The sequence below is a fragment of the Lagopus leucura genome, unplaced genomic scaffold (genome assembly GCF_019238085.1).
Source record: "Lagopus leucura isolate 7727_CA_CO unplaced genomic scaffold, USGS_WTPT01 Super-Scaffold_73, whole genome shotgun sequence".
NCBI classification, from domain to species: domain Eukaryota; kingdom Metazoa; phylum Chordata; class Aves; order Galliformes; family Phasianidae; genus Lagopus; species Lagopus leucura.
The window spans coordinates 62,390,284-62,462,372 of record NW_024962252.1 but is presented as its reverse complement, the minus strand read 5'-3'; the positions used below and the strand labels follow the sequence as shown (position 1 = coordinate 62,462,372).

The 72,089-nt window shown below is 37.3% G+C and overlaps 1 protein-coding gene across 1 annotated transcript; it reads left to right on the top strand.

Annotated features, from left to right (window-relative positions):
- Positions 1-21,487: 21,487 nt before the first annotated feature.
- On the top strand, positions 21,488-54,352 carry THBS2 (thrombospondin 2). The gene is made up of 22 exons (XM_042882451.1): positions 21,488-21,568; positions 22,591-22,665; positions 23,540-24,096; positions 25,576-25,660; positions 28,882-29,078; positions 29,831-29,971; positions 30,226-30,322; positions 31,368-31,538; positions 32,355-32,531; positions 34,058-34,231; positions 34,687-34,814; positions 34,918-35,070; positions 36,055-36,273; positions 39,702-39,809; positions 41,436-41,595; positions 43,064-43,182; positions 44,363-44,597; positions 47,705-47,932; positions 48,380-48,651; positions 49,518-49,615; positions 51,646-51,785; positions 52,474-54,352. The coding sequence occupies exons 1-22, from the start codon at positions 21,562-21,564 to the stop codon at positions 52,479-52,481; spliced, it is 3,549 nt and encodes a 1,182-aa protein (XP_042738385.1). The 5' UTR covers positions 21,488-21,561; the 3' UTR covers positions 52,482-54,352.
- Positions 54,353-72,089: the final 17,737 nt, after the last annotated feature.

Below are 72,089 nucleotides of genomic sequence, written 5' to 3'. Positions count from 1 at the left end.
CTGTTTCCTTTGGGAGAATGGGGTAAGTATGTGTTAAAGAACACTGCTTGGCAGAATTGTAACAGATACCAAGAGAAAAATGGTCTGCAGTTGCCAGTAAGGGACAAGGCAACAGCCAGAGTCGAAGCAGAAGTGCAGTTGTGTGAGAAAGGACTGTCAGGGCACTCATGGTACCAGGAGCTGCTTGTGGGTTCTGGATAGGATCACCCATGGCAGAGCCTGGCTAGCAGCTCCTACCTCTGCTCTACCAGCAGCAAGCACCTAGGAGCACAGGAGCAGTCCCAGTCCCAGGCCTCAGGCACCTCCCTGGGGATGGGACCAGGCTGAAGCCAGACCAGGACATGGGTCCATTAGTAGGGGCTAGGATAAGTAGCAAATAGCAACTTTTCCATTAACAGAAACATAAATAGTATTACTACTTTTATTATTCCATATGTATGTGAGGCATTTTATAGGCAAAGAATGAAATACATTTAAGTATAATGTGCAAGGCAGGCTATTTCATATAATTGAGTACTGTGGACTGGGCTTCTCAAGTCTGTGTCCAAGCTCCATCAGCATCACACCCCACTGGCTGCCAAATGAGCATGAAAGGAAGAAGGCCATTGGTTGCTTAAGGTCAATGTTCAGGAATTTCACAGAATCATAGAATGGTCTGGGTTGAAAAGGACCACAATGATCATCCAGTTGCAACCCCCCTGCTATGTGCAGGGTCGCTAACCACCAGACCAGGCTGCCCAGAGCCACATCCAGCCTGGTCTTGAATGCTTCCAGGGATGGGGCATCCACAGCCTCCTCAGGCAACCTGTTTGTGTGTCACCACCCTCTGTGTGAAACTTCCTCCTAATATCTCACCTAAACATCCCTTGTCTCAGTTTAAAATAATTCCCCCTTGTCCTGTCATTATCCACCCAATGGTAAAGAGCCATTCCCTCTACTGTTTATATGCTCCTTTCAAGTAGCAGAAGGACACAATGAGGTCTCCCTGGAACCTTCTCTTTTCCAAGATAAACAAGCCCAATTCTCTCAACCTTTCCTCTTAGGAGAGGTGCTCCAGCCCTCTGATCATCTTAGTGAGCCTCCTCTGGACCCACTCCAAGAGCTCCACATCCTTCCTGTACTGGGGGCCCCAGGCCTGGACACAGTACTGCAGATGGGGCCTCACAAAAGCTGAGTAGAGGGGGACAATCACCTCCCTCTCCCTGCTGACCACCCCTTTTTTAATGTAGCCCAGAACACAGTTGGCCTTCCAGGTGGTTCCTGTGCTATAGCCTCATCTCAATCTTATAATGATTTGCTGACTTTGTCTTCCTTCTTACTATGATATCTGGTGGGCAAGCAGAGAAACCTCTGAGTATCACATTCAAAAGGACAGAAAAGGTTGTAGGTAACCATGTATGTGCCTTTCAGTGTTCACCCTGAGTTCTGCCCAGGGCATTTGGTCCATCTGTACTGAAGGACCTCACTACTGCTTGGGCCTTAACTTCTTATTCCAGCCATTGATAACCACCTTGGAGGATTAGTGACTGATTGATAAAAGGCTTCATACATTAGGGAGAATATGGCAGCATATGCAAAGTAAGCAGAAGAGAACTCGTGTAAAAATAAGGCAAAATACACTGATTTTCTTGTGCATTCCAGGTGGTAATAGTATTGCATAGTATGAGAAGAGCAAAAAAGTGAATGTATGCTTAAACAAAGTGAAAGTATGCTTTTGGTCTTACTAGGAATTAGGCTGAGAGTTCATAGTTCCTGCTCTAGTCTGACATCTACAAAGGCTGGAACATCATAATACAGAAGAAGTCAAAATCTGATCTTCCCCAGTGGTATCTATTATTAGATTACAAGAATCTTTGATTTGGTTAGAATTCAGAAATGGCAATCTGTTTGGCTAGGGAAAAGGCTCCATGAGTGGCTGCTGTTTACTACTAAGTTCATGCTCAAAAACAGCAGACAAACAAGAGCTCTTGCCTATTGTCAAAATTTACTTTGTGACATTCTTGTACCTGACATCACAGGAGCTCCTGCAATCCAGGTGCAGTTATAAACTGCAAAGTTTCTTCTCTTCTGTATCACATGTTCTCAAGATTTCTGAATTCAGGATTTGCTGTTCAGAAATTCTATCACAGAAGAATGATGCTGTTGATTTGGTGACTAATGCTATTTTATTTTTGAGGGAAGTGGAGGTATTCATAAAGGAAGCTCTGCAGTGCTTACAAAGGCAGTTATAAGTAGTAAAAAAAGATAAGTCTGTAGTACATAGCATAGTGTGATCTATCATTCCTAAAAGAACAGTTCAGTACACTTCAGTACACTTCTCATGCAATCTTTTATGTAGGTCACTCTGAATGTAATGCCTCCTGTTTATTCCCACGGAACAACAGCTACAAAGAGTACAACAACACTATTCGATAGAGAAAATTCTCACCTAAAAATGCTAGTCTTTCAAAAGTAGTCACCACCATTAGCTGCACATTTTCAGCAGCGATGAACAAGACCCTGCATGACATTGTAAGTCAACATAATAAAATAGGAGGCATTGCTTTTCGAGCAGTCCTCAAATAAATGTGTATAAGCACTGCTGCTGATGCTTATAGATTGGTGGCTTGTAACCTTGGATAAAAAAGCAACAGGATGACTTGAAGGGATGCACTGGAGAAACAACTTAGCTGTGCAGAAAAACTCAAATTGTTTTTAATCACACAAAGAGAGGAACAACGGGAACAAATATATGATTAATGGCTCTAAACTAAGTGTCCCTGGAACCAGATGCTCTCTGCAAATACCTAATGTTCACATTGTTGACTGGGTGTTGGAAAACTGGACATGTTAACACAGCAAGCTGCCCAAATGATTCAAAGATTAGAGAAAAAATCTAGAGAAGTTTAAGAAGTATTTCACAGTACTTGTGCAGGAAAAAAAATACTGTGCTTCTAGGGGTTCTCACAAAAACCATAGCAAACACACACACACACATATGTATATACATACCACAGGCAAATTTGGATTATAAAGTGAGCATTTACTTTTTTTTCAAGAGTGAAGATAAATGATGGAAATAAATGGACCAGAAAGAAATATTAGGTATATCTTTTTGGAAAATATGATTTAAATAAAATCATGTTACTGGGATCAAAGCAGGAATCTTTTGATAGAATTTAATGGACCATGATATCCAGAAAATCGTGTCAGATGATATGATGATGTGTGTGAAGAAAACTGTCTATCAGTCCCTTAGCTGGTCTTTTGGGGGATTATCAGAGTAAAATATGTCTTGGAATGACACGGTACGTTTGTCACCATATCCATAATCAGCAATGAGTATTTGATGGTTCTTTCCAAATTTTTACATTATCTGAGTGAAAACAAACCTTCTCTTCCTTCCACTAATCAATAAAAAACACATATGGGAAACAAAAGGAACATAAATAATTTTAGCATTCCTGAATTAATTTCATATTCTTGAATTAATTATAGGAGATTAACTCAACTGTATGTTTGTAGGTTTAATATTTTGGTACACATGGAATTATTTACTTCATAAAATAAGCTAAAGTAATTAATGCTTTTTAGTCATAGGAAAATACTGTGTTTTAGCAACTAAACACATATTTATGAAAATAAATGGCTTCTTAGAGACTATTTCAGAGCTCTGTTTTGGGAAGTATATTGCATCTTTTTGAGAAGCGGCTGCTGTCATAGTGTCCCTTTCCCCTTCTTCCCATTTTCTCTTATATTTAAGATATTTACTTATTACCATGTTGTTTGTTAACTTGTTTCATAAGTTCTGCTGAACTTAACCCAAAGTATTTGAGAAACTAAATAAATTGTTTCCCTAGTGTAAACGTACATATCTGTAAATAACAGAATAGTTTCAACAACAAAAGCAAAAACATAACTTTCTAGACAATAATAATCTAATTCTAGAGTTTTAATTACAAATGCTGAGACCTTAGAATGCAAATTAATAACCTTATGTGTGATCTTATTTCTCTGATTCAGATAGGTTCAAAAACTTTCAGTCCATTAACTTTGTCTAAGTTTCATATTGGTTCAAAAATTACTGGTCCAAATCACTCTAGGTTTCTGCCAAAACAAATATCATTGGTCTCTGACAGCTGTCATACTGTTGGCTTAAAAGTATGAAGCTGAAACACAGTCTATCAATCCATATCCTGTGTCCTGAATAGATGGGCTGAAACACAATTGATTGTATGCCCAGGTTTGAATTTTTTCATTGAATCTTTGTCTTGATGATCTGGCAGTACACAGATTTGATATGACTGACTCGAAAGTCAGATGCTTCACAGATACTTCCGATTTCTCTTTTTTCTTTCCTTTTTCTTTTCTTTTTTCTTTTCCTTTTTTTTAAATTTTTTAATTTTTTTTTTTTTATTTTAGGAAACCTATCACTTCAGGTCCTAAAAGATAAGCTGCAACTTAATTTATGAAGTTGGATGAACTATATAGGAAATTTCACATTGACTTCATGGGTTCAATTTCTCCTACACAAACAAACGTGGTGATTAGCGATAGCTCTGTGATTCTGCCTGAACTCTTAGAAACATCTGGCCTTTTATAGTTTCCTGATAGAAGTCAGGCATTTTTGCTTTGGTACGCGGTAACATAGTGTGTTATTGTAATGACTTAATTACCCACAAAGCGAGGTGATGGTTTTACACAATGGCCATAAAACATTTGGAGTTTGGGTCAAAAAAAATTATGCCTGGGGACAAGATCAAACAAGAACTTGTTTTCCATTTCTTTGTTTTCTTGAAAATGGTTATGGTAAATAATATCAGAAAATCTTACCATAGAAGAAATCTTAATCTGCAATTTCAGTTATGATGCTAAGTTCATAAAGAGAATACAGGATGACATGTGAATGCCACCAAAGGAAACAGTAGGATATAGCATAAATTTTTTGTGATTTGTACATAAAATTACAAGGAAAATGTGTAATGACACCATTACTGTTGGCATACTGTTAGCACAGTATGAGAATTAAAGTTCAGGTAATGTAAGTGTAGTACAGTACAACATAAAAAAATGCACTTGACTTTGAGGCTTGATAAAGTACAGGCATTAATGAAAGTAAAGTAAAAAAAGTTGTTAGATGCTTTTAACCTTCATTTCAGTTTCTAGCAATTGTTAAGATTATTGGTTAGAGTCAGCAAAATAACCCATCATGCATCTTCTGTCTTTTAAATTCTAACAATAGAATAGCTCTTCAAGTTTGGATATGATCTTCCTTTCATAGTAATATAAACATTGCTTGCATTCTTAGCTGTATTGAAATCTATGATAGTTATTTTATTAACTTTATCTGGGCCAGTTTTTATATTTTGTATTTATTTTATACATATAAGGAAATGTGAATGCCAACACACTGACTGCCACTATACTTTTTTAGTGCTTCTACCAATATTCATTTTTTTGTCTTTCTTTTGCAACAGTATCAGCTTGCATTGTGATGCTGCGCCTGGCTCAGCATATCTGATGGAATGTATATGGACACTGTGAAGGAGTACTATAGGGAAGGGTGATGTATGTCATGTTGCTGCCTATTTTGTAAAGCAGTAATTTGAGAGGTTGGAAGTAAGGAAATACTTTCGTAGAAGAATTTCCTCCAGTCGAGCTTTTTTCTTTGTTGATGATCAGAAATTGAAACGTATTTAGAAACTGCATGGATATTTGTCCCTTGCTCCAGAAAATGCTAGTCCTTCAGTGAAAGAATCAGTTACAAACACATTTTAAATGAAATATGGGGCTTTGATGGTAGTACTGACCTTGTAATTTAAGTTGCTGTAGTTAAGGGCTTCTGTGTCTTTTTCAGGCTTATGTAGTCCCATTGAAAACAATGAACGAAGTCATGTTGCTACTTACTGGCATAAGTGCTTTTTAGAAGTGGAATGGATATTGGGAAAAACAAACAAAACTAATCTGCTATGATTAGTCTAATGGAAATTCCTCATTGAAAATTACTGCAGTTTATCATTTCACTTAAAAAGGAACTCCAAAGCCAGGCACATGAGATATTGCCCATATCAGGGCATCCGCACTGCATGTGTTACTAGAATACAGCTCTAGGGTAGAGCATGATAGTCATGTTGGAGAGCAATGGTTTAGATAGTGGAGGGAAAACAGTTGGCTCATTACAAATCTGAAGGAGGAGATAGTTGTGCTCCAGAGCTGTGCTCTTGCTTTGTATAAGAAAGGTGTGTGTACACAAGATACACAGTACAGCAGAGTGAGAAAAAAACCTTATTTTTGCAGTTAAATAATAGGAAATAAAGAATACTGAATTAATTTGTAAGGACATCTTCATAAATAGGAAGAAAGAAAAGAGCAAGCTGTGCTGATTGGTCTAAAATGAATGCCTCCTATTTATTTCTACAGAAAATACAAAACACAAAAAGCAGCCTCTTCCATTGCTTAGCCATCCTTTCTATGACAAATTCTTCCTGATATCCAATGAAAAACTCTGCTAGTGCTACTTGAGCTCATTTCCTCACTTCTTTCATTTGTCATCTGTGAAAAGAGACCAACCTTCCTCTTCACCATGACCTCATTTCAAGCAGTTATCAGCCTCCTCCAGACAAAACAGCCCCTTCAGCAGCTTCTCATTCACTTGTTTTTGAGTCCTTTCACCAGTTTTGTTGATGTTCTCTCCACATAGTCAAGCAACACAGTATCCTTCTTGTAGTGAGGTGCTCCCAACTGAACACAGCATTCAAGATACACTCTCACCAGGGGTGAGTAGAGAGGGATGATCACCTCCTTTCTTCTGCTAACTGCACTACTTCTGATACAACCAGGATAGAGCTGGCCTTCTTGGCAATCTAGTCACTGGGCTGGCTCATGTTTAGCCAGCTGCCAACCAGCAGAGTACTCAGATTTTTTCTGCTGCACAACATTTCAGTCACTCTTTCCCAGGTGTATATACACATCTGCACGCTCCTACTTCAGAGTTTATATAAAGCAGTACTAGGAGAGGACTGTGGTCCACACAGGTTGCTTCTGAAATTCACTTCTTCATGAATGTTTCTTTCAGTCATTGCTGTGAGATGCTTTTCTGTTTCATACCTTTACTTTACTTGATTTTCACTGTGCTTGGCTAGGATAGGAAGAGAGGCAGCATGAATTGTCATCACAGCAAAGCTCACTCCATTGACTTTGCCATTTCCATTTGTTCCATTTCCAGTAGCTCATCCCTTTTGCAAACTCACAGTGAGTAGGTGAGGAGCTTATTTAATGAAACTTAGAGAAAGTTAAAAACAAGTAAACGAACAAGAAAATCCCACAAAACACTAAGAAAATGACTCAGACTTTAAGCAACCACACTACTTAGTGATTTAGGTAATCAGTTTGCCCTCTCTGTGATTCTCAGAGATTAGTTTTCTCTACCAAACTCCATGCTGACTTCAGAAGACACATTCCTTCTCTAGGAAAACCCAGAAGCTTTAATACACAGCCAGAGCTGGACAAAGCAAAAGCAGGTGCTCTGCACTGGAGGAATGGGGTGGGGGTAGACGATGATTTATGTTTAGAAAGTTTAAATGCTAATGGTTCTTTCCAGACTTAGGAATGTTTTTTTTTTTTTTTTTTTTTTTTTTTTTAATATACGTATTTATTAAAAGGTTTCTGACAGGAAAAAAGTCCTGTGGTTTCAAGAGGATTTTTTCCCCAACACACATTACAGTTGCGCAAGAGATCTTTGTTTTGTCTCTTCAAAGTTTAGTTCTGAAAACTGAAAATTTTGTCTTCTTATTTCTTCATACTATCTGCTCACTTTATAGCATCCTTCATGTTCTCCCATTTTCTTTGTAGACTCATAAGGGAAGGAACAGGCATTGTATTGCTGGCTCAACCAGTCTAGCAATGTGTAGTTGCTCTGATCTACGAGTATTTGATCTCTGTGGATATTATTGTAAAAAGCTGCATCAAATTAGGTCTTTTTTTTTTTTCCCTTCAAGCATAAGGATGTTATTATTTATTTTTTTAAATAACAAATTCCACAAATAGGCCTCAATTCATTTGTATATATTTTACCTTTTATTATGTATACATACACACAGACAGACAAACACAAAACCTCTCTCCCTCCTTCTCTGTCTCATTTTCAATGGGATGAGTATGGGAACTACTGAGTCATGGCCTGAACCTCTGATTGATCACCTGAGGTGAGCCATGAGTCAGCCAGAGGAGCACAGCTGAAGGCAATTCACCTGTGTTGCCAGAAGGGATGGAGCCAGGCTCCACCCCTCCTAGACCTATTTAAGAGCTGGCTACCAGAGGGGAAGGATCTTGTCTGGGGATCCCTCCTTCTGGTGTTTTGTGGTGAGCCCAGCATAAGGGTAAGCCTTCCATTTATTCTCTTTTGTTATCATAGTCCACTTTGACTAATTCTCTTGTTTATTTTGTGATTGTAACGTCTTGATATTCATTGATTATACATCAAGCTAGGCTGATATTTTAAAGAAAATTTTATGAAAGATTAACCTCTTTATGAAGATATGCACTTAACTGCTGTATAACTGCTACCAAATATAACCTACTGTGGCTTTGGGGCAAGAGTCTTGCATTTTTATTTTTTTTTTTTCAGTGTTTCTTTATTCTGTTGAGTTGGTTCATTTATTGATTCATACAAAACATGGAGATGTTCTCAGAAACAGCTGCTGCCTCCCCTACTTCCCAGGGATGTAGCTGCTTATTTTCTATTCCTTCATAAAGAGAAATAGTGGGAGAAAGAGAAATTAGTCTCTCCACTCTTCCCTAAGCCCTCAGGAATTGGCTGTCTTAACATCAAAAGAGAAACCCACATTTGCAAGTTACATACAGCTGCAGGGAAAGATAAGATGGTATATAATTAACATTTCTTGTGCTTGAAGAACTGTTTTACTTCTATAAACCTTTCCTACTATGGCTATTAAGACTATCTCATAACTAGAACTGGAGGATGTCTGTAAGTCCACCTTACTCTATGTAAGTAGAAAACTGGATCTACATTATTCTCTGCTATGCCCACTAAAACTTATAAAAGGTGCTGCTACCTACTATCATGTAATTATTAAATGCCATTTGCCTGGCAGAAAGTATCCGTAACATAGTAATGTCCCCTAGCTCAGCGCTAGGAAAGTTTTTGCTCATAATTCCTCAAATAGGACATTATTACTTCCATTGAACCCTCGTTCTCTATTTAATCATAGTTTTGCACTTGTGGCTTATTTGTATTATGCGTTCAGACAGTAAGACAAATGGCCCATGAGAGGATTGCTTTCTGTTAAGTGAAGTCTATGACAAAACATGATTTCACCTGAATAACTGTCTGAGCCAGTAAGGGACAGGATGCCTAATTCCACTCTACAAATATCTTGGTGGAAAAAAATGGTCTTCATAATTTTCTTTCCAAGTCTACACAAATGAAGTCTTCACTTCCTCATACGGTTTTTCTCAAACTATGATGTTATAGAAAGTACCAAGTTTACTCAGGTAGAACATCACAGCCATCCAAAAATGACTTCACTTTCACAGTAAGCTATGTTATTGTGTCTTTTATCCACTTCCATGGGCTTATTTTTATCTCCTCTACGTTTGTCTTTCTCCATCTCCCCATGTTCTAGAATTTCTTATCTAGATCATCACCTGAGGGAAAGTTTACATGGTATTCATGCTGGATTCAATCTGCACAGAGCCTTTTTTTTTTTTTTTTTTTCTTTTGCATGTGTGGATGTGTTGTGAAGCTTACAACTATATGAAGAGAAGTTTCTGTAATTCTCCTTCCCTTTCAGTCACCATCATAACTATTGAGGATTCCAATTCCAGCTGTTCCAGGTAGCTTGGCAAAAAAACTCCTAGGTAGCAACCCGATAATCTCACAACTGTAGCACACAGAAAATGCTTCTTCAGGAAACCAGTGGAAAAATGTTGCTAGCAGAAAACAGCTTTTAAACACTTTTTTCCTGTTTGTGACTTTTTTTTTGCCAGCTTCGCAGAGTGTGGGTGTTTCCTAAATATATGCATATATATGTATATATTGTTGAAGAGGGTATCCAGGGTTTAGATATAATCAGTCACTACTTAATTGATTTCAAATGTTGTCTCAACCTAACTTGAATTGAATGACTGTACTGTATGTCACCCACTACAGATTTCTTTATAGTTCCGTATTATGTTATCCCTAAGGCTATGAGATACAGTACCAATGTGATACTGTCCTCCTGCTATAGCAGTGTACAGTGATGTAAAACATACTGTGTGGGTCATATAAAAAGATCTATTTTCCTTTGGAGACAGTGACATCTGGAAACCTTGCCTCTTGTGTTACTGTAAGAAGGATCTCATCTGGGGAGAGCTAAAAAGCTGCAAGTGTCATTTCTGCATACCATCTTCTTCCCAGCAGGAGAGTTCTCTTAAAGACAAACAATTTACATGTTTAATTAGAAGTGAAATAAATGCTACATTGCAGATGTGCACATCAAAAACATTTTATTCCATGGCAGACACACTCACTCCAAATATTTATTTTTTTAACAATTAACATTTAATTTTAATTAAAATCTACCACCATGATATAGAGAACTGAGAGGAAATAGAATTAGGAGCAATAGTATAACTATAACTGCTAAGGAAAAAGGGCACAGAAATAACACACAACCTGCCAGAACTTTGTGTTCCCCCTGTAAACCACTGAACCAATCTTAGACTATTTCCTTTGCTAGACTTGTTGGTAGAAGAAAAGACTTTTTTTGACAAATCGGGTGCAAAGCAATTTGACATCTGAAAGTAGCAATTCAAAGAGTGAACGTAAGAACAAAGACAGAGAATGTCATTACATTTATCACTCATGCAGAGAGTGAGGAAAAAGTGAAGGGAATTTTATTGCCATCATGTACAGTATCATTAACATGTCAGTTAATACTGTTCTTTAAGCCAAATCCAAAAAGCTAGTCAATGAAAAAAATGTGCTTGCACTGTGTGCTTTCTACTTCATCAGCCAAAGGTGGCTGCACCTCCAGTAGTAGAACTCCTGTATGTTACCAAGAATGCTTCACATCTTTAATTCCTCCATCAGTCTACTTTTTCATATGTGGATTTCTTTTTTCCTGCAAAGTTGTCAGACTGTCCAAGATATTTGACACAAGCCAACCAGCATTTGACTAGCTAAGCCTACCTCCTATTCAATATGTTCTCCACCACTTTCTTGGACTAGGGAAATATTTCTAATGGAATATATAAAAAAGCAGCTTCATATTTCTCATCTAAAATATTCCAGAAGGCTTTTTACAAACCATGACAGAGAAAGGAAATAGCTGATGGAGATTTTTTTCTCAGTTGGCTAACCACAGTATATAAACATAGGGTTATGATAGATATCAAAATCATTTCTGTTTTCTTTTTACCCAATAAAAATATGCATGACATAACACCCAGTGGACTGCTGTATTCTCACTATTTACAGCTTTTTAACTTTCTATTTTTTTGTCATTTTTAAAATCAGGCAGACTTGAAAGAAGTACAGTAGTTAGAATGTGAATATTCTTCAATGACTGTATGACTAGTTAAAACTCAGAAGCCGACAATACACATTTTTGAAACGTCTTAGAATATCAAATGTCCTTCAGCAGGCTATTTGGAGTACAAGGAACAGATATGGTGTTACATTCCACGAAAATCCTCAGGACACACAGAACCTAGGAGAACACCAAAATTTGCACTTTGTGTAACACATAATTCATTTTCTGAAAACAAGGAAATGCAAATAAGCTACCCACTCTCTTCTGCCTCTGCAGCACCCTCTTGTGCTGTATGTACAGCTTCTGTCTCTTGTGCTCCAATTCCCAAACCTTCACTCTGACCCATGAAAGCTTCTGAGAAGCATTTGAGAGTCTTATGAAGAGTCTTATCCTAAATATCTAGGCTTGTTCCTGGAAAGGCTGAGCCAAGGCAAACTGATGTGATCCATGTCAACCTCACACAAAATGAAGGATCAAAAAAGTGCATGGGGCTTCATAGATGTAGAAGTAGGGGCACTTTGGAATTGACTGCTTACATGATCTTGAAGCTGAAGTAATAACACTGCATTGCAGACTCCAGATGATGACAGTTTTCTGAACAAAGTTAATATGAATTTCGGAGTACTTGGAATAGTCATCTTTTAAACAGTAAACAATGTCAGTTCCAATGGTAATTCAGAGTGTATGCTGGCACTATTCCCATTGCATTTAGTGACATTTTTGAGTGAGTGATGATTAAAAATGGAGTATGGACATGAGGACTTGCTCCATATTCTATAATGTTGAGACAATGCATGCTGCCTTGTCACCCTCAGAAATGTGTGTTTTTCTGGTGAGACTTCCCAGTCTGATGTACAGTTTTAGTGACCTCTTCGCACGCCCTTCTAAACACAGCTGAATTGAGGAGTTACTTATGGCTGTCACTTTAGGAGTTCTTTTCATGCCTGTCTCTAGGATACAACTTCACAATAGTCATTAGAGATTTATTAAGTTTCATGAGTGAGAGGACTAACAAAAAATTCTTATCTTTGTGATGTAAGAAGCATCAGACATTTTCCCAGTAAATTTTACTCTTAGCAAAACATTATTACATGAAATGGATACACAGAATTGACATGGAAATATGTGAAAAAGTCACATAAAATTTTCCAGGAAAATACAAAAGATCAGCTACACTTCATTTTGTGAGATCTATTTTTTTGTGCATACCATTTTACTGGAATATTGAAGTTTTCCTGCAGGTCTCCTTTTTACTTCCAGAGCTTTATAAAATGAGCATCACATTTTGTCTTCACATTGCCTGTTCAAAGCATGAAGTATGTTTTTTCAGGTTTCTGCTTCATGCTTTCGTGCTTTCAGCTTCATAATGCTGTACTGATTCCAGTTCAACTCGCCTGTGTCCATAAAGTAAGTCAAAATTAATTTTGAATCAGTACAGATTAAAGGATTATTTTCTTTGCTCAGGAATACTTATCTTCAACCCTTTGGATTAGTCAGAGATGTAGATATATAATTGCTATTGGAATAATTGTTCAAGAGACTATGGCTTGACTAAGAAAAATTCTTGATCCTCCCTTCCTAACAACATTCCTACACTCTGAAAGTCAAATTCTATTTCCTACTAACATAAATCTCTTCTATTTGCTTAATACTTGGTGGTATAGTTAAATGTGATACTTGTGGATTATACCAAGGTATCCAGCAACAACTGCTATATATGCAATAGGAATGTTACAAGCAATGCAGATGACATCTCTAGATTAAGGCTGTCTGATTCTCATCTTAATAGTTTGTTTTTTTTCCTTGGCCGTACTCCAAGATAAAAGTTTCTCATTCTGATGCTGTCACAATACCTTTTAGGAAATTTCAGGCAAAAATAGTTGTGAAGGCTGTTTCTGAATTTCTCAGATTGTAATGGGTCTATCTCACATCTAATTTTCCCAACTCATATTTGAATGATGTTCCATAAAAGATCTTGTACCCTCATTTTTGAAACAAATTTTTAAAATTCAGTGAAAACTCTTCCCATTTTGCCAAATCAGCATTGGTATTTAGTCAAGTTGCAACCTCTGAAAAAATCTGAGATATTCAAATGTTTCATAGCATCTTCACAGATAATTTGTTTGGCAGTGGCAACTGCACCTCAATCTTTAACAATGCAACAATTAGTTGGCTGCTGAAGCACTTACCTCAGAGAGCCATGAAGCATATCACTCCCTCACCACTGTATGTCCAAATTCATGATGCTCAGAGGCGACTCTGAAACACACAGGGAAGTGTAGGCCTATCCTTGTCCAAAGCAGACTCACTATTCTGTCCCTGCTTCCTATGTCTTTGCAACCTCCAGCAGATATCTGTATGATGATCCAACTAGTCAATAAATGTGATTTGATAGGAGGGAATATCTGTGTCTTTTTCAAGGTATTTTGTACTCTGTGTGAATCTCTGCATAAGGTTAGGTACAAGATCTGCAATGATTTTGAGCTTTTTACACAATTGGTCTGATTGTGTGGAGGGTTTATCTTGCTATCATAGAGTTCAGAATTTCAATGAGAAATCAACTCTTCTTCCCAATCTGGCTTTTATGTCTGCAGCACTGACAGTCTATACTTGAATTCAGTACATTTTATCTTTTTTTTTTTCCTGTGTAATAAATAGACTCAAGGTCCTCATTTATTTATTTACTGTTGAATTTTAAGTACTCCTTGTAGTTTTTGCATTCATTCTTTAGCTACACATCAAATTGGGAAGCCAAGTAGCCACTTGCTATCAAAGAAAAAGAAAAAAAAGTACTCATAGAAACTTTAAGTAGGAAACACTGAAGGAACCTTGGAAAGGTTACATAGAGAGTAACACTTTTGGAAAAAAAATCTGTTCAGACTTATCAGAATGGCATGTGAACTCTGACGTATCTTACATTTACTGTCACTATAACCAACAACATTTATGCATGTTTTGTTCATTTTGGTCTTTGGTCTCCACCTCTAGATCTTATTAACTTCAGACTTGCTTTTAGGAGAGGAAATGCCTGTGCCTCTGTGTTAACAGTAGAAGTCAGTCCAAGGCTAGATAAGACTTTTAAGACTTGCTTATAAGTTAAGTGAGAAAAGTCCTACCTGGAATTTTTATAGCTACAGTAACTTGGTGGCCCAACATAACCAGAATTCTCTAAAATCTCACTTTCCTACTTGACATCTTTTCCTTAGCAACACTAGTTTTAAAGTTCTTATGGTTCTTATCCTGTTCTTCATGTTAATAAACAAAAACAAAAACAATATATAAAAAAAACACCTTTTCTTTTAATGTCGGAAAGTATGCTTCTTGATGTCTTTGTAAATTGATGCGAAGTTGTAGAATGGACTTAATAAAGCAATGTCCATAATACAATACTGTTTGGTTGACACGATCCTATGCCATGACCTGGTTACCTCTTTTAAAATGCACAAACGTACACCAAATCTGCTTTCTATCATGAAGGCAGATGACTAAACGCAATTGTGAAATAGGTTGTCTAATGATCAGAGAAGATCTTGTGCTGGCCTCATTTTATAAAAGCTCTTAAACATATTTCCTTTTGGCTGTGTGTTCAAACTTACATAGACTTCTGTGATGCAGAAGTCTGATGACTTTTTAATTACATCTGGGACTGAATTTCTAAGAAAATCGTCATCCTAACCAGTCCAAATCTCAGAAAAGAGCAATAATTATCTTTTTGTCCAACAAATAATCTGAAATCATTTTGTTTTGTGGCAACAGTCTTTCTCCCATGGATCTGACTGTTGGAAGCCATATGGCTAAGACAGTTGGAAGCTACCGATTCTCCTGGCAGAACTAATCACAGAAGATTTATATTATAAAATCAGATTATGTCCTAACAGGAGCAGAAATTACTATTGCATGTCTAAAAGAAAGATGAGAAACATCTTCTCAACTGAGATGGTATGAATGATCAGTGAACAACTTGTGTACCTATGGCTACAACACTGGCATCATTAGCCAGATGTCTTTCCGATCTGTGGGCTGTGTTTGAACTACAGCCACCGTACAATAAATTATTGCTGTTTTTCTGTGACACGTTAAAGCTGTCAATCTTCTGATAATTTCAGAGAAGACTTTTAAACAAGCCACAGCAACAGAGAGATGCATGACCCAAATTCACATCCTGTTCACAGTAGGCTGATGCACGCCTTATACTTAGGCCATGTGGTATAAATAACCTTGTCCTCCAATTATGTGACACTCATCAGCTCCATTCAGAAGGTTGTTTGAGAGATTCAAAGTAGTAGTTGGCTGAACATATTCTACTCCATAGTCCGTCCATTCCTTATTACTGATGCTGCAAAAAAGGAACACCAGTTTGGGAAAAGAAATTGAATCATTTCCATAGTGAAATCCATTCTTGTAGAGGCAGTGTCTAACTTCACTTTAAAAACAAAGAGCCTGACATAGAAATTCTAAACAAAGGCCAGCAGTTAGATTTTTATTAATTACTAAAAATATGTTTTCCTAAAAACAAAGAACCTCAGCTTAATTTTGGCACACAACATACGCACGCAAGTACTCGTGTTCCAAATATTGCACTAATTTACATATACTGGAAATGAATCTAAGAAAATCGTAGCATCAAGACAGCACTGAGTAATTTAATAATGGAAACAAATCACTTATCTATCCGTGACGGTGCAAAGATTAAATAGCTTTTAAATATATAATAAATTTTTGCTATGTTTATTATGTTGACAAAGGCTTTTCATTAAATTTAAAACTGTGGCCTCATAGGGACTTACATGTAACTACAATTTAGTGCTATAGTTATTATTCAAAGATGCTGCAGGCAATATGCCTTGCTGCTTACTTGATCAAAAATGTTTCTTCAAGATCAAATCTGAACAGGACTATAGACTGTCTACTAAAATCTTCTTATCACAGTGAAGTTGTATAAGTCGTATGGAACACTGAAATGTTAAACTGTGTCTTTAAAAGGAGCAATTTGAAACAGCTGTTATTTTTATAAAATTCAGTGGTACAAATATAATTTTTTCACCTTTAGTCTATAAAGAAATTGAAAAAATAACTGCACACAAAATACTATCTCTAATGCATTATAGAATTAAAAATTAAGTTCTACAAGAGCTAAACTTTTGAATAAAGAGCCATCCAGGTGATCAGACAAGTAATTAGCAAGCCACCTTGGAAATTTGTCTGCAGGTCATTAAAGATGTATGTATTTTCTAGATACTTTCTATATATTTTCAGTGATTATTAAATATTATATTATTTAATATTTATTATTAAATTAATTGAAGATTTGGATTCAGAAGAATGAAGAAAAATAATAATAATGGTTCAAATGAAAAGGCAAATGCAAGGCCTGTTGTAGTTTCTGATTACAAGGTCGACGTGAACTACATGATTAATCAAAGTAAACAAGAGTGAAGCTACACGTTTTTACCGAAAGTGAGTTTAAGCTTCAGCATTTTTAAACTAGCATAACCCAGCGGCACTGGTTTTTCAGTCAGTGAAAAAATAATAATAAAATATGGCAATTATTTGCTCAGCTTTAATCGTCATAGTCATTATCAAGCCACAGCTGAATGAAGCTCTGTTTCCCAGTTAAAGTCCCACAGCCAGCTGTAGTAGTTTCATGAATTGCTTTCTTTCATCTCCTCTCTTCATCCTGTGGGACCCATGACTCCATTTGTGGGAGTTTTGCACATATGGAGAGATATCAACCCCCTAGACTATTCTCTGTGGTTTTCAATTTTTTATTATTTTTTTTTCACCAATCAATTTCAATTCTTTGATTGTTTCTCATGCTTTTTTTGGTATCTCGAGAATCTGTGAGCACCTTGATTCAGGGATGCACTGTACCTGATGAGATCATACTTTGATTTTGGCCACCCTCAAGCTCCTACAAAAGAATGGAAAGCAAGGAAAAGGGTGCAGATACTTGGGGCCTAGATAGCAGGGAGTGAGCATGGTAGAGGCAGCTCCCCACTACAGTCAGTACATCCAACAGTGGGATTAACCTGAACTTCATGGGACAGCTGTATGGGTAAACAAGGAGATGATGATGAAACACCAACATGGGTCTCTCATAAAAATCCTTTTTAGATTGAGATCATTCAAATATTTACTATAATTTCTTAAGACCTCTGAAAGTGTTTAGTATTTCATTTCTATAGTGAAAAGGCAGTTGGTCTTCCAAGATAGATCTCTCACTTCCCTTCTCGTATCTTCTTTTTCACCTCCTACTGAAATGAATGACAGCTGATCATCTGAACAATTTTTATGAATTGAGCTGAAGCACTGAAGGCATCATTTTTATTACATTCATTTGCACCTCAGGTAACACTACTAGCAACTTCAATGTGCTTTACTTCTCAATATGAATTAAAATCTAAAAGATTTGAAAGATGGACTATATTTGAACACAGGAAAATATAACAGTTCAAATTGTGTTTGACAAACAGAAAACAGAATACAGCAAATAAAACAGAAATTATACAATTACAGTCCAGATAATAAAGATAGTCTTAGCTGTATGAAAGTCAGTACTGCGGTGATGTATGCTTTTCCTCTTATAAAAAAATTGTTTCCTGTTTTAAGTTTCTGGCCATGAGTTAGGGCTCCCCTTCCTGCTTGTTCTGTAAGCTATTGTAGGATATTAATTAAATTGCATAGGAATTGGTTTAGCTGAGTTTTAAGCTCAGTCATCCAGCTAACACCACTAAGTATGCTTTTATGTATAATCACTTCATTGAGTATGAACTACGTTTGTAAATGGATGATCCTAAGATTTCCCTCTCTGACAAGATTATTGCAAAAGTACACCAGGTAGCACATGTAAAGCCCACAGCTGTCTTGTCTGACAGAAGATGTTAGCACGTGTAATTGGACGTATTTTATACCTGCAGCTTATTTAAGGAAGGTTGGAAATGGAACACTTCTCCTTCTGAATCAATAATAATAATAAAAAATAAATAATTTTAAAAAGGGAAACTAAGTATCTGATAACAATATCAATTTATCTTGACTGCTTTTGCACCAGAACTTAGACTAACACATACATAAAGCTTTGTCAAAAATAACTTTCTCCCCCATCCTACATGAATTCAATGTCCCCAGTGTAATTTATTGTAGTGTTCAAACTGCATTTAGCTGGAGTACTTCCAGCATGTCGTTTTTGGAACCACCCAGGTCTTTCTCCCTATCAGTAATTTCTTGCTCATGCAGAAATCAAATGTCTGAGTCACATACTAATCTTAAGTCATCTGCTTCATTTCTGTAATCCAGTTATAGTTAGTTATGAAAATTAAGCCTCACCGTGCAACACACTGATTATGTATTCATTTGGAAATTGGAAAAAAAACAAACCTCCACTTCAACACTGAATTTCGAGGAACTTAACAGAAAAACAGAACCGAAGACCACAGCTGTTCCAGCAGCACTTGCAAAGGAAGTCCAGAGATTTCCAGATTTCAGGGCTTTCAAGGACTGTTAAAACATTCAACCTAACCTACGTAGTGGAGGCATGAATTCCCACCCCACTGCTCTTGTATTAGTCTAACTGGTAGCAAGCTGCTTAGAAGTGGCTTGTTGTTCCAGGGGCAATATTTCTCCTATAAGCTTGTGAAAATTATTACATTTATATCTGTTTTTTATGTCAGTTTTTACTGAAATTACATAGGAAAGCAACTAATTATGCTGCAGTTAATATTATTTTTTAATCCAGAGATTAGAAAGTTTATATTTACCATAAAAGGTAAAATACCAAAGAAAACCATTTATTTGAGAACTATTGTTACCTCATTAGTGCTCTTAAATGTTAGCAAATCTGACTTGCTTTTTATCACACCCTACAAAACAAGAAGTAAGACTGATAAGAGATGTGAATGTGATTCTAGTATTTGTGGCTAGCAGGGGAAAGCAGCACATGTATTCAGTTCTGTAAGCTTTTCTGTCAAGAATCCTATGATGAAAACAATGTTTACTTCTTTAAAGTTGGCCAAGGAAAAGTAAGCACTGAGCATTTTCACAGTCGTAGAAAGAAGAGAAGCAAATCTGTCTCCTCAAAGGTCATCATCTTCTGTGTAAATCACTCAGCTTGAAACAATATGCTATCAATCTTTCATTCCTGCAACACACACACACAGACAGAAAGAAGGGTAGCTGGTTAAAAGCAATCAGGATAAAATTTATCTCTGCTTTGCACTCTTTTTACTGACTTGAAAATCTGCACTGTAGAAGGTGATTTTTTTATATATGCATGTAGTAAGAGTAAACTACTATCTCAGATACCTCCTGGGCCTCTGAAACTCTTTGCTGCCCTTTCTGCTCCAAGTGTAAACCCAAAGCAGATTCCTGAATACAATCATGCCAGTCCTGTTCAAAACCCTGTGGAAAATGCATTGCACAGCCACATATATAAAGACTAACTTAATGTAGTGGGGGGAACGAGTAAACGCAGTAGAATTTGAGGTTTTGTGAACTTCATTAGCTATTTTTTAAAAATTCTTGAGGTTTAGCAAAACTGAAAACCAAATGTCTTAGGAGGACAAAAAAGCCCTCTCCCTCCTTGCTTGGCTCAGACCCCTGGACCTGCGAGAAAGGGGAAAGTTCCTTGGCTCCCACTACACTGCAAGACCAAGGCCAGCCAAATTGGAAGGAGCTTCCATGGCAAATGGCAAAGCAGTGATGCTTGCGTTGGCATTTTCTGCTCTAGTGACAGATTGAACCTTTTGAAGTCTTCTGTGTTTTGAAAGAGCAACATGTTTTCCTACTGGAATTTCAAGTGGTGATGACAAAGTAGGTGATTTTCTACACTTCATTCTCCGTACATTTTTATTTTTAAAGCAAACAAAACAAAACATTGATGACATTTGTCCATCTATACATTTGATGGGGCTCTACCCTCTGGATTCATTACACTTCTCAGAGCCCAAACCCATGCCTCTTCTCATCAGCTGCAGAATCCTTCCACAGATGTTGTGCAAACGTGCTTTCAGCCTCAGCAAAGCAGGGATCCTTCTCTTCCCGTTTGAATTCTGAAACTTTTCTGTGCTGCAGGGCAGGACCCACCACAGGTAATTCATTCTCTTGTTCCACACTGAGCGGGCTTGCTGCTCCACAACAGGACAAATGATGAGTCTGAGGGTTGCTTTGGGAAGATATTTTCCAGACTTCTGCAGTTTGGGAACAAGACGTGAGAGACATGTTTTGTGTGCTGGTTGTATTAAACTGAGGCATGGCTCCGTTCACAAGAAGCATACCTCGGACAGCCTAGTGCCAGGTCAAAGGGGATCAACGCTCCCACCAGGACAAGAAAAGGATGGAGTGCACCCTTGAGGAACTTCTGATTGGCCCCCGACGGGCACTTTACCAACTGGGTGACGGTGCCCAGTTGAGTTGCCAACGCAAAGTAAAAAGAAAAAAAGGTTGAGAAGGAGAGGGTTCTGTGCTGAGGAAGGCTGAGCTTTGCCGCAGCACAAGCCTTCAGCTGCCGACGTACAGGGCTGGTGGGACCGCGGCTCGGGAAGCCCAGCGGCGGATCCCGGTCGCGCACGGTGCCTGGCGCCGCCTCCCGGGGAGCTCTGCCGCGCCGCCCGGCCGCGCTCCACCGTCCCGAGAGCCGCCGGTAATCGAGGAGCACAACACCCCGCCCCGACCGCCTCTCCTCTCTTCTCTCCTACCCTCCCCTTCGCTCCTTCGGGGGACCCAGCCACCCAGCCCGCCTCCCGCACCGCCCCGAAGCGGGGCGGTACAGGGCAGGGGGACGGGCCGCCATCGCCCCGCAGGTAGGCGAGGGCGGGCGGCCCGGCGGGGAGGGGGCGGCAGGGGGCCGTGTCACTGCCGCCGAGGAGCGAGCCGGGGGCGCGCCCCGCCGCCGCTGATTGACAGCGGGGCCCGGCCCGCAGCCTATAAAGGCGACGGCGCGGGGCGCGGGGCCGCGGAGGGACGTGCGACGGCGGTAGGGCACCGCGATCCGCTCCGCAACGCCGGCAGCGCCCCGGGAGCAGGCACTCTCGCCCCGTCGGCTCTCCTCATGCCAGGTGAGGCGTAAGGCGCTGCATCTCTCTGCAGGCTGATGCAGCTCCGGACAGCTCTCCCGAGGCAGCGTGCGTGCCTCTCGAGTTCTAGGGGGGGTGGAAAGAGGAACCTCCTGCCCCTGGGTGGGAGCTGTCCTGGGGGAACCCACAGGGAGCGAGAGCTGGGATTGAGCCGCTGCCCCGCGTTCGTCGATGTGCGGCTGTAGCCATAGTACATCGAGGCGCTGAATGGTAAGAGCTCCTGGAGATAAAAAAGATCTGTATGAGAGAGGAAATAGGTGGTATCCTGAGCGCTTCCAAACGTGCGCGGAGTGTTGGGAGTGCTGATGGGTGCATGCAGAAAAGGGAACGTCTGCACGTTCAAGCTACCGCCGCCTGCTCCATTCATTGTGGGAGCGCACGCATATGGAGATGCAATTATGTGTCTTGCGGTTGTACAGCGCTGCAGGGCAGGAATAGCATCGTGTTGAAAGGCACTTTCTCCAGCTATGATTGGGTACAGTACGTTGTAGGAATGGATAATGATATGTGTATGAGAAAGAGGAGTTTTTCTGATGATACTGGGAAAGGTCCTGGAAGCCAATTCCAGTAGTCAGAACTGGCCTTTGTAAGATCCTGTATCCTACAACGAATTGCAGATGAACAAGAAATTTCAGCGTTTTGATCCAATGTGAAGATGCAGCTACTTAAGTGTTGTCTTATGCAGTACTATGTGGTGGTATCTATGCCACATGGTAAAAACCACACATTTTTCTATATGGCTTTTTTTTTTTTTTTTTAAACTCCTAGGGCCATTTACATGGAAATGAGCCTTATTCATCATCCTTTTGCTTGATGTCATAATGCTTTACTTCTGGAATAAAAATAATCCCAGAACATGTGTGACAATTGTTAGGGAATATAAAAATTTTGATTTCGTATGTGTAATATTTAATGAAAATTCTGTTTATGGTGTATACTGTGGTTAATTAAAATATTTGTAGTTGATAACAATTATTTTCCTAATACTACTTCTTTATTTGTAGGAGTTATGCTGCAGAGGAGCAGGCTGTTGTGGCTTGCTGTCTTGATAACCCTGTGGGTTTCCTCAGATGCTCAGGGTAAGTTTTAATGCTTCTTAGACTAAGTCACAAACCTGAAATCTGGCTTAAATAGACTTGCCTGACTTACAGTGGACACAGTAATTCTGTAAGACTTATAAAAAATCTTGGAATTGTAGTTGCTGGGTCTTATTTTGATAGCTGCATCTAGCTGCTGCAAAATGGAGATTCCATAACTAATAACTAAAAGCAGTTTTCTGTAGAAATCATTGATCAACACCTACGTAATTTCAGAAGTAATTGCTGTTATGCTTTCTTCTGCCGTGTACATGTGTGGCAGCATAAACAGAATGGCTGAGTTGGCTGAATTTCTTGAAAAGATGGAGGTATAGCAATAACTCTCTGCTGACCAAATGTAGTAGAATGTAAATTGGCATAATGCCAGGCCCTCATTTACATCTGACTTTTTGTCCTGAACTGTTAAAAAGCGCTTCTCATGCTTCCTGTTTTCCTGTGGCCAGATGGCTTCTCAGAATTTGATTTTTATTAGGTGACAGTGAAAATACTGAAATTGCCTCATTCCTTATCCGTATACAGTATATATATATAAATATCTAATGATTACATTGTTACATGCATCTGCATGTAGGCTTGAACATACAGCATGTATTGTGTGCAAGTTTGTTTGTACACTGCCCTTAAAATGTGTGGTTGTATGTAGAGTTCATATAGTTATGCCTACATGTGTAGAAGAAGAGAGTTGTCATAAATGAAAATTACAAGTGAAAAATACAATTAACTTGCATGTTAGTAAACTATTATAAGAAAGTATGGAGTTTACTAATCTTCACGTGTGTTGCAGTTACTAAGTTTTGTGTGCAGAGTTGTGTTTCTGAAGACACTTCTCGTAGTCACGATCTGTTTACTTTTTCAGATGATGTCAAAGAAGAGGAGAATACCTTTGATTTACTTCAAATCAGTAACATAAACCGAAAGACAGTTGGAGCAAAATTGTTTCGGGGTCCAGATCCCGCTATCCCAGCGTATCGTTTCATTCGGTTTGACCATATACCTCCATTCAAACCAGAGAAGTTAAAAAAGATTGTTAAACTCATACGGCAAAATGAGGGCTTTATCCTTTCAGCCACCCTGAGACAGGACAGGCAATCTAGAGGCACTATCCTTGCTTTAGAAGGTCCTGGCATCACTGAGAGGCAGTTTGAGATAATTTCCAATGGCCGAGCCAACACCCTGGACCTCATTTATTGGGTGGATGGCTTCCAGAATGTGATTTCCCTGGAAGACGTGGACCTTGCTGACTCGCAGTGGAAGAATCTCACCGTGCAAGTAACAGGAGAGAACTACAACCTCTATGTTGGCTGTGACCTTATTGACAGCTTCATCCTGGAGGAGCCTTTTTATGAGCAACTGAAGGCAGAGAACAGCAGAATGTATGTGGCGAAAGGATCCATTCGGGAGAATCATTTCAGGGTAGGTAACCCGTAAGTCTCTGGTGAGGTAAGAATGTAGCTGCAAATAGTCACTGAAGATGCAATAGATTCAGTTTTGTTCTCACAAAGGCCCTTGAATTTGATGAGGTCAGAGGTATTGGCAAGCAAATTTTTCCAGGATATGTTTTTATTCATTACTGGATACCTATTGCATGTATTTGGGAGTTCCTGAAAATTCAGAGGACTGATAAAGAACAGTCTAAGACCAGGAAAAATGCACAATCTGTTTATGGGTGTTTCTATACAACCACCCTCTTTATTTTCCAGATGCAGGAACTTCTGAACATGTCACGTTTTTAGGGGTGATTCTTGGAAATATCTTGTAGACTTGTTTATTTTGCACTATGTCCATTTTGTTCACAGAACCTGTCAATATTTGTTAAATTTTATTTGAAAAAAAAAATCAGGTGAAGGAAGAGAAGAATTTTTAGTAGAGTTGAAGGATATAGTGTTGTTCCCCTAATGGAATGTCTTGGTTTACCATTTTGAATAACCTTTCATTTCAATATCAAAGATAAAAAGACATTTGAAAAGCGGACAAGACCAGAACAAAATGTTTTGATCAGTCTGGTAGAAAGTTTTTCTTTTTGTGGAAAAACATCTTGCTTCTCTTTTGCTTTAAAATTAAGCACATTCAAACTCTCTAGTTCTCCTATCAAATGAGAATTACGTCCTGTCCACAGAATGATGTTATCTGGTCCTGGTGCTCTAAGGATGGCTTCTTTGCACTTAAAGTTGAAATCAAATTAATTTATGGCTTCAAAAATTTGGAAAGTGCTTCATCTTCTCATCCTGTTGTGCCATCTAGTTGTCAGTCAGAGTGTGACATGCTGGAGGCTGGTTCTATGGGTTGACTAGTTTTGGCAGGAAAGTGGGAAGTTCTTGGTCACATTTTCTCCCTCTGCCTCCATGACTACATTTGACAGTCATGTGTGCTAATGGAACTAGTTTTGGAGCCGTACAGTTCAATGGACCATTGAAATCTGCTATTAAAATAATTCCTTTCTTTTTTGAGATTTTTAAGTGAAACATACTAGTGTGTTTATATAGTACTGTGTCAGGGTAGTGTCAGCACAATTGAGGAGAGAGCAAGGTATGATGCATGGAAAACTGGAAAATAATGGAGGTACAGTGGGGTGGGAACTTCAGAAGTTGGCTTTGACTTCACGGCCAATGTGTTATGGAACTACAATGTAAAATGCACTCTATGGAAATAGAGATTTGAGCTCATTGCTGATGAATTACTGATTTATTATGACCTATTTCAGAAAATACCTAACTTGTTGCTTAAAGTACTGAAATTGTATATATTAAAACTATCAATATATATATTTTTCATGCCATGGAGATTGTTTTATCTTGGTATTAATCATGGCTAAATGCTAATAGTATGGGCTTGAGATAGTATAATCCCAAATTGATAAAGCTGGTTTTTATTTGTATTTTTTTATTATTACAGGGTCTTTTGCAAAATATTCATTTAATCTTTGATACTTCTATAGAGGATGTTCTACGTAAAAAAGGATGCCAGAGGAGCCAGTCAAGTAAGGCTTGCTTTTTTTTTTTTTTTACCTTATTAATGTTTTTCATTAAACTTTAAAAATGAGAATGCCATTGATGACATATTGTAAAGCCATGAAACAGATCTATTTGAAATTTTAGAGGATTCTTACTTGATAATGAAGAAGAAAGCAAGGTTCTTTTTGGTGGTAAAAGGAACATGCTTGTTTGCTACCTTGAGATACCATTCCTACAGTCCAACCTACTTCTCTAGTTCATGATGGTTAGATTTATAACTTTGAGTATCTGCTTTTAAGTTGAGATAAAAATCTATCAAGAAAAAAAAAAAATAAAAAATAGAATTGCATATGCAGATATCTGTATTTTACCATGAGGAAAAATCTCTGATGCTTCAAGCACAGAACTAAGAATATTGCTTCTGACTAACGCTCCTGAGCCTCACTGGGTCCATGAGCAGGTTGGCAAGTCTTAAAGACAACTAATTCCTCAACAGTGAGTTTATTGAATGAAAGAGGCTTTGGGTTTGAATCCCAGAAGGGTTTTCATCAAACCAACCAAGGCAAAATAAGAAGGAAAAAAAAAAAAAAGTAGTTATGGAAGGCATGTGTATGACAGGCTACAGTATATTCTATTTAGTCCTGCTCATGTTGACCTCTCCAGGAGGTGAGCACTCTGTGTGTGGGAGTTTTTTGGATTCATCATGACAGTAATGAAAATTTGTCAAGTGTGCACTAAGGTTTTGTAGTAGGTCTAATGGGAGGTGCTATTCTGCTTTCCAGGGTTTGTAACTGGCAGCAGTTCAGTAAGGGCTCAAATATAACTGATTCCATTAGAGGAGCATGGTGTCTGTACAAGGCAGTCAGGACTTCAGTGTTTTATATGAAACTCCTTTCATCTGAAATGCAATTATTTCTTGGTGAAGTGACAGAAATAAGAGATTGAGCCTTTTAAGTTGGCTGAACTCAGCATTTTTCCTTGCTTGTACAAACCCCAGAACTCAAGCAGTAGCGGTGTAAACTTCTTCAGAGAGAGACACAGATTTGAGTTTTGTAATTAAAAATTTCTGAAAGGTATATAAATACACACTTATATGTATTGTGTATATATATATATATGTATATCTGTGTATATGTATATATGTGTATATGTATATATATATATATGTGTATGTATATGTTCAAAAAACTAAACCGCTAGTGGAAGAAAGTGCTTGAGAACTGCTGCAGAAAAAAATAGAAAAATAGAACGTATATTTAGATCTAATTGTAATCTGAATAAAAGAGATGGTTTCAGGAATTAAGTAGAGTATCTTCAAATCTTTTGTGTTTTTATTTGTTGATTAATACAAAGGAAGATTGTTCGTCCAAATGTTTTGAAATATTACCAAGCACAAATAGAATGTTTGAGTACACTATTTCTACTATAAACGGGAAGCCAATGAATGGGTGCCTAAAGGGATAAATAATAACTCAAAAAATTGAGTTCTACATGCTAACGATATCTGCTATAATGCATATTTCATCATGTCTGTCAATTACCAAATTTCAGTTCCAGTAAACTATGCAGATTATGTTTTTATCTTTCCTGGGAAATGTGTATAGAACTATTTCATAAATAATATTTTCACTTTACAACACTGAGATAACACTTCAGTATGGAAATTGCTTATCTAATGGCAGAAGAAGGCTAATGGTATGCTGTGGTTTGAGGCTATCAGAAGGACCTGAGAAGGACATATTTGACTGTGGATTTATAGCATTACCCATTCACCTTATCACCGTTACAAAGCCATGAGTAGTATGCTAGTGACCACAGAATAAATATTTTCCCATTTGTATTGCCCATCCACTGAACTGAGGTACAGGTGCTGAAGTGTGAAACTTACATAAGTTATATGACAGACATTATCAATGAAATGCTACTGCTTTTTCAGAAATGCAGTTGTGTTTCTCTAATGCATCTTATTCTACTATGAGGTGAGGTATGATGAAATGGTAGCTTGGAGCTGCTGTTGAATTGTGTGTAGAAAAGTGTCTCTGTAGTGTGGCAGTTGCAAATACTGTAAGCAGGTTTTGCACACAATGGTGAGTAGGACAGATGATAAAAGTGTGCCTGAGTGTACACATCAGTAAAATTCCTTCTCCAGCTAGATCAACAGCATGATATTTGCATATGTGAGAGAATGTACATTCTGCTCTTCTGGTTTCTCATTTTAAGGATAATCATGTGGTCGTTAGGAAATTAGCAGGAAGCCAGCAGCAGAAAACTGGTTTTGCAGTGATCCCCAGGCATCTTCTTTAAGTTGCTGCCAAGTAACAGTAGGAAGTGTGGATTTAGCTCTTCTGACATAGTTTTGGTTTATGTTTCCTGCTGAGATTGCATCTTTATTAATGTTCTCAGAGTGTTCCGGTCAAGGCATACTCCATGTTGGCTTGAGAAATATGAAACGAATGACCTGAGAAGTGCTATGGGGAAATCTGAGAACCTTAGTGTTTCAGCATGGTAGGAAAACTGCATTCTTTCCAGGGAATCAAAAAGCAGTTAAATGGTTACGACACAGACTTCTGAATCATTATGCGGTATATCAGTTTTCTTCCATCCTATAAGTGAAGGTGGACAATTACATAAATGCTGGAACATTGCAAACAGTTTGTTGTTGTAGTCCCTGGCTAGCAGTAGATTCTCCATGGCTAATAGAAAAGCACATCAAACCAAGCATCTTAAATACAATTGTGACAATTTTTGAATGTCATCTTATTGGTTAGTTCTTTTGGACCAACTAGACATGGGATATATGGGCAGAACCATACCAGCAACTTTCTAGTAGATTTTCAACTGTTTTTTTTCTCTGCATTGAGGAAACATAATAAGATTTGGGGAAGGAGGAAAAAAAAAAAAAAAAAGGAATCTTTCATGGCTTTGAATAGATGGCTTTGATTTTTCTTTCTTTTTTTTTTTTTTTTTTTAAATACTGTGTCCTTTACTTGCACTTAATTCACAAATGAATATGATGCAGTACCAATGGTGTTTTAGAGTGAGGACTGTATAAAGCAAAGCTTGGCTCTTAGTTTTGAAAAGGGAAAGACTATAACTGGAACCATCTGACATCTAACCCCTGTTTTATTCAGGGTGTAATACGGCATGAAGCTATTCCATGGTTACCAGTTTGTGACTTTAACAGGAACTGTAAACTGTGGGAGAACTCTGTATATTCATCTCTTCTTTTTCATTCTCTTGCAATTAGCTGAAGTGAACACCATCAATGAGAGCACTGAAATCCTTCACTTGAGCCCTGCTGTCACGACTGAATATGTAGGTGAAAAAACAGAGAAGAAGGCTGAGTTCTGTGACCGGTCCTGTGAAGAGCTGGGAACAATGTTCACTGAGCTCACTGGCCTGCGCATTGTGGTGAACAATTTAGCTGATAACCTCCAAAAAGTGGCAAGTACCTTCAACTCTGAAAAACTTAATCTTTGCTGTAATGCTTTGCTTCATACTGGTAGATTTGGGGTGGTTAACAGAGCTATACGTGTTTGGATAGCTACGCACTGTAGACATTAGGCACATTTTCCAAGTAAAAGTAAAGTAGTTCTTGAGTAGGAGTTGTTATTGAAGGCTTGGTTTTAACTGATTGGGTTTAAAGGAACACAAGCACATGCACTCTTACACAGAGTAAGAAATCTAATCTCTAAAACATACTCCAAGGATGGAAATCGAAAGCAAGCTGTAAACTGTACCTTTAGAACATTGTTACCATTCTTATACTATTTATGAATATATCAGCAAGTGGCTACACGGAGTACCAAAACTATAAATGTGTGTGGAATTTTGATAGTTGAAGTAAGGTGATGACATTTTACTGAAATTTGCCACTCTTCTTATTTTGGATAACTTACTATCTTCTGAAGGAAGTTTATTATACCATTATGTCTCAAGAGTAAAATCTTCCCATCTAAAGGAAGATCTGAGGGGAATCTTCTCCTCAGAATGGATTTCCCTTGGTACTATGTGAACTTATTTGTACTGTTAGCTTCACAATATTGCTGTACCTGAGATCACTGTATTTATGTATGAGTAAATGTATAGAGTTCTTAATAGAAAAATTAAATCTGCTAGTGTTTCTTAGTTTTGGTTCGTTTAAAACTATTTGTTTACAAAGTACAGTAACTTTTTTCTTTTGCTTCATCTTCTAGTCTGAAGAGAACCAAATTATGTGGGAATTGATTGGGCCTAACAAAACACTCAAGAACCAATCAGTTTGCTGGCAGGATGGCCGAGTCTTTGCAGATAGTGAAAGCTGGATTGTAGATAGCTGCACAAAGTGCACCTGTCAGGTAAGGTCTGGGAAATACTCTTTTCTGCACCAACAAGCAATAGGCTTAATCCAGTTTGACTGTCCAGATCTGGTCACATTTACTGAGGGCTTGGCTCAAACTTTCTGAAACTTACTGCCTCACAAAAAAAAAAAAAAAAATTATGTCCATGCCATTTAGAATAAATACAAATTCTACGTGTGAAACCTTCCCCATAGGCGCACCTTGATTTGTTTGTCTGTGTGAGCATGTCAGAATATTTTCTTTTCCTGTAGGACTCTAAAATTGTGTGCCAGCAAATTACCTGTCCACCAGTTTCTTGTGCTGATCCATCCTTTATTGAAGGTGAATGCTGTCCAATCTGCTCTCACTGTAAGTACTTATCTAAAGAAAAAGATTCTACTCTCTGTTGATTTCTTATTTCACTACTAGTAGGTCAGAAAGGTCAAAATGAGGTGAAGATAGGTAAGAGAAAATCAGATTCATTTGTATACAAGGATTATATGAAATAACTGATGCTGCTTCCAGAAGTTACCTTCTGGAATAGTTTTTCTCACTTTACTCATTGTATTGGTATATTGCTAACAAGCTGGTAAATTGCCTAGCTTAGTCAGATGCTGAAGGTTAGATGCATACTCCTCCTGAGTTATGTTTTCCAAGGCTGAACACTGTTGTGTGTTTAAATTGGTTTACAGTATTATTGTGCATTGTTATTTGTTTTCTGTACTGCCTAACTGAACAGACTAACATAGATTAGGGTGTCTTTTTGCTTGCTTTACTTATGTGAAACAAATTGACAAGGTTTGTTTAAAACAGAATTGTGGGCTGTGGACTATGGAGTAATGCTAGTTTCAGTGATTTAACTGCGTGACTTCAGTGTCAGTTCAATACCTTTTTCTCTTTAGTTGGACGGATCTGTTACAGAAGAGAACAGCTTTACTGTTTTGTTTGATTAGATGTTTTAAGTAACAGTACAATAGCAATATACTCAGTTTTTTTACTTGGTTAGAGGAGAGAGCATGTTCTTACAATGTGCTTATGATGGTTTTTGTGCTAATGTTTTGTTTAGACCCAATGCCATATCTCATACTGACCTATTTGCTAAAGTTAAAGGCAGGTGAGAATTGAGTGTTTGTCTCAATGCATTCTAGGATAAAATATCTTTCTTCCACCCGAGGTTTGTGCCTTTTGCAGTTACATTGCATGAATGGGAATTCCAGAAATACATAGCATTAATCTGGGCTAACCTCTTACTACCTTCAACCTAACTTTAGTGACAACCCAGGAAAGCAAAATTAGAAAGAGATCTAGAGGACAAAGCATATATAATACACAAAAGGAGAAGTAAAAATTTTCCAAGTAGGGTAGTAGAAGCAATTTTCAATGCTAAACACTTTTTGTACCTTTTACTTTGAAGCTGATGATAGTGAGGAAGGCTGGTCACCCTGGTCAGACTGGACAAAGTGCTCAGTTACCTGTGGCTCTGGGACTCAGATGAGAGGAAGGTCTTGTGATGTTACCAGGAGTGCTTGTACAGGCCCACACATTCAGACAAGGATGTGTAGCTTCAAGAAATGTGACCATCGCAGTAAGTAATAAATTTCTCCCTTTCTTAAAAGTTTCTTTTCATTTCTCAAAGCAAAAATAAACTTATCGTAAGTTTTCTGTAAACACTTGCTAGTCACTAAGTATATGCATAACTCTCATTACGTTCTTTGTTGTGTCTCCCCTTTCAATATTCTTCTATTTACTGTCAGTTTAATTTCTGTCTGAATTCTGGGCACTCTTTTGAATAGAACGATAGTAGGTCATCTTTTCTTTCACATTACAAACTGGACTTTCTTGTTTGAGGTCAGCATAAAGAAAATGGTTCATATTTGTGATATGTGAGAACATAGATATCTTCTGCTGTTCATTCACAATTATTGGCCTGTTTCAGTAGCTGAGTAGAGTTTAGGAATTCAGTAATCATAGAGGGCTTCTGGAAAGTATGAAACTGCTTTTGTATTTAAGGCACGTAGAAAAATCACAATCTTTACCCAGAGCTTTAGCTCATATTGTTGCAGGTAACTGCTGTATGCAAGCTATGTGATTGCCTAAGGTTGTTGCTGAAGCTGCTAGTTGTCCAAATGTGCATTTTAAATAAATATTTGTTCAATTGGAACAAGTTTATTTTTATGTAAAATGTCTAACATTTTAGTGCTCTACTGGTCATTGAGATTCTTAAGAAAGCTGCTCTTGAATGACCAAGATGAAATGCTGGGATTTGTAAGAGATAGTAGTAGGAAAGTAAATGTGTATCACATGTGGTGTAAGACTGATTGGAAGATTTAAGTTTACAGGTGGAATTGTATTACTACAGCAGGTGGGGTATTTCCTTGAATTTTGCTCTTTTCTCTGGCAGTACGTCAAGATGGTGGTTGGAGTCACTGGTCTCCCTGGTCCTCGTGTTCAGTCACCTGTGGAGTAGGAAATATCACCCGCATCCGCCTCTGCAATTCCCCTATTCCCCAGATGGGTGGGAAAAACTGTGTTGGAAATGGACGTGAAACAGAGAAATGTGAGAAGGCCCCATGCCCAGGTAAGTCTGTGGCCTTAAATCCAAGTGACAAAATAGCGTTCCATTTGAACTTCTTCGTTTTATACAACTCTAAATTACAATGAATTTCTATGACGGAAAACATAAATTACAGCTTAGAGGTTGAAATTACATTTATTTGCTCTAAGTTTTGAGATTTAGTATCTGGTTCAGCAGTTACTGGCCACAGAAGTTGTGGAGGAATCAGGAGATCCTGTTGCAGATCAACTGTTGCTGTGTAGCCTGCTAATATTCACAGCTGATCTCCATGTCTTAGTTTGCACGTAGTTACTGTTGCTAATCTGTCTAATGATGTTTTTAGAATGAATGTAACAATGCAGTCTGAGGTTCTATAAACCTCCCAGGTTATGATTAGGCATTAAGCATTAACGGAGTGAAAAATTACCTATTTATAGTTCAGCACTTTTATTGTTGCACAGCAGAAATACTTTCCATCAGCAATGAGGCTGGCACTACATATTAAGAAAATACATAATCCCCCAGTAGCCAGACTACTTTGAATGTATGCATAGATACGGTTTATACATATGCAACACACTTTTTTTTTTTTTTCATACTATCATACTTTTGTTCCTCATCTGCATGTAGTAATCTCTAAAGAGATTAGTTTTCATTCCACTCGTTCTCTTTCCTAGGAGTTTAAATATATATATTTTTTCCTCACTTTGTTTATATTTCTTCACTCCCTTGTCTCTTTCATTTCTACTCTGGGGATATAACTTTGAAATTGATGCCAAGCTTTTATCCAGTGTTAATTAAATAGCTTTTTTTTTTTGTATTTTTTTTATCTACTTGTGCCTGCAAAGTTAGCAACCATGACAAAGATTATTCAAGGACACAAACCATTGCCCTTGGCTTTTTTTTTTTTTTTTTTTTTTTTTTTTTGCAGTGCTAAGAACAAAGATGTTTTCATTTGAAGATGTTTGTACTCTTGAATTTTCCTGAAATGATGATAACAGTCAGTGGGAATGTACCAGTATAAATTGTGCAGAAGAATTGTACAGTTAAATTACTTATAGTGAGTTATGCAGTACCACTGAAGATAAACTGATGAATGAGTTACCAAATAAGAATAAAAATATAAATGCTTCATTGAGCATAGTTAAGTCTGGAGGTCAGGTAGGGCTCAGCAGAAGTTTGTGTACTGTAGATACGTGCTGCTGTCTGTACAAAATGAAAGCTTAGAATGGAGTTTTGAAGCCACTGTACTTGTTCTGATCAGCTTAAGTGGAAATGCACCATGCCAGTGGGTGCTATGTGCTGTTTTGTATTATTGGCCAAAAAATGCCTATAAAGCAATTGGGTATTTTTTATTTGCTTGTTTTTTTTTCTAAAATATTGTTATCTCAGTGTAAGGCTTTGTCAGCATCTTTCTTCCTCTGTGTGTAGTGAGAAACTGTCTTCAGCCAGGGATCTGAAGAAAGGAATGTTGTCGTTGGCACTAATTGTTGTTCCCTGTGTATTGCCTGTGATGCTCTTCTCCTTTACTCTATCTCCACATAATCTAGTGAATGGCCAATGGGGTCCTTGGTCTCCATGGTCTGCTTGCACTGTTACCTGTGGAGGAGGAATCCGTGAGAGGTCTCGCCTCTGTAACAGTCCAGAGCCACAGTATGGAGGAAAGCCGTGTGTGGGAGATACTAAGCAACATGATATGTGCAATAAGAGGGATTGCCCAATTGGTTGGTATTTAATCATTTCTTATTTAGTTTGTCTACTTATCATTGCTTTTGTTTCTGCAGTGGAAAAATCTTGAATTAATGATTACAGAAATACAAAACTACAGAAATTTGCTAATTAAATCTTTGTTACAGGAGGGCACCTTTATGTTCTCTTGTACTGTTTAGTGCAGTGGGATCTTACATGTTCTTGATGCTGGCTTCAACAATGCACTTTTCAGTCAGATCCTGAAAGTTTGTTGCACGTTGAAATGAATTTAGCAATCTGCAGTATTTTCATAGCAAATCAATAATATATCAAATGCATTTAATGACTTTAATTTGTGGGGGATTTTTCTTGTGAATTGGCTGTATCAGATGTGATCTAAGCTAATGAATAGAGAATAGCTGTTTCTTGGGTGGTCTTAAGTGCCTTGCTTCCTAACTCAATTTATGCTTCTTTTTTGTGTCTTTTCTAGATGGTTGTTTGTCAAATCCTTGCTTTCCTGGAGCAGAATGCAACAGTTACCCAGATGGATCTTGGTCATGTGGGCCATGTCCAGCAGGTTTTCTTGGCAATGGCACAGTCTGTGAAGATCTTGATGAGGTACTGACTTTGTTTTCATTAACATATGGAAACTGCTGTGAAGATTTAATTATCTGGGAATTACATGGGCATCTAATTGGTTTCTTTATTCCCTTTCCTCCAGTGTATAGCTGTGTCAGATGTTTGCTTTAAGGTGAATCAGGTCCATCGCTGTGTGAACACGAATCCGGGTTTCCACTGCTTGCCGTGTCCTCCACGTTATAAAGGAAGTCAGCCCTATGGAGTAGGGCTGGAAGTTGCCAAGACAGAGAAGCAAGTAAGTGATGTTGAAGAGAATCTCATGGCCCAGAAGCTGAGTAATTCTCACCAAAATTATCTGAATGAAAAAGTGATAAACTTGTGTGCAAAACAAAGATAACATGAAGTAGACAACTCCTGAACTCCTGTTCCTGGTTACTTTTTTGTTTGTGTGGCAAAATAGCAATATTTATTTATTTATTTATTTGCCACTGTCGATAAAATGTCAACAGTGGGCATTTAGCTGTGTTGCACTGCTTTGTCTTGGGGTTATGTACCAACTGAGGATATCAGGAATTGAAGAATCACGTTACTTTCGTGAGAAAAGTATTACTGTTAATGTGGATGTCATCAGATATAGGTCTGAATTCCAAATTCCATTCAGCCAACACCTATCAGTGGGGAAGGATAGAAGAAATTAGAAGTGATATTAAAGATTGTGGTTTGATAGATAGGACAAAAACATTAAAATAAATGCTATGGGATACCCCTCTCTGCTGCTGAGTAAGCTTGTGGTTAGTTCAACGTATGAAGACTAAACATAAAACATCTGCATAAGATTCGCAGATCCTGCCAAAGAAAATAAGCAAGGTAACTAATCTTACTTGAGGAGGATGTTAAAAACTCATTAAACTTGACGTTTGATGCAAGAAAAAAAAAATGTAGTCCTTGCATACCAACAGATGGACTGCTAAAGTAAACAGGTGAGTATAGTTTACTTTGTGGACATCAATGACCCATGGAAAAAAAGCGGATGGAGTTCTGAAAATGCTGGCTACTTCAGTTTCTTTTGAATAATAGCCATATTTTTCCTATGTTTCTTTTACTTATTTTCACTGTACTTATTGCCAGAAGATGTGAACTGACAGCAATATGACTTGGTAATAAAAAACAAAGTTGCTGTTTCGAGCAACAAATGACTGATCTGCTTTTGACAAAACTGAGGCAGACAGCTGGTGGCTGCAATTGTTATGTGTCAATGAGTATGCTTTATTTGCTACAGGTCTGTGAACCTGAGAATCCGTGCAAAGACAAGACACACAGCTGCCATAAATCTGCGGAGTGCATCTATCTAGGCCATTTCAGTGATCCTATGTACAAATGTGAATGTAGAACAGGTTATGCTGGTGATGGACGCATCTGTGGTGAGGATTCAGATTTGGATGGATGGCCGAATAATAACTTGGTCTGTGCTGCTAATGCTACATATCATTGTGTGAAGGTAGGTGTTGAAGTTAAACCATAACTGAAGTTTCCCTTTTTTTTTTTTCTAAATAGTTATGAATGATAGCTATCAGCATCAAGCTAGTGGTGATCACATTTCAGTTTTGGCTGTTATAGCGTACTTACTTTGTGGGAGATTCTGAAAATTGTATATTCACTTAACACTGTATTCAAAAAGGGATTTTTTAAATTGAAATCCAGAGTTGGTTTTTTTCCTGTTTAGTATACATAGAAGGCCTATGAGTAGAGTTAATGTACTGAATAGGAGCTGCCACAGCTAGCTAGAACTAAAGAATCTCTGGTGCAGGTGAGTAGGAAATCCTATCTGCAAGGCTTGTTATGAGATCCTGATAGTCAAGTAAGATCTATGCTTTTGAATACTACTTTGAACTAACCCTTCTTTTTAAAGAGATACCTTGTGAAAACAAATTCAGATCCTGAGATAAATTTTGGCAATAGGAAACAGAAATGAACAAATATTAGTAACTAGACAGTTTTCTTAATTGCAAAAGCTCAGTGGAGGAGAACAGGAGGTTCAGCCACTCTCCTTTCAGAGATATGGAGTTACAGCTTTCACCCCTTCTAAGGGAAGTGACCTACCTGCCATGCTGGCTCTAGACCTTTCTAGACTGTTCTCTGCCCTTTCTGTCTAATCATAGTACTGAAAAAGGAAAGATTGCTAAGCAAACAAATTGGGAAAGCATGAGGGAGCCTGAAAACAGCTGTATGTAAGTTTTGCAGACGCTGCTTATCGTGGTATGTTCCCTGGGACTGGGTTTTGTGCTCATCTGTAATGTTGTTATTCTTGGTTTCCTAGCTTGGTTTCTCTTCTAGCAGGAATTCCTGAAAAAAGGTGAATATATTTGTAGGCCTCATTGTGATGAAGTTACTCTGCTGAACAAAACAGGGCTGGAAGTTGTTCCAGGTCCACTGGTTTAAACATAGACCAAATATTTGAGATATATTCAACTCAGTTCTGAGTGGTCACCTCATTGTTGGTTGAAAGGCAGGCGCAGCACAGAGGAGCATGCATTCTTAAAAGTAGCTAATCAAGTAACTGGGACAAAATAAGCTATACCTGAAGGTGAATGGTTAGATTTACATACCTATGACTTAAACACTTGCATCAGTGGATTACCTATATATTTTCACTCAGGCAAGTTCTCAAGTATTTTTACTGAATTGTTTATGGCTTCAAGGGTGATACTTAGCATTTCAGATTTGTTGTGGGGTTTTTTGTTTGTTTTTCACCCAGAATGGAAGGATTTTGGTTTCTCCCTCTAAGTTAAAGCAGTCTACCTCTAAATTGTTACGAAGTACAAGTGCAATAATGTTAAATTAAAAAAGAAAAAAAAGGGAAAAAGAAGTGCAAAAATGAGTTTTTTTTTTTTTTTTTTTTTTTTTTTTTGTTGTTGTTGTTGTTAACAACAGGAATACAAATCAAGAGTTTGAAATCAGGTGGTTTAAGAGAGTCAGAAGTTACCTCTATTAATCCAACTGAAGTTGTGAATTTGGCCTTTTTTAGCACAAGGGAGTTTGAGATTTAGTAGGAAATATGGAACTCAAACACTGAATGTCCTCATCCTCACTGATGTCTGCTCATCGTGTTTGCAGCCAGTTCAGCAATTGCAGTTCACATATTCATTCTTAGTTCCTGTCATCAAGATTTGCAGCATGTTGACTGCAGATGTAACACAAATGATTAATTTTTACTAAGTGCCCAACATACCGAACCCATTCAGAAAAACCTGTTCCAAAGATTAATTGATTAATTCATGTTCATTCTTCAATTTGTGTGTTGATCTAGTAGAAACATTTAGGGGGTGAAACACCTTGAAAATTCTAGGTATTTTCAGATTGTTGTATTCATTACAAAATATCCTACTTCTCTTTTTTTTTTTTTTTTTTTTTTTTGAGCAGTTAGAACTACTACTACTACTTTGAGTTGTTGTTGTATGAAAATTTATGTACTAAGCAAATCTATATGCATAAAGCATATAGTTGTAAATAATAATAAAATCTTAGCAATATTTGTTAATGTAAATCTATTTCTCATTCATATGATAGTTAATCTTTTTTCCGTTGTTACTGTACCAACATAGAACTTGATTAACAGATGAACCAAAGAAACCTAGTTTCTGGTAGGTTGAGTTCCCTGGAGCGAAGCATGATGTGTCTAAGTCTTCTTTTTAATAGCTAGTAAGAGGCTTTTTGAGTGCACTGATTTGATCTCTTTCCTCTACATAGCTACTTTTTCCTAAAGGTTATGGGATCTGGCTACCCTTGAGGTCTTTGCGCTACTACTAGATTTGTATGAAATTGGACTCAATTCTATGGAGAGTACAGATGAACAAACGTGTAGATGCAAACATGGAAAGCAATTGAAGAAGCTTTGACTGATTTTTATTTTTTTTTAATTATTTATTTTTTATTTTTTTCACTGTTCCCAAAAATACATAAAGAAATAGAAAATCATTTCATATTACTGGATTGATAGTAATCAGTACTGAGTTGGACAGTCAAGGCCATCTACAACTATTTGATAAAAACGTGCCATGAAAAGGTTGGAGTTACATTATGGTTTTCATACTTACGATGAACAGTTACAGTTTTCTTCCTTGAATTGTCTCCACTATTTGAACTGCTGAGATTTAAAAAAAAAAAAAAAGGGATGGGGAATATTACTGGAATATTCATGTATTACAAAAAATACTTCTGCAGTCTGTTGGCAAATTCTGTTTTGGTCTGAGATAAACATGGAAATACTTGTTAAGGTTTTACATCTTAGATTACACTTAAAAAATACAGCTTTATTCATTTAAAATAATAATTCTTTGCAAAGCTCCAGTACAAAAAGAATACATTTTACTTTGTTTTCAAAGCTCTGGCTGTACAAGAGAGCTAAGATGTTCTTTTTTAGGACAGTTGAAAGGCCCATTTTCTAAAACCCATGCTTACAGTGTTCTCCTTATTGCTCCATACTTCATTCCAGTAACTTTCCATATGAACAGCTGTTTCTGAAGATCATCTCCTGGCTTGTGTATTTTTCTGGCAAAAAACCTGTTCGTTTTATATGTAATCTTCAAACATACATCACCAGCTGTCTATAAAAAGTTGATGTAAGTGATTGTGTGTGCGTGTGGTGTGTTTGTTCTTTGCTAGAGATTTTCATCTAAAATTTACTGGGAACATCCCTTTTACAGAAGGAGAGCTGGGAAACAGAATGATTTGCAGATGCGTTTCACTTACTGTACAATATGAAGGCAGCAAATTTACTACTATCTTTGGCAACAAACACAGATCCTTTAAAAAGTATTTGTGGATGACTGTTTGCTTTCTAGCCTGTGGTGGTGGCACCATATCTGCACTTCTGTCCAGGCAAGTCATTCTGACATAATGTAAAGATCAGTTATTTCTTTTGATCAGGATAACTGCCCCCTCCTGCCTAACTCTGGCCAAGAAGACTTTGATAAAGATGGCAAAGGAGATGCCTGTGATGAGGATGATGACAACGATGGTGTTGAAGATGACAAAGTAAGATGCGTTTCTGTGTTCTCCGTACTTTTGACATAAACATCCGTTTCTAATTACAAGCGATGACTTGATTATTGTTCAGAGCTTCAGCTAAGTTACTCTGCGCTACTTTCCTTGAATGATACCTGCTGCAGAGTAAAGTTGTTGCATCAAATGAGATGTAACACTGGGAAGAGCAAAACAACCCAGGGAACCTGAGGCTGAGCTAAGTTCTCTATATTGGCTCTGAGTTCAGTTGTGTACATGAAAACAACTTAATTAAACTCTTTATTTTGTGATGAGGAATGATAGCTCTATTTATTTTAAAAGCTGATAGATACCTGATATATGGTGGAAACAAGTTACAGGAAGTAATGTAACTATAAACATAGAGAGCATAAAAGAGAAGTGACAAGAGGAAAGTAATAAGCCTTGTTCATGCTTTCATCTTTTAAGTATGCCCACAAGATTGAAATCTGTATAGTTGTGTTAATTGAAAGACAGGTGGTTAATCTAAACCTCTTATTCCTTTACATTAAGCAAATGGACAGGAGTATCTTTCATTGTGCTTTTTCTGAATATGTTTAGGTTAAGATGCGTGAACTGATATTAAAAAATTATAGTTGTTTTCGGTTACCTTCACAAGAAGCCTAGATGCTCTGAGCTAGACTGTAGCTACTAGTTCAGTTTTATGCGCAGTATAAAATTTGTATTTGTCCTCTATCATCTCTTTCAGTGTATAAAATGTGTGTCTGAGGAATCTGAAATGTTGATCTAAAAAATAGTTTCCTGGTAAAGGTTGTTGTTTCTTGCTTTCACAGAGGAAAAGTAGTCTAAAGATATTTTCAAATTACTCCCTTTAGATTCCACAATTTTGATCTTCTCAATTCCACTGCTTTGATTTGGCTTGGTGATCCTTTACTTCTACACAGAATACTTCCTCAGGGCTGTGCAGAAGACCATTTGTAGTTTGAAGATGCATGAAGCATAAGAAATCTTATTGTACCAGACTTCCAGCATAGGGGTTGAACTGAGATGTAATTTTAAAAGTTCCACTAAAAGTTGTGGCTCTAGGGAAAAATATTTTGGATCAAAGAGTATTTCATTTAAATTTTGCTTTTTAGCGTCTTTTATACTTTATCGTATGCAATATACCCACAAAATCAATTCTTGTTTAAAATTAAAAATCAAAACATTTGATTTCAGACAGAATATTGATACTAGATTGCTCCAAAAAAGTCAGAGTATTAATTCTTGTTTTTTCCAAAGAAAAATGCTGCTGCCGTTGGACTGATTCTACAGCACATCCTGCTTTTGGAAAAAATTGCATGTACCAATGAGATATTTTCATTGAAATTATGGAGTACAGATCCAATTTAAAATGTGTTTCTCTTCTAGTGATATACAGTATGCATTTAGCATGCCTTGTATAAAAACACAAAACACACAGTAAGCCTGGCTGTCCAGAAACCATCCCATTAGCACTATGATTTTCAGCTTAGTTACAGTTTGTCCAGTGGAAAAATCACATATTTGTGTCTTGATTCATCTGTCCAAGATGAATAGGAAGATTTACCACCAAATGCTCATGTGACCTCAATTCAAATTGTGATTTATGTTCTTAAATGTTTTATTTCTTCTCTCTAGGACAATTGCCCTCTTCTGTTCAATCCTCGTCAGTTTGACTATGACAAAGACGAAGTTGGTGACCGCTGTGATAATTGCCCTTATGTGCACAACCCTGCACAGATTGACACAGATAATAATGGGGAGGGTGACTCATGTGCTGTGGATATTGATGGAGATGGTATGTTTTTGGTTTTGAGAATTAAGTTATGTGCTATGAGTACGCTTTGATTTGTGGTCATTGAGACAAGCTGCCTGCTTTACTATGTGAAATAAAATCAAGTCTAACTGCTCAAAAATGCCAGAGAAAACTAAGGTTCCTTTTTCATGTGTTAGTATAATGTCCCTAAATGAATACAGTGAACACTATTGAATATAGTGAATACTATTGAAGAATAAATCACAGCAAGTCTTCTGTCAACATAATCTTAAAAAGAAAGTCTTCTCTTCATCTGTAATCCAAAGTAATCTGGGTCTAATGTAAAAGTTTTGTTGACCTTTCTCCTTTTGACATTTTAGGGAGGGAGAAAAGACTTGAATATCCACCCAGTTAAGACAATATCTGTAAAAAATTAATCTGCTTTTCTTTATGGAAACATTGCAAAATCCATAGGAATCCAAATATGCAATTTGTTTTTCCTGATAATTTTACTAAAGGTGTTTAATTCATGTACAAGTACATGTCTATGTGAACCAGATTCCATCAGAATAAGGACAGGAAAATTATTTAAATGTTCTTTTAAAATCAGTATCCTTACGGATTCTCATAAATTAAAAAATACCACAAATATTATAAGTTGAAGAAATCTGGTTTTGGATTTCCTTCAGCAAACATAGAAACGTTTGGCTGCTTGGCTGAACTGATCTTCTAAATGTTTTGACTCCTTTCATCCTTCATATCATCAGGTTCTTAGTAGTACTGCTCATGGGACTTCTGCATATCTGCTTGGTAAAAAGAATGCAATTGTATGCTATTGGCTTAAAGACTACAGAAATATCCAGGGAATATTAGTGTAGGAGAATGTCCTTGTGTCCTTTTTGGACAGATAGGCCTATATATCTTGATTTTGTCCATTGTATAATTAGGTTTCCTGAGGGAACATTTTCTATTGAAAATTTGGCATGCAGTACAATAAATTATGCATGTGTTCTGGTAAAATGAAATAATTCAGTGCTGAGGCAGCTGGATGCTAATGCAGTTGTTTCTGTACAAAACTATTCAGACATTCCACCATGATATAACTATGCATTCTTTGCCATTCCTTATAGTGTTCGCAAAGGAAATACAAATCAAATTAATTAGAAAGTACCCCACCTCTTCAGCTGTTTGTTCAAGGAATGTAGAATCTATGAGAAAGAGCTAGAGTCATAAGTTTTAGCCCTTCCATTAGTGAAATATGCTGGAAAAAATGCATATAGGAGTATTTACCATAAAAAGAAAAGTTATATTGATGCATCTTTGTTTTTTTTAATATTAGTCTCTTCACTGTTTCGTGATGCAGGAATTACCTTGTAGCATTGAGAGAGTCTATGAATTCTGTAAGAGTGTAATTTTTTGCTGATGACTGTAGAGTCTATGACTTATTTGTGCTGGACGTCATACCATTTTGATTTCTTTATTCTTTTTTTTTTTTTTTTTTCCCCCACAGACATCTTTAATGAAAGAGATAATTGTCCTTACGTTTATAATACAGACCAGAGTGATACAGATGGTGATGGAGTTGGTGATCAGTGTGATAACTGTCCGCTAATGCATAATCCAGACCAGGTAAATGTTAGGTACCGCTTAAGTAATGATGAGGTCAGAACAAGGACAAAGAAAAGAAGAAAAATATCTGAGGAAATAGCTGAAGCTATTTCTCTTGCTATTTCATAGTACGGGTAGACTGAAGGAAGTGTGCTGCATACATGCACCCAATATCTTCACGTCTGCTCTTACCACAGTAAATAACATTGATTTAAAGTGTTTAAAGATGCACTTTCAGATATAGAAATCCAAGACAAAGCTACTGGGGCTGGAGAGGCTCTGGGGTAGAACACGCCTTGCTTTACTTGCACCTATAAACCACAGGATTCTTGTATGGTACAGTTTTAAGTTATTAGTGTGTGGCTATAGATTTGGAAATTGAGTGATATAAAATGGTTCTTATTCCTGTGGATTCTTTGCCCAAAAGAAAAGGGCCAGGAAAGCAAATTGGTAGAAACCCCAGTGTTTGTCTAAGGATACAGAACAGTTCAGAAGGGTAAAAGGTAAGAACAAGGGAAGTAAACTTTTTTTTTTTTTTTTTTTTTTTTTTAACAGTTAATGTTCTGGAATTTAGAACAATGCAGAGATAATGAATTTGCCTGATTGTAGGATTCATAGTGTAACTGAGTTCAACTGCAGTCTTTCAAATTATAAAAAAAAAAAACAAAAAAAAAACAAAAAACAAAACGAACGTATCAATCTGGATTATGTGTGAGATGCACAGATTACACAGAACTGAATTATCTTGGAATAACAAATTGACATGAGGGAATATTTGTCATTTGTCTTGCATGCTATCATGCACACTCCCCCATGACAAGTCAGAACAGCTTCATGGCTTTATTTAGTATGCTCAGATTTGTTGGTCCGCATGCAGGAAAGTAACATCAAGTGTTATAGAAGCAGTCAGATAAATGCCTGGACTGCAATTCCCACATGATCTGTAGAATGAAAACAATGACAGTCATGGCCAAAGGCCTGCCCTGGAAATAGGTTAGAGACCAGGTCTGATGCTTTGACAGTAGCGTAAGTAGCTATACTCTTTCAAAATAACATTTTTACTTTTAAGCATGGTTATCATCACAGTACCACTTGTCTGCAGAGAAGTCTTGAAGAGAAATTTTGGAAAATTAAGTACCAGGCTACTGTTATTGGTATTTGATGTGCTTAATAAAAGTCACACGCTTGCTTCTTTTGGTAGACTGATGCAGATAATGACCTTGTTGGTGACCAGTGTGACAACAATGAGGACATTGATGAAGATGGCCACCAGAACAACCAAGATAACTGCCCTTACATTCCCAATGCTAACCAGGCTGACCATGATAAAGATGGTAAAGGGGATGCCTGTGATCCTGATGATGATAATGATGGTATTCCAGATGACAGGGACAATTGTCGCCTCAGATATAACCCTGAGCAGGAGGACTCTGATGGTAAGAACAATGTTACATCAACTTAATTTAGTCCTTAGTATCCAGTTCTGTCTTTGAGGTAGTAATTTTTGAGGAAAATGAAGTCTCTTGAGAACGAGCCGACTTATGACAGTTCAGTCAGTTGAGACTTGAATGGAACTGCTCTAGCTCTGGGCCAAATTAGACAACCTCTTTTTGAGAGGGTCTTGAACACACTTGTGTATTTATAGGTAAATACCTGTCCGAATTTTTTTTGAGCGTTTTCGTATTCATTTTAGTCTTGAAATGAGATGTAAGAGGAAAACCTAGAAACTTAAGACATTTAAAATTAAAACTGAAATGGAAGAATGATATCCTTTGTTTTCAAAACAAGCTGTTTTCTGACAATGAATATAGAAAAAATACAGTCTACTGCTGTTTTTTTTTTTTTTTTTTTCAAAAGCTGTCTATTACTTAAATGTTTAACTCAAAAATTAATATTGATTTTAAGTTATTTTTCTAGTATGTATTTCTTAGGTGCTTTTCTCAAAATCATTTTATAGGTAAGTAGCTTTAAAAATATTTTGGTAATATATGTGTCACTGTGTAAGAAATAGATACATAATTCTTCCCTTCTCCAGTTCTTGCCCTAAAACATTGCTCGGCACTTTCCAACAATCCTTCTTTGTGTTTGGTGGTATTTCAGTAATGAAATAGTGACATTTTACAGTCACAAATGTCATTTATGAAGCATCTGATCCTTTGAAAACCTTGAATGTTGTAGGTCTCCAATAATTAGCCTTTAAATAAATACTTGAGCAATTTCTGTTCGGAATTATACAATTTACTGGAGTCACTGCATACTTATGTTGGTGAAAATGAAAGCAGAATTTGGTACCAACATAATACGGTTTTATGTACATTTAGAAAGACAAAATCCTGTGTCCTGAGTGATTCTCTGGTAAGACAATTGCTGATGTCAGAAACAACCGGTTTGTTTGGTATCAGCAGTAGCACTTTACCCTGTAGTCAAATCAGGTAATAGAAACATCTTTGTAATTGCTAGTTTCTGGAAAAGCCTCTTACTTATAGAAATATTCCAAAATAAGGGTACCTCCAAATTGGCGTAATTTGTTTTAGCTGTCACCTGGGTCTTTTGAGTGAGTATGCATTGTGTTTGGTGTAAGTATTTACAAAAAGAGTAAATTTTAAACAATTTAGCCAGCTCATCACTGTCATCAGTGGCAATCCCAAGAGAAATATTGGAAAAATGATAAATAAAGCCAAAATATGCTCCCATGCTCTTGACAATGTGAACTACATCATTTAAAGATGAGGCCTCTGAGAGAACTGTTGGATGTGGCTGGGTAAACAAATGCTTTCTAACTCTTCTTGACATAGTCAATGTTGTCATCAACAGCTCAGTACCAAATGGCTGTCAGCAGGGTATTCAGTGAATAATTAAATTATCCTATGACTCAAGAACTCTTTGATTAACTCTTTGATACTGGCAAGAGCAATACAATTGGAAATTCACTTTTTCTCTTTAAGTGCTAAGATAAACAGGTGCAGGGACACACAGCTGGTCAGGATTCTGTGTTCTTTAGGGCCAATTGCCAGAGTGAGAAGTTGGACTATTTTACAATGTAGCTGAACTACTAGAAGTCTTTGAATTGTTAAACTCTTTAGCTTTCCCTAACTACCCTTTTTGGCTGTAGCCTAACTCTTGTTCTACTTTTTTTCTGAAAGCTTTGTACTTGAAAAATGCTGTGCTCATTAGGCGTAGTAATGCAGCTTTTCATTTGACTGTGTAGCATCTATTAGTATCTCCACAATTAATTGGTTGGATCATTGCTATTTTCCATTAAGTTAATTCCCAATTTCTTAAAGGAGTCACAAATACTTTTTAAAAAGCAGATGCACAGACTTGTGAAGATAGAAATAAATTAGCTGGCAGTTCCAGTTTAGAATAGTATCCAGTTTAATATCCAGTTGTTTCTGCTGTAAAAGTCAGATATTTTTGAATTTGTTTTTGTACTTTCCTAAGTCATTCTTCAAGTGCTTGTTTTATTTAAGTAATATGTATGTCACATATGTTGACAGTGGCTTCATTGCTGAGAATTTTTTTTTATGCCTTCCTTCATCACTTGCTATTTCTGGCAAAATGCATTTACTGATTTCCTACCAATATCATGTGTAAATTAAGGAAGAAGGTATTTATTTTAGTACTGAATGTAGTAACTGTAGCTGCACTACGTGGATGCATTTTAGATCGTCTAAAAAGCTTCTTCTATTTCATATGACAACTTAATGTCTCCAAGGCTAGTCCTCCTGTACATAGTAATTCCTTGTTTTCTTGCATTTTCCTAAAGTGCTATTTTTTATCTAAAACAGATTGTTCTACTCAGAAGTGAAAGAGTAACTAAACATGTTTACATATATTACTGTAAATGCACTGGGTGGATTGTTGCTGTGCAAATCCTCAGACAGATTTAGAAAGTCTTAAAGTCTTCGATACTATATAGGGATTTAGTAATTTGTAGTAGGACAAATGTTTTAGCATGTGCAGCATAAATTAATTCAAATAATACTAAAATGTGGTCTTGCATCAGATCATAAAATCAGAATGGCTTGGGTTGGAAGGGATCTTAAAGCCTATGCAGTTCCAACCTCCCTACCATGGGCAAGGACACCAGATCAGGCTGCCTTGGCCCCGGTCCAACCTGTCCTTGAATGCCTCCAGAGATGGGGCATGATCTGGGACTGAATCATACTGAAAATATAATACAAGTGTTAGTGAATTATATCAGCATAGGAAACTTCCAAGTTTCCCATTGCTGATTCTGAAGCACTGTATATAGACTAGCATCCAGATTGATCACTGTCATGAACCACTGATGGGATGTGTTTATTAGAAGGAATTTTGGCCTGGATCCAGGTTGATGACTTACTCCAGTCATTACCAGCAACATATCAAATGTTAATTTGAAATGAGCTTCTAGAGAATGAAACTCTGTGTAAAGCATTCTTTGAAGAACGAGAAAATGATACACTCATATGCATCATAAATTTCTTCCATTAGTACCAGGGCAGTAGATAGAGTGGTTAAATTGCTAACAATTGCATTTCCTTATTGCTTTTACTTACAGGTGATGGCAGAGGTGATATTTGCAAAGATGACTTTGACAATGACAATGTTCCAGATATTTTTGATGTATGTCCTGAAAATAATGCCATCAGTGAAACTGATTTCAGAAAGTTCCAGATGGTCCCTCTGGACCCCAAGGGAACAGCTCAGATTGATCCCAACTGGGTTATTCGCCACCAAGGCAAGGAACTGGTGCAGACTGCCAACTCTGATCCTGGAATAGCTGTAGGTGAGTATCAGATTATCAGATCAGTAAGCCAGCATCTTTGGGGAAGAAAGCAGTGGTCTATTGATCAAGAAGATAATAATAAAAATGGTCATATATTTTAGTATTCCAAGGTTGGGACTGAAACTTGAGGTTTATACATCCAAATTAAAAACAGCTCAGTGCTGTTTGGTTTTGTTAACCATTCAGCTTGTCACTGACTGTAACACAGGTGAAATATCCAGTTGAAGAACTTGACATAAGCGTAGTACCTGCTGCCTTAACCACTTCTGGTAAATTACTTATTTTTCTCTAGAGTCTCCATAGGGTAGATAAGCAAGTGAAATTACTCCTTTCTTAGAGACTAGAAACAGAAAAAGCAAAAGTCGGAATCAAAGCTAGGACTCCAAAGTGTTGGTAACCAGACCCAGCGTTGTAACTCAATGATTCTTGTCTTGTGTCTTCTCTCAGGTTATGATGAGTTCAGCTCTGTTGACTTCAGTGGCACATTCTATGTTAACACAGACCGTGATGATGACTATGCTGGCTTTGTTTTTGGCTACCAGTCCAGCAGTCGGTTTTATGTTCTAATGTGGAAGCAAGTCACTCAGACATACTGGGAGGACAAACCCACCAGGGCTTATGGCTATTCTGGTGTGTCGCTCAAGGTAGTGAATTCAACAACTGGTACTGGTGAACACTTGAGAAATGCTCTTTGGCATACAGGAAACACCCCCGGACAGGTGAGAGATTTAAAACTTCAGCACTGTGGTGCATGATGAATCATTTAACACCTCAATTGTTGCAAAAAAAAACCAAACAAACAAACAAAGAAACAAAAAAAAAAAACAACAGATTTGTTTTTCAGTTCACATGTAATAGCGCTTGCCTTGTTTCAAAGAGAACATTACACATATAAAAATTATGAATGGAAAAAATTACATGTGTAAAAGGGAGGGTGTGGTGTGATCCTAAAATGAGTAAAAGATCTCAGTTCTCCACAAATCCTTTGTGACCTTGGTATTGGCACTTGATCCTTCAACATTCCAGCTTGTTTAAATTAAGCTGGGTTTATGCTTCAGCAACCAGTGAGAACAAAAAAAAAAAAAAAAAAAAAAAGCAAGAAAAGAAAAATTACTGCTGTTCCAAGGAGGGCCCGGCCACAGGAGAATCTTGTGCCTTTTGGAAATGAAGCTAATGGAGCTTTGCACATGAATAGAAATTTCACAGTTTGGAGTTCTTGGAGGAATGAGGCCTTGGCCAAGTGTGAGAGTTTTCAAGGAATAATCTCAAGGCAGTAACTGTGAAGCTGTGGCCCCTTTTAATCAGAGGAGTCATTTGGATAGGAAAAGCAACATCAGATCTTATAGTGTGGATGTCTATGTGCAAACAGGGACGAGACTACATAGTTAAAGAAGTGAACTTTCATTACTCTTGATAAAGAAGAATAAATTGAAGAAGTATGCTGGTCATAACATAACACAGTTAAATACTGTTTTTCGTTTCGTGCTCTGTCGAAAATAATCTGTGGCTGTATATTGTCACTGTAGTGGGTGCATAGTTGCTGAAGCACAGTGTTTCTAATACAGCATTTGTGTTCCTAATGTAGGTGCGCACTTTATGGCATGATCCTAAGAATATTGGCTGGAAAGATTATACTGCATACAGGTGGCATTTGATTCATAGGCCTAAAACAGGACTAATAAAGTAAGAAATATTTCTGTGCCTCTATTTTTTAATAGCATAACTTTGGTCTCCGATGTAACAGCTATTTTTTCAAGTTCTGTGCTAGCTCTGATAATGATGATGCTTACATGACAGTTTGTTTCAATATTTAGGGAATTGTTTTGTTAACTTATTTTCCCTTTCAGATGTGTTCAATTAGTGGGTATTTACATCAGCTAAACATTCTTAAATTAAAAAAAAATAAATTAAAAATCTCTCTCAATGGCTCTATTGCAAAGGAATGGAAACTTCCTAAGAAAAACTCAAAGCAGGGTTAGAACATGAGATTCCTTCCCAGCTTCTGGAATTTGAAAGAATGAAATTAATTAGAAACATCAGAATTGCCACAGGGAAGTAGGCCAACCTTCTGTCTATTTCAGCATCCTGTCTCCAGTAGTGAAGAAGTAGCCATAAGCACATCTGCAATAACAAGGAGCTATGGCATATTAGTTATGGCATATTAGTTTACTAATATTTGATATTATGAACATTGACTGTCTCAATTTTATCTTGAACTAAGTACTGTAACTATAAAGTGTGTTTTTTCAATGAGGTAGTCCGATCTTTTGAGGTCTTGTTACTTTGTGTTGAGTATGAGTAGGGATGTTGAAATATAGACAAATTTAGTTAGTCTATTTTATCCAGTTTTCAGGAAAAATATTTCTTCATCTAAGTCTTCATGCTGCAGCATATATACTGATACAGGTAAAAAAGAAATTTTTTTTTTTTTTCCATTCATGTTGCTGTTGCCTGTGTCCTTTTTTGTAGAATCTACGTAGAGTCAGACAAAATATATTTCAAATGGTATCCAACTAGATTAGTCTAGCATGAAGAATTCTGTGATCTGGAGCATTAGATTCCTTCATTACCTAGGGCATTTTTTAATAGGAAATAAATAAATGTGGGTTCAGTGGTTTCATTATGCTGCAGGGCTTCCCCGGGTTCTCTTGCTGGAAAGGCAAATGACATGCAGACTTGTTTGCAGGTGCAGAACAAAAGGCATTTATTCTAGTTGCTTACCTGCTTTTATATCCAAGCAGCACAACGGTTTTCCTGCACAACCAAGACTGGTTACATCTAAGTGTTAGGCGCCTTGTAGGTGTAGATGTCTGCCTCAAGTTATTGTTGAGCTTTACCACTTGTTAGCAATACAACAACCTTCTTTATCCCACGTCATTATGGAACTACATTGTTTGTACAGACATAGCAATTTAATATTAACATATTTAGATCTGTGTAGTATTTTTGGCTCTGCTGTAATCAATAGACCATAAGCTCACTTCATGTTTGGCTATTTTAAGATACTTCAGTACTTAAGAACCTTGACTGTCCAAGGTGAGAAGCAGAAAGTCTAAGATAGAGTAACTACAACCTATCTGGTAGAAAAGGAAAATGAAGAGTTCTTTTAGCTCTTGGGTGGGTGTCTCAGATGCTCAAGAAAAAAATAAATCTTCCTTTTCCAGTTCATGAATTCAGCTGTTTCTGTCCAAATTCTTGCAGCTTTCGTTAAAGGCTTAAGATGTCTGAAATAAAAATTAAGCATGGCTCCAGTTAATGTTTCTTTGACTCTAAAGGGATGGTTCTTCCAATTTGTGACTTTGGCCTTTGCACCAAGAAGTAAATAAATCAGTCATTCACATAGCTGTAAAGACAACTTTCTTTTAACCTCTGAGTTCACAGGGATAGAGGCTTATCAATGAATACATACTCATGTCTCCTGGTATGAACTGTTCTAAATGAAGAACTGGGAAATCTCTTGCAGATGGTGTGCATAAAATTACTTACAGAACAGCTCCAATACTTCTGATTAATGTATTGTGGCTGCCAGCCATGTGGTCATGAGATAGAGATGAGAAGTGATCCTTACAGTGAAGTAGTTATCTGGTGACTAGCTAAAATTAATTTTGATTTAATTCTTGGAAGCTATTACTATCCTTTAGCAATGGACACTCCATCATTTTCTTAGTTTAATTTATTACTTTTTTTTTTTTTTTTTTTTTTTTTTTTTACAGAGTTCTAGTGTATGAAGGGAAGCAAGTCATGGTGGATTCTGGACCAATCTATGATACAACCTTTGCTGGCGGACGATTAGGTCTTTTTGTCTTCTCTCAAGAAATGGTCTATTTCTCTGACCTCAAATATGAATGCAGAGGTTAGTTATAGAAAATGTCTGGAAAATGCTGATGCCTTTGATATCCTATGGAACAAGCACATAATATGGAAATGAAGAATATCCTCCTTTAACTGAAAACAATCTGTAATCTTACAGCCTGTCATGAACCTGTTTGTTGAAATACCATGGATGCCCTTTGCCTCTGTAGTAATCTCAATTTGAATAATAAAACCCAGATGTTTAATATTGCCCACCTGGAAAAAAAAATAAGATAAATCTCTGAGTGGGATACACGCTTATAATTTTCTTTGCATATCCACTTTCCTTTGTAGGCTATTTCAGTGTGTCCTGCGGGCAGAGTGCTGCTTCTGGATCACTCCTCTTTCCAAGAGGGAAAGAGAGAGTAGGCATTAATGAGCATGTCTCTGTATCTTGCCTGTTCAAAAATGTTTTGAAATATGGAAAATGTTTTCCCAGGCTTTCTTATGTGATTTTTTAATTATTATTATTCACAGAGGTAGATACATGTACACAAACAAGTGCATCTCTATCTACATATGTAGATGACTACCTATTTTTATGTAAATGTTATCATGTTCGTAGGATAATGCAAAATGGGAAACTTTGTGCTGCAATCCTTATATTGTACCATGATGGATCTCTCCTCCTTTCTGACTGAATCTAAACCAGTAATATAACAATTAATACCTTTTTCTGTTTCTTTCAGATGCTTGAGCAATGGTTGCTGCATTACCAGCAAAGTACTGTAAATGCTATGCAACCTAGACACCTCAGTACATCCTGGTACTCCCTTTTTTTTTATTTTTCATTTTTCTGTACCTCCTTCCTTGTCCTCTGTCCACATGCTCCAGTGACCAGGAATGCTCCCTGCTGCCAGGAATGCCTCAGCCATCCCTCCACCCAAGTGCCTTCTCACAGCCAGGACTAATGAAACCTAAATGTGAGCGTCTGACCCACCACAGAAGCAAAAGCAGATTGATACTTCAGAACGCTTTTCTAGAGTGACAATTTAGCAGAACATGTTTGCTTGTATTATCTAAAGGAGTAAGATATGAAAATGTGTATTTATATATATATATGGGAAAGAAAAAGGGAAGATGATAATTATCAGTCATCTTCTTTAAATGAGGAAAAGCAGTGTTTGAATAACTTTATAGGTATATGGTTGATGCTTTCTTCTTTTGATCAGGGCTGGACTTCACTAACAGAACCTCTGGGTAGTAAAGTAACAGGTGACCACACGAATAGTGTCTATATTAACAATGAAGAAGCTTTTGGAGTATAAAGTGAAGGTTAATTGTGAAGATTTCTTGATTTGAGATGTCCTTTAGGTGATGAGGATGCTCTTAATAACTCCCATTAAAATTATAGTTGTTAGAAATGTCAGATTGGCAACCTAAAGTATTGCCTAGTATCAGAGAGTTCATTCAGGCCAAAGAGAACTGAACTGGAAACTACCATATGAAAGGGAAGAGTGATTCATTTAAGATTCCAAAGCTGTCACCACTGCCTGACTTGCATGAAATGATTTCCAGTTTTTTCATTTCCATTATGTCTTGTGTTCTTTCATAATAATTTAAAAAAAAAAAAAAAAAGTAATCACATGGCCATGTGGAGTGAAACAAGCCCAAACAACTTTCCCACCACTGTTATAAAAAGCACTTTGACATCTAGTATCCAGATCTGGGATTTTGAAAAGATGGCAACACAATTGTTACTTAATTTGGTAGTATAAGAGATTAAGGTTCCACTTATAAGTATTTTGTTAATATTTATTATGATTATCACACCAAGCAAACTTCTCTGATAATTTATTTTAAAGCATGTCATATGATGCATCAGTAATACATTAATGATATTCTAAAGTGTATCACAATATGTAGATATGGTCAAAGCATGATATACACCTAAGTATAATTTTGTCGGTTATATTCAAGTATTCTTTAAAATTAAATGAATAATAATGAAGAATTTATAAATGGAACCTTAATATATATCCTGTTACCTTAAGTTTATTATCTTACATTGTTACCTATGTCTGCTGTATATAGAACTTCTTAAAATAATGCTGAAGGGCTACCAGTGTTTATTCTAAACAGATAAAACAGTTATTCAGATATACAATAGTATAAACGTGTTTAGCATTTTGTTTTAAGTTGTATGAGCTTTGTTCACAAAAAGACACTTGCTGGTGTAATTTTATTCATTGATGAATTTACTAATGGAATAGGATGTTATCTCTGCCTTCTTATTGGGTGCAATGAGCTAAATATTGAATCAACTTTTTCTTCCTTGAAATAGATTTTATTGCTATGTTCAATTAGAAAGAAATCCACAGTTGCTGGCTTTGTTGCACATTTTATAGTGGTCATACTATCAAATCTACTTTGGCTGGTTGTTTTCGGTGGTTGTTGTTTTTTCCAAATCCTCTTCATGAGGTTTTGAAGTGTGTTTCAGTTTCTTTTGGTGTTTCAAATTGTATCCCTGAGTCCCAAGCAGAAGGGAGGGTGACTTCATTAAATGTAATGGTTGTAATGGCTGTGTAGGGTTTTTTGTTTTGTTGAATAGAGACATCAGTATAGGGATGAAGATGTTAATATTTGGACTGTATCATGTTTCCTATTCTATGTAAATTATTTATGATGTTTTTCTTTTATTTCTTTCTCATTTTTTTCTTTGCAAGTGTGTGTGTGTGTGTGTGTGTGAGAGAGAGAGAGAGAGAGAGAGAGAGAGATTAATGAAATTTCATTTTGTTTTGCCAAAGATTGTAAATAATTATTTATTTGTTTACATGGACGGAAATTTATCATTTAACGTCCTGATTCATTTAGTCAGATCCTCATCTATCTATCTATCTATATATATTTTTAAAGAAATTAATGATAGGAAATAAACTGTAAAAAGGTTTTATAAAAAAAAAAATCTCTTTACCTTTTTTATAGTTTAAATGCTTCTTTAAAGGAATATTCCATTCCCCAAGGCCCTTTGTTAGATAACTTCTTGCCTTGCTATAAACCAGCTCATTTTAAACTGACCAATAAATCTGCTGCTTGGCTACAGCTTGACAGTTGTCTTCTCAGATTATAAATGACAGGTTTCCTACTCGCATTGACAAGAGACATGGTTCCACATAATACCTTGTCTGGCAAACTTTCTCAAGTTTTACTTGTTGTGAGTGAGAAATTTTGGTCCTATTTTTTTGTTGTTGCATTTGTATACACATTTCTAGTTTGGATCTTGGCTGATGCATTTGAACAAATACATGATCCTGGTCTGCAGCTGCTTCTGCTGCATGTCCCATTTAAGTCACTGGGATATGTTTGCCTGAGCAAGGATTGCCTTCCTGCTGGAGACTTTCAGGAATGAGTGCTTAGTAATAACTCAGAGTAAGATACGAAATATTCTTAGCATGAGAGGTCTTCACCATCACTATGAACCCCTCCCAGGAGGGGTATTTGAAATGGATTAGGAAAAGTCAGAATGTCCTGCATGTCAAAATGCCACTTTTGAGGTATGAACTGTAGTCATCTCCTCTTGCAATTAATACTAGCTATTGATTTTCCTCGGCCTGCCTAATGGTGTGCAACTGTTTGCTTTCCTTTGCTTGTGCTTCCAGTGTGCCAAAGCTGGAGTATTCAAACCATTACACAAGAAAACCATATACTCCACAGTACCATCTTTTGATGAATCCTTTAAGCTAATATAAATATCCAGGCCTGATGAGAGTGGCTCTTTTCTGTTTATGCTGCAAAGATGAAAGTGATTGGCATTGTTTGGGTAATACAGTAATCAAGATCTTTGTTACCTATGTTCTCAAGAGTCTCTTATAGGCATCTATGAGAACAAGGTTATTGTTAGTTTTGGGAATGAATGCTTTCTAATGACTTGAAAAGAATGAAGGGGGGAAAAAGACTCTTCATGGCAATCAAACCAAAATCTCCCAAACAGACCCAGGGAAATAAAACTATTAAACAAGTGAAACCATGGCAACACTGCACTACTGCATTACTAACAGTGTCTCCAAGAAAAAAAGAAGCGAATGGAGGACCAAAAAAAGCAGTAACACTTCCTGAACTCTCTACTTAGATCTCCATACAGATTTTTGAAAATGTTCATGAATATTTGGATAATTTTGGAAAAATTAATTTTAAATTTTGGCAGCCTCTGCAATTCTTGTTCCCAGAGTCATAGGGTTACGAAAAAAGGCCTGAAATCCCTGGAAAGAAGCTGATTTTTTGATTAAGGGGAGACGGTGGTGGGGCCTGGAATCCTTTGGATGTCAGGGGGAAATTCTTTAAAGAGAGAGTGGTGAAGTGGTGGAACAGGCTGCCCAGAGAGGTTGTGGATGCCCTGTGGAGGTGGATGTGGAGGTGTTTAAGAGCGGATGGGGCCCTGGGCAGCCTGGTCTAATATTAAATGGGGAGGTTGGTGGCCCTGCATGTGGCAGGGGAGTTGGAGATTCGTGATCCTTGAGTTCCTTTCCAACCCTGGCCATTCTGTGATTCTATGACCTGGACTCCAATTCTGCTACTGACTTGTATGACACTACACAGACTTCTTTTTTTTCTTTTTGTTTCTGTGAGCATCAGGATCCCATCTAACAATCAGTGATCAAATTTCCTTCCCTTTTAAGATCCTTCTGGTAAGTTTTATGTATCTTACTGTTTCTGAGTCAGATAAAAGAGTAGGAAACACTAAAATCCTGAAACCCCTGAGAGAAATTCTTGCCCAATTTTAAAACAAGTGTTTTTCAGATAAGCTTTGGATAAAACTCTGATTTCTGAAAAATAATGATAAACTCACTTCAGAATTTGTCAATCTTAATAATATGTTTACATTGACTTTTCCAGAAAGAAAGGAAAAAGTGCACCTAACCACTGTACCTGTTATTTCTCATGTCAGGTAGCAGAAATATTAGCATCATGAATGCTTACATCTGCATCTACTACTTGCTGGAGTCAGAAGTTGAGTAGACTATCAGAGTCAGTGGGCCAAATCCTCAGCTTGGGATATGGATGTTTTCCTACAGACGTGAATGTTATCTGGATGAGATTCAGGGTTCTGCCTGTGCTGCAAACCTCCATAGAGGAAGAGCTGTAATACACATATGGGAACATCTGTTCTCTAAAGTGATTTAAAAAATAATATGTAATAATTTGGCACAGTCTTGTTCCCAATATGGAGAAGACCACCCTTGTAGATCAGGAAGAGGGACTTCGAAGCAAAAGAAACGTGGGATTGATTAAGCCAAAGGTCCATCTTATCCATTATCCTACTTCTTGAAAGCCGCTAGTCCCAAATGTGCCAAAGGAGAGTGTAAAATTCTAATCATTAAAAATTATACATCCATATGCCTGGAGGAAAAATAATGTTCCTACCCCCAGGCAGGTAACATGAGGTGTTTTATGCTTTCTTGCCTCTGTGGCTTATGTTACAATAATGTAACTGCAAATGTTCTTATTATTTATATATATATATATATATTTTTAATCCCACTTCTTGACTTTAGTAAAATCTACTTTTGAATTCATGATGTTGATTATGCATGATACACAGTATAATTTTCCTTTTGATAATTTCAGATCTGTTACTGTTTAGTTTTGTTTTTTTTCAATCTGTTTCTCGCAAGCTTTGGGAAGGAGAGAAATACATACATTTCATCATAAAACTTTGTGTAAAAAAAAAAAAAAAACAACCACAAAACCTATGATATTTTGCTCTGCTCTTTTTCTCTGTGTGCTTGCCTTGGTAATGGGATCAAGAAATACATCAAAGGTAGAAGAATGTTCACTGCTTGCTGCCATAAGCTGCAGTGTGTAGTTCTCTTCATGTCACTTTTTCCCATGTCTCTCTGTCCAGCTCTGTGGAGTCTCATTATAACATGTACATACACATATATAATATATACATTTTGCAAAGAATGAAAATTACTTTGTGCTTGTTTTATTTTCAGTGCTTTTCCTACCCACCTGCTGCTGGCCATTGTTGGAATCTGGCAAGTGAGTTGGACACTGGATGTTTTACAGTCTTATTCTGTCAATGACCGTTGATCATTATCCAGTCATCTTGATATTTGTAGAGCTAGACAGGAACATGTTTATTGCTCTTCTTTTAGAAGGAAGTGAATTCCTTTTCAGACATCTGCTGAGCATTTCTGGTCTCCTTTCAGCACCACAGAATGCACCAGCAGCCTCTAGATGCTGGAGGCATGTGTTGCAAATCACACTTAAAATCTCAGCAACATCTGTAGTAAGGTAACTTGTAACTTGGAAATGGGTTTTAGACATCAAGATTTCATAGTCATTCAGTAACTTTCAGGAGATAAGGACTTGACATTCCATTTGTCAACTGATCTTCTTTCCTTAAATAATGTTGACACAAAGGGAGAAGGTGGAAAGCTGCAAGCACTGTCAACTGCTTCATTGGATATTTTTTGACCAACATCCTTTTATGTATGTGAAAAAAATGAAAGACAGAATTATCAGTTTTATTCCAGGCAGAATTTCCTCAGATAATGTCTTCTAATTATTCATTCTAGTTCTCTTTCTGGAATTTCTGCTGCTACTCACTTGAAAGTAGCAACAACAACCAACAGAAAAAAAATTAGAACAGGATGAACCTGTGATAGACAGACAGTGATTCAAGTTATAGGGAGCCAATCAGAGTATTCAAAAAAACGAGGTTCAGGAGCAGTGGAAACCAATTGTGAAGACATTCCTTACTGGTAAGTCTTATATACTGGGAGGTGAAGCATGGACCCCAAATAAATTAATCTTTCCTGAGTACTGAAGATTCAGCTACACTGCCTGCTCTAGGAGTTTGCAGTCAGAAGTAAAGGACCACCCAAATGGAGCTAATTCAGAGGGTTTAACTATACTCAACAGTTCAACTTTGATACTGAAGAAGTGAAGACAACGTCTAGAGTTGATCCCAGTGTTGTGCAGCAGATTGTTTTCTCAACTGCAATTCAGTTGCAAAGAGACTGGCAATTGCTCTTTGAGACAAAACCACTTACTCATTTAAGACAGAAGTTCTTATGCTTGTAAAGGAGACCAGAAGCTGAGAAGAAAACAAAACTTTGTTAATTGTTAAAGTTAATTAAGATTTGCATAATTTTCAAAGAAATAGAACATCCAGAGGCAGTAAAGTGGCTGAGATCACATCCAAATAAAAGGAAAAATCTTGGTTCTAATGAAGTGCAGAAAAAAGATACTAATAAAGGGAAAGGTGACTATGCATTAATATTTTTTTCATTAATATGATGAGAGGAAAAGTACAAATGAGCTGCAGAAAGCAGGAGCTGGCACTTGCAGCATGATCCTACCTGAACATTTGTGACAGCCAAAGAAATATTCAAGGTAAGTAATTCTGCCTTCCACTGTCCTCATGCTCAAGCCTTTACAGAGGAGAGAGGGAAAATAAGCTCTTCAGGCACAGAGGTTTGCAGATCAGTTACATGACTGCTATGGTACCTGTATTTAAAATACTCTTCCCTCTCTATATAAATATTTCTATAGTATGAGATTTAGCACCTAAGTATTGTGCTTAAGATTTAAATCTTTTTTTATGATGCATATAGACAAAAAAAAATTACTTATTATTTCTGGAATATTTGTGCCAGTGGGTTTTTTTTTGTTTGTTTGATTGTTTTATTCTATGGACCGGAAATTCATAATGCTACTATATGCCATAGAGAATGAAATACTGTTCTGAAAGTGTTCTTTAAAGATGTCCAGTACAAGGACTGTGCTGTTGTAGCACTGTGAAGGATTGTTGTTTCTACTTCTTTGTTCCTATTCAGAACATGTTCACAGTATGGTGGCCACTATTTTTCAAATATGATGCACGTTTTACCTCAATGTACTATGTGCATATTTTCTTCTCTGTATTGTTTCTCCCAATAAAGCATGAGATATTGTGATTTACCAATAGCACTGATAAATTGCAGCCTACTCCCATGCTAGCACAACTATCATCTGTTACTTCATACCATCTATTTACTCCCTGCCCAATTTCCAAAACAGAATTGAGACAATGTGGTTTTTGCAGAACTTTATTTTTAAAACTAAAGGATTGCTTGTTTAACTACTGCATTAATTTTTAAACTTCAAAATAAATTAATGTTCCATTTACACATACAAATTTCTTATATGTGGTTTGCTTTTCTGTATAGTTTTGACTGGAGTTTCAATATTAATTTTAAAATATTAACACTTCCAGAGGCAATGGAAAGTATTTAATCAACGTACTTTTTTTGTGCCCTTTCCTGCAACGTTCTGTATAAGTTCTAGCAGTGAAATGCAGCTTAGGAAACCTTTGAGCTGTATTGTTTAAGGAAGAACTGGTGTTTTTCAAGAGGAAAGATTATTTTGTAAGAAACTATAAACCTTTCACTGCAAAGTGATTAATAAGTAAAATAAGAAATGGCAAGTATCTGGGATATCTCTTCCTCTTCTATTGCTCAATCATTACTCTGTATAGACGTGTCCATGTGAGATGAGCCAATGTAGTCAGCTTGCCTTGTTGGGACCACCAATTTTTCATGCACATGTTCATAATTTTGAGGGATATACATTCTTTTAGCAAAAAACCTGATATTTGTTATACTGCAAGTGTTTTGCATTAAGAATGTAAAACAAAACTGAAGCTGTGGAAAGAGTAATTTATTCAATAGGAGACAATGTCAAAGCATTTTAATTTCCTCTTATATCCATAATTTTGTTCCTCATCAGCTGGGGCTTTGACTTGTTTATGCTCTGTGCTCTGATGTCCATATTATGTGAAAAGTTGTTCAATTTCTTCCAGGTATTACCTCTAGGGAGGGTAGAAAATCCCCCCCTTTTTTACCTCTCACAGCTCTGAGCTGCAAGGGGTGAGACAATGTCTCCCAGCATGACAGAAAAGCATGCACTGAGAAGGAAACTGGAGAAGGAGTAAAACAAAAAAAAATGAACCAGAGGAATCTGCACAACTATTTGCTGGGTTTCACAACCCTAAATGGCAGCCATTGAAGAGGGCTCTTAAGGTTGTCTAAATTTTCTTCAAACTAGACATTAACTTTCTGAAGTGTATTAAGCCAAAGGGATTTCTTTAAAAAAAACTTATCTAAAAGGAAACAACAGAAGTATTTGCCAGCTAATCTATCTAAGGCTTGTTTGTCTACCTTCTCTTCTGCCTTAGCAGGCAGCTCTGGAGCAGCTGGCAATATTTAGCTGCTACCATGGCCATGTGTGCCCCTGGGCCAGCTGCTCCATGTACTGCCTTCTTGCCAGCTTCCCTGGAGTGGGTGGGATCCTCACAGGTGTGGAGGTATCAGGTGGGAGAAAGGGGAGATTAGATGCTTCTGATGGGATTTTGTAGAGGTGGGGACATGCCTCAATTTGTCGCTCAACTGTGAGTCATGAAACCCTAGCGAACTTTATTAATAAAGTCTATTAATGTAGGCTTTCTCTGATTACTTAGTCAAGGATATTGACTTTTCTCACCCTGGGTCAGTTAAAAAGTATTTGTGACCATCTACCTATTTCAAATACACTTGCATATACACAAGACCATATATAGATAGTTTCAAGGCAAGTGCTTATACTCACAGGTGTTTGCATGAAAATCAAAATGGAGAAAAAGAATCCACACACGAAGAAAAACACACAATTCTTGTTAACAAAAACATATTGATTCAAAACAGTTATAGAAAAAATATAATTTCTAAACTTACAGCTCAGTGGCAGATGGAGAAATATTACAGTGATTTGTGTTGCAAAGGGGCCTCCACTTCTTTAAACACCAATGCCAATATCACTTTGATGAAGCTATTGGAAAGCCAGCAGAAATTTCTCAGACAGAGACATGTAACATACCAGATGTGGCCTAGAGGAATGAATAGGGGGAGTACAACAGCAATAAAATTGTACAGAATTTTATAGGGACTGTCAAACCACACAAAAGAGGTGGGCAGCGGGAGAAAATACTCTGTTCAGTTACAGTCAGCACTTGCAGAACTGTAGGGTCTGGTCTGCAGAGATCATCAGTATCTGAACCTACCCTGGGGGATGCAGTGCAGTGTGCATCAGAGGCCAGCTGTTTGATTTTCTACGTTGCAGTATATTTGTTTTAAAATAGATTATAAAAACAAGAGAGCCAAATTCCTACTTCAGTTGTGCATGGCAGTCTCAAGAATTAGATGTATTAATAAAATACAGAAGTTAGAATGCTCCTTAAAATGATCTTACAGAGATGGCATTTTTCAGTTGTGTACTTTTTATTTTGAAGGATTTTTCTTTTTTCTGGTTTCTTCATCCTGTCCAGACAAAACAAGGCAACTGATCTATGTTCTTACCTAAGAAATACCAAGGCCTGTTAAAGACCTTCCATCTTAAAGATGGAAACAGAAATGATTTGATATTGTTAATGTGGAGCTGAAGACAATGGTTAAATCATATTTTCCAAAGGCATACTACTCATAAAGCATCGACCATTTGGTCTGTACATCATGATGTCGCACTTGCAGCTGTGGCTGTAAGAAGTGCTGCATTTCCAGATGTATGAGACAGATGATACTCTGGTAAATATATGTGGGGAGTGAAGGGGGGGAGCAGAAATGGGATTTACCCATCTGAGATGTAGATTACACCTGGTCTAACTCTTCCTACATCCTTTCCATTTACTCAGTGCTGTAAATTCCATTTTGGACTAGGATGGACTTTAGTTAATGATGGAAATGTGCAGTTTTGACGCCCTCTCTATTATGGAACTAAACAAAGCCACTGAGCTCTCTAAACAATAATAGAAGTTATTCTAGTCTCCATGGGAACAATTAGGAAAGGATATGGCTACAGATGCCAACTGGGTCTCTCTTCTGAAGTCCACGCTTCTGTTCGCAGAGTTCCTTTGCTACAAGAGTGGAAAAACAAATTAGATCTTTTTAACAAAAATTGCCAGAAGAGATGGTTAATCTCTTCTGTGCAGTTACTGCTGTTGTAAAAACACACCCTTCAAGAGGAACAATTCTTTCAGGATAAAAAGGAGGACCAGAGCTTACTGAAGGATGAGTACTGGGGCTGAAGCCTGGGAATGCAGAACTCAGAAGAACTTTATTTCTGAACTGTGGACTTTCAAATGATGTTTAAAATAGTACCGAATAGTCTAGGCAAAAGAAATGGAAAATAGCATTTTAAGATAGTTGTTCTAATCTCTGAGGTCTTCTAAATAAATACTTTCTTTAAGGAAGTAATAATGCTGTCTTAAAAGATGGGCATCGTTTCAATCCAGTAATCCAGTTCAATCCATTGTGGGGCTTTTTAGCACAAAGAACTCACAGTTTAACTTCAGAATAAAACTGTTTAAAGATATACAAGGAAACAGTTACCTCATCAACATTGCTGAGCTAACACTACTGCATATACTGACTATATCACAAATGATGACACTGACAAAATGTTGAGAAGAAACTGTGCTATTACGCCTGAATTGCCCTTTATAGTCCTAGCATCACAGCAGGTGAAAGTGAAAGGAAGCAGAAATGTCTCTCATGGATACTGCTGGCCAAAACATTTAGATTTCAACCCCATACTGTGCACGCATACCAATGGTGGAGTATGCATGAACAATTAAAGTTGAAATAAATATTTCAGCAGTCACACATCATAGCAGTAGTGAGAATCAGAACCTTGTGTTGGTAACTCTTCGTCACTTCTGCGTAGGAATATTTGAAAGCCTTAGTTGTCTACTGGCCTAACCATGAGGTGATGATCACTGCCTACAAAGTGCTGAAAGCTCTCAGAAACCACTGCAGTCAGATCAAAGAGATGCTGATATTTGGTACTTTACAGCAGCAGCAACATCCTTCCTCTCCAGACCCATACTACTTTTTGGAGGTCCTCATTGCAACCAATAGTTGTCATTAAACAACAATAGCAGTTCATCTGGAATTCCAGCTGTGTTTGGGCTGACAGCTTCAATTTCCAAGCTTGGTATCAATGTAATCTGTTTCTGACTCTGGAGAAGAAACAAGGCATTTGATCTTGAATTGTAGAAGACCACTCCTTTCCCCATACTCTCACACCTTTCGTGTCTCCTTGAATTGAATCTGCTACTGCCAGCACACAGGGGAAGCCAGGTACGGTGATGTCAACAGGGCTCCTTCAAGCAGACTATGTGTCATCAAAGAGCTGCTCCTTGGAGGAAACCTGGAACAGCGCCTGGAGTTAGTGGAGGCTGCCAGCAATCTGAGAAGCATTTATCTTGTTGAAGGGGGCCAAAGGGCACTGGTGGTCTGTCCTTCTCATCAGATCAGTCAGACACCGAGGAGCAATTCCAGCAAAACAGTCCAAAGTAAGCACCATGATTCTGAGAGGGGTAAATAACACTAGAAGCCAAAGAAGTTCTTGAAGAAATAATGTGGTAATATTTCACTAGGCCACCTACTGCCATAGTTAAACAGCTGCACTATGTACAAATGTAAGGTGAGCAGGGAATCCCAGCAGGAAGTGCGGGCAATATTCTTAAACCTCACTTTAAAAGCAGGCAAAAAAATAACTCCAGAAATCCTCATCCAGAAATCTGAAAAACAAATTATGAGGCAAATTTACGTATGCTAAAGAATGTTTGAAGATGATTGGAAGACACATTAGCAGAAAGGAGCAGAAAAGTACTGCATGGCTCTCCCTTTAATCACAGCAGACCTACAGATTACCTAATTATGTGCAATTGTCCAGTGTCTTTATTAAAATCCGTATGTCAGGGAGAAAGTTGTTTTCTTTTTGGTGCTTTGGTGGTGGTGGTTTGTGTGCATATATGCTGAACTGAAAAAAACTCTGCATTTAGACAGGAGAAGAAGCACTGTATTTTAGCATAATTGGATTTAGATGTTCAGCCTCCAGTTGCTCTGTGATCACTGGTATCTATTGTGTCTTTACTCCTGGTAATAAAATCTCCTAGGTAACACCTACTGATCTTTTACCAGTATCCACCGTGACAGAGAGCTGCAGAATGGGTACTGCGCTAACAGACGGGGGGCTCCCAGGTGCTGGGAGCAGCAGGGATTCACCTCCTACAGACAGGAGCAGGGCACTGGGAAGCCCCAGCACCAATCAAGTCTCTGAGAACCAGGCTGGGATGAGGCTGGGCTGGGAACAGGACCTGCCAGTGGGGCCAAGGATAAGTCTTGGTGAGGAGGACTGGAGTCAGGCATGGCCTCAGTGAAGGCTTGTTAAGGCTGAAGGCAGGAGCTGTGGCTGCAGCAGCCCCAAGGACTGTCCAGCCCTAGTCAGGAGCTTTCCTTCTCTTTCCTGGCAGTAACTCCTGCTTCAGGTGATCTGGCCTGAGCTTCTCTGATCTAGATGTCTTGGCAGAGCTCAATCCCTCCTAAGATTTTAGATTCTCTGAGGCTCATACCAGGTCATGAAGTTTGGTGGTCTTCAGTGTAACACATAAAAAGTACTGTGTGCCAGACCAGTTTGTTCAGAGCTGGAAAGACTATGTGGAAGGCCTTTGTGAATGCTATAAGCCACAGTGACGTATTAACAAATGTATTCATACTTGTTTTATCAGAAACCAGAATCAGCTGCATAATCTCATGCACAAATTAGAGCCAGAAGCTGTATCTGTTCACTTAAGCTATCTTTTTCCCTATGCTGATCCAACACCACACTTTGCCATCAGGACAGCAGTTGTCCCACTGCATGAGTTTCAGCTACTTCTTTTATAGGGAGTTAGATGGGACAGGCTGTGCATAAATGAAGCTTCAGCTTTGCTAGCATCCCACTATGAATGAACTTCAGTTTTTTCAGGCTGCTCTTGTAGATACTTATCCTTTCTTTTTTAATCATTTCTGTCAAGGAGAAACATTGCTTTTTTTGTTTGGTAAGTCACTTGTGTTTTCATTTTCATAATGAAAATTTCATAATTTTAATAATTTCTGTGCTTACTCACGTGTACTTGGAAATAAAACCTCAATCTTTCTGCTATGTTTGCATGTATGGAGGAGCCACTACACATCCCTGCCCAATCTGCCAGAGGCTTTAATGTGAAACAAGTGCAAATCAGCATCATTGTAGAACAGTGGTCCCACTGTTGTCTTGAGTGTAATTATAATAGGCTGTTCTGAGTGCAAGATATGGTTAATTTTGAAGTGACATATGTTTACATTGTTAACACATAAAACCAATGATCTTCTAACATGTCACATGGGTGAGTTTTGTCATATAATCTCTGTTAGTCAGTGACCATATTTGTGGCTTAACAAAGTTTTTCAAATACAGCATTTATAGTTTACTTTTGATATGACAAGATCCATGTTAAGCATGAATGCTAGCAGGTAAATAGTATATCCCCAGATGATAACCTCGTAACCAAAGAGTTTTGTAGGCTGGGGTAGTGCTGAGGTTGTAGAAACTGAAAAGTCAGGGAATAAGCCTAATGGGGTAACAGGAGAAGCTTGATGGGAGTAAGGGTCATCAGTTAACTGCTATGTGTAGTTTGCTGATAGCATTTAAAAATCATAGGAGCATAGAATAGTTTGAGTTGAAAGAAACTGTAAAGATTATCTAGTACCAAGCCCTCTGCTGTGAGCAGGAATACCTTCCACAGAGAGGTTGATCAAAGTCCCTGTCAATCTGACCTTAAATACTTCTAGGGATGGGGCATCCACAGCTCCTGCGAGCAGCCTGCTCCAGCACCTCACTACTCTCATACTAAAGGATTTTTTACTTCTATCTAATCTAAATTTACCCTCATTTAGTTTAAAGCCATTACAGCACGTTCTATCACTACACTTCCTCTCCAACATTATTTATTGTTTAGGTATTGGAAAGCTGCTATCATGCCTCCTCAGAGCCTTCTCTTCTCCAGGCTGAGAGGTGTGATGCACCATCTCTTTTGTCAATCTCATGGCCCTCCCCTGGGGATGGAAGTAAAAAAATAATCAGGAAACATTTAAAATCTTTTACTAGATGCCTAGTCACAATTGTGGAAAAAATACACTGATTTTTGTTTTTTTAAATAAATTTAGGTGTAAATGAAAAATGGAATCTGCTACACATGCTTGTAAAATTCATAGATGTACAGCCACACATGCTTTTCATTTTTACAGCAACAGATGAATTTTCAGGTATTTCACACAATCAAGAACGGTACATGATGTACATATAGATACGCTCATTATTCTATAGCATAAACAATTAATGCAATTTTGTATAATTTGGATGACGAGAATTTGGATTAAAGTTAGAATATTGTAAAAGAAACAAAGGCATAGAAGAATTTGCCATTAGAAAGAGACATACAGATGTGTTAGTTATTGTATAGGCACATTAATCATGATCAACTGAATGGAGAAGAATTCAACAAACATTTCTTGTCAGTGTTTATGTCTTCTTAAAAATGTTTGATGATGTTGATTCTCTAATCTCTCCCTTCAAACTACTGAACCCAATACTCTGCTACACAAAATACCAACTTTTTTGTTTCTTCAATTTATTGTGGGTACTGGGAAAAAGATTTTTATTAAGTCTTTTTAAAAAACATAGAATTGTTATTTCTTTCCCTGTTTTTTTTTTTTTTTTGTTGTTGTTTGTTTGTTTTTTCCAATCTCAGTTCTTCTTTTAATCTTTTCTTCTAACATTGATTTTCTAGGCAATTGATCGGTCTTTGACTCTCTCCAGTTAGTTCAAATCTTTCTTGAAATATAAGAGCCCTAGTTATTTTATATGGCATGCTATTTGAGCAATGCCTAAACAGTGCAGAAGAAATCAGAACTATTTATCTTGAAGATAGAACTGTTATTGTTTGAATTATGCAATCATGGTTTTTTTCATCGGTTGATTGGTTGTTTTTTTAAGCAGAATGACAGTGCTGGAAAAAAAATGCTGAAGATTTCATTTAGCTCTTTAAGATAGATGAAGATTTCTTTCAGTAAATTTTGCATATGGGAGGCAATCATAATTGTACTAAGGACAGAGTTTTGTGGAACACAAGGACACAGTTTAGGGATGGCACTTGATAGGTCAGGTTGATGGTTGAACTTGAAAAAGACATTCTGAATGTCTTTTTCAACTTAGATGATTCTATGATCGTATGATTCAGCTGGTTAACAACTATTAGTTGTATATCATATCCTTGTTGCTCTTCATCAATGTTGGACTAATTATTTATTTAAGAGTTTGCCTGTAGCTTGTCATAGCTTGAATTTTATTTAGTTTTTTGTTTTTTTTTTTTTTAGTCTACTCTGTATATGAGATATATTGGAATTAGTGTGCATAGTTTACTCAACATTCTCCACAAGATAATGAAGTTTCTGAAAAGGCATATGAAAACACGTCAGCAACAGACATAGTATTAACAGAATATACTTTTGAGTTTACAGTTTCAGTTTCAGCTGCATTCTCTGCTATGCAGACAGGAAAATGGCTGTTTTCCAGTGTTCCTCGATCTGATATAACGTACTGATTAGCCCAGGTCTCATTATCTTACCAAACAGAAGATCACCTTGCCTGTTCCACGGTGTTTATCTTGAGGTATTCTCTTCTATACTAGAGTAGAAAGTGGCTCTTATCTTGACCGTGAAACCAGGCTTGCTTCTAAGAATGGTAAGATTTAAGTATCCATTTAGATTGAGAGTTTTTATAAAAAGATGCCCTTGAGGATCTGTCAGCAAGAGCAAGCAGTGCAGAAGTACTTTCTGGAAATGGGGGAAAATGGCTTATCTCTGCAGATACTTATTACTAAACCAGATTTGAGCACTGGGTAGACAAGAATGGCATGTCTGGATTTCTGGGGGAGTCCTGAAACATTATGTTATCCTCTATTAAAATTCTCAGCTGTTATTATCAGAGCACACCGAGAGCTTTTTTGAATCGTCTTTGAATTCTCTCAAAGGGATTAAAATTATGTAGAGAATCACGTTTACCTTCCAAGACGCTTCAAAAGCATACAAACATGTTATGCTGCAAGGGGATTGCACAACACTATCCATTAATTCATGTCAAGGTCATAGTCCCAGTATTCATCATCTTTGGAAATCTACCGAGAGCCTATAACTTTTGTAAGACTTGAGAACTCCTTTCTCATGGTTAGTGAGAGTTAGATAAACCATAGTGGAGTTCTGTTATGAATCTATCTTGTATTTGTTTTATTCACCATTTTTTAATTCAATCCCTTTGAACCTTTAAGAATGAAATAGTATTGCTTAAGTAAAAGAAAAAGAAATGCAAGCCAAGATTGAAGAAAGAAACAGGAATATTTATAGCTCAGATAATTCTGGAATTGTTTTGTCTGGGTCAAAATGATCTACCAAAGTTTTCTTGGCAATGAAAATTCAAATGAAAAAAAAATTCATGTCTGATTAAGTTTATGTGACATAGATAGAAACTAGTTTCTTCTGTCTGATAGACTTGTCCTTCCATTTCCATTCACTGTTTTGCTTGTTGATGGAATTGAAATATTCTTTCAAATGCAGCGATTATTAGGGCCTAAGGTGATTTTACTAAGAGTGATTGGACCCCTACATTTATATAGGACATACCCAACCTTGAAACTAGATGGAAATGATGAGGGAAGAGCTTGGCTGAAGCCTGAAATAATGTGGAAGCATTCAAGGACAGGTTGGATGGGGCCCTGGGCAGCCTGAACTGGTGGGTGGCAGCTCTGCCCATGATAGGGAGTTGGAACTGGGTGGGCTGTAAGGTCCCTTCCCATGAAAGCCATTCTGTGTTTCTACGATTCCATGATTCTATGGCTTTGGGCAATGTCTGTAATAGTCAGAATTCTCCTACTTGGTCTTATGGGCTGTGTCATGTTTGTGAAAAAGGAGAGTGGTTTAAAAGGAATTTTTCCACTGGGAAGGAATTATGCTCTGTGTGTACATGAGCAGCACAAGGAAAACAAGTAAGATTTACTTATATTTCCTTCCATTAGTGAGACTTAGAAAGGACCTAGTAGTATATAGGTACATAATCCATTCTACCAGAGTCACTTTGCCCTTAGAGAAGTTAAGTAAATGAACTGCTCAAGAAAAATATCAGGTCACCTGGCTTTCATTTGTTATTCTAAAGAAAGGGTTAAGTATCTGGAGTTGAGTGGGTGGCTTTGCACTGTACAACTTAAGGTTTTCTTCAATTACTGTAAATTTGTCTTCAGAATATTATCTTTTCAGTAAGAAGTACTTCTGTACATCATTAAGATGCAGAATTATCAATTCTGTCACAAGTAAGACATGTAAGTGAAGCCTTCCAAATAATGAAGAGAAATCCACATTCCATTGAATCTTCTGAAAATAGCTTGGGCTTGAAAGTTGGGACTAAAAGGCTGGAAGAGAGACAAACCAGGGGAGGTCTTAATAAAGATTTAATAGGAAGTTTGGTATAATTTGAATAAATTGTATAAACTCCATTGGACTATAAACTGGGGGATCAGATTTAGACAGACACTACATAGATATTCTAAAGAAGAGAAAATTTATGTCTTCTGTGTTTTGTCCCAGACTGTTGCTAACATAATGGAGCTAATTACATGAATATTATAAGCCTTCTCTAAACTAAAGGAAAAGGATAATTGCATTATAGATTTTGGGCTATTTGTATTCAACTGGCAAAAGATACTGTTAAGTCCTGACAAATGTTCTGCATTGACATTAAAGATAAATGACCAGAATTGTCCTTTTAGAAAGGCTAAGAATTTCATGGCAGGAGGACTTCAGAATATTCTGTCGGAGTGTCTTTTTGAATTGTGGATTTATTTATTGTCTATCATAAGTTCCAGATGAAATCTGTTCAGATCATGAGTAAAAGGTTTTCTCTTTATAACTCGCTAAGAGCCTTACAAAACTCATCACAAAATCTAAAAGAATGGCTGTGATCTTTCTGGCTCCAGGCTTTGTAATAAAAACACTGCAGTCACAATTTAGGTAAGAGATTGTACAGTGTGGACAGGAATAGAGAAGAGAAGCAACTTTTTAAAGACTAAGGTTAGGATATCAGATTCTGATTAGAGAGAAAGAGTAGTTCTCTTGTGTACAAAAAAAATCATTTTTAGAGAATGACAGAATCACAGAATCACCAAGGTTGGAAAAGACCTACAAGATCATCCAGTCCAACCATCCACCTATCACCAATAGTTCTCACTAAGCCATGTCCCTCAACACAACATCCAAACATTCCTTGAACACCTCCAGGGAAAGTGACTCCACCAATAACCTAGGCAGCCCATTCCAGTGTTTGACCACTCTTTCAGAGAAGTAGTATTTCCTAATGTCTAGGCTGAATCTCTCCTGGCACGGCTTGAAGCCATTCCCTCTACTCCTATCACCAGTTACACAAGAGAAGAGGCTGAACCCCAGCTCACTATAGCCTCCCTTCAAGTAGTTATAGAGAGCAATAAGGTCTCCCCTGCGCCTCTTATTCCCTAGACTGAACAATCCTAGTTCCTTCAGCCTCTCCTCATAAGGCCTGTGTTCCAGACCTCTCACCAGCTTTGTTGCCCTTCTTTGAACCCGCTCCAGGGCCTCCATGTCTTTCTTGCAGTGAGGGGCCCAAAACAGAGCACAGTACTCAAGGTACGTCCTCACCAAAGCTGAGTACAGGGAGACAATCCCTTCCCTGTTCCTACTGGCAACACTATTTTTAATGCAATCCAGTAGAACATACAGAGCATTACATATCATTCTGCTATCATGCTATCATTACATAGCAGAACTTCAGAGTAATAGATGAATGCAGAGACAGATCTAACGGATTTTTCCTGCCAAGTCTGCTAGAACAGGAAGAGTGTTATAGTGCCCAGCAGTATAGTCAACTATGTGTTGTGCTAAATTATCTAGGGGACATCATTAGAGAATATCATCCCCATGGACTGCCCAGGCCGTGATGTTAGTTCCTGTTAGGGAAAAATGATCTGACCTTGAGGAATAAGTTAGGCTTAATCTTATGAAATATAACTGTCATTTCAGAATCTCAGCACCAGCCCTTGAAAACTATTTAAAAAACCTAACTGTCTAAAAAATGTTCTGTCCTGGTATGTGTGAAATGCTTAGAACTGCTAAAAACTTTTGATGCTTTCCCCCATGGAGACCTTTCAATATAAAAAGATCTGGATCTACCACTCTTCTGATACACTGAAAGATTTTCTACATTCAAAACTGTACCACATTTCTGCTGTGCAGCTTCTTTTGCTGTTTCTAATTCCTGTGCAAGAAAGGACACAACATGTTTCTTTTGAAATGTTTGTTGTTATGAGTTAAACCAATTGCTTCTTGTCATAGAAGTTTGTGCCTCCCAACACAGTGAAACTTCTGTCACGTTCACTTTATCTTTTTGTCTGAGCTTCCAAGTT

Bases quoted from the DNA above. Each gene is read 5' to 3' on its own strand.
- THBS2 (XM_042882451.1), top strand. The intron at 25,661-28,881 runs GTAAGGCTTGCT...TCTTGCAATTAG, and splicing joins ATGCCAGAGGAGCCAGTCAA to CTGAAGTGAACACCATCAAT. The intron at 44,598-47,704 runs GTAAGAACAATG...TTTTACTTACAG, and splicing joins TGAGCAGGAGGACTCTGATG to GTGATGGCAGAGGTGATATT.